General features: G+C 45.6%; 2 protein-coding genes across 7 annotated transcripts; both read right to left on the bottom strand.

Annotated features, from left to right (window-relative positions):
- Nucleotides 1-9,454: 9,454 nt before the first annotated feature.
- On the bottom strand, nt 9,455-28,624 carry TBC1D25 (TBC1 domain family member 25). 3 transcript variants are annotated; one of them, XR_013221184.1, is made up of 7 exons: nt 28,465-28,624; nt 23,510-23,619; nt 18,694-18,845; nt 18,409-18,530; nt 18,104-18,292; nt 14,311-17,164; nt 9,455-13,854 (listed from the first exon to the last, which is right to left on the bottom strand). XR_013221184.1 is itself a non-coding variant. In XM_077284128.1 (6 exons), exons 1-6 carry the CDS (start codon nt 28,576-28,578, stop codon nt 15,713-15,715), a joined length of 2,139 nt encoding a protein of 712 aa, XP_077140243.1. In that variant the 5' UTR covers nt 28,579-28,624; the 3' UTR covers nt 14,186-15,712. The 3 variants fall into 3 exon arrangements, 2 of the variants coding, with proteins under 2 accessions (XP_077140243.1, XP_077140244.1); XM_077284128.1 differs by lacking the exon at nt 9,455-13,854 and having other exon boundaries at nt 14,186-17,164; XM_077284129.1 differs by lacking the exons at nt 9,455-13,854; nt 28,465-28,624 and having other exon boundaries at nt 14,186-17,164; nt 23,514-23,617.
- Nucleotides 28,625-39,531: 10,907 nt separating this feature from the next.
- EBP (EBP cholestenol delta-isomerase) lies at nt 39,532-52,648 on the bottom strand. Of its 4 annotated transcripts, none has more exons than XM_077284135.1 (5): nt 52,513-52,648; nt 41,677-41,998; nt 41,437-41,473; nt 40,829-40,959; nt 39,532-40,080 (listed from the first exon to the last, which is right to left on the bottom strand). In XM_077284135.1, the coding sequence occupies exons 2-5, from the start codon at nt 41,975-41,977 to the stop codon at nt 39,857-39,859; spliced, it is 693 nt and encodes a 230-aa protein (XP_077140250.1). In that variant the 5' UTR covers nt 41,978-41,998; nt 52,513-52,648; the 3' UTR covers nt 39,532-39,856. The 4 variants fall into 4 exon arrangements, with proteins under 4 accessions (XP_077140250.1, XP_077140248.1, XP_077140247.1 ...); XM_077284133.1 differs by having other exon boundaries at nt 52,459-52,610; XM_077284132.1 differs by having other exon boundaries at nt 52,472-52,598.
- Nucleotides 52,649-72,089: the final 19,441 nt, after the last annotated feature.

Raw genomic sequence — 72,089 nt, forward strand, 5'->3', positions numbered from 1 at the left:
TAATTTTTACCGTCGCTTCATAGCTAATTTTTCTGGTGTTGTTAAGCCTTTGACGGATTTGACCAAGAAAGGTTCCGATGTGACTAATTGGTCCTCTGCGGCTGTGGAGGCCTTTCGGGAGCTGAAGCGCCGGTTTTCTTCGGCTCCGGTCTTATGTCAGCCAGATGTCTCACTTCCCTTCCAGGTGGAGGTTGATGCTTCCGAGATTGGAGCGGGGGCTGTTTTGTCGCAGAGAAGCTCCGATGACTCTGTGGTGAAGCCATGTGCTTTCTTTTCAAGAAAGTTTTCGCCTGCCGAGCGGAATTATGATGTCGGTAATCGGGAGTTGTTGGCTATGAAGTGGGCATTTGAGGAGTGGCGACATTGGCTCGAGAGAGCTAAGCATCGTGTGGTGGTCTTGACTGATCACAAGAATTTGATTTATCTCGAGTCGGCCAAGCGGCTGAATCCCAGACAGGCTCGTTGGTCGTTGTTTTTCTCTCGTTTTGATTTCGTGGTTTCGTACCTGCCTGGTTCGAAGAATGTGAAGGCTGATGCTCTTTCTAGGAGTTTTGTGCCTGACTCTCCTGGAGATTCAGAGCCGGCTGGTATTCTTAGAGAAGGGGTGATTTTGTCTGCCATCTCCCCAGATTTGCGACGTGTGCTGCAAGAGTTTCAGGCGGATAGACCTGATCGCTGTCCACCAGAGAGACTGTTTGTCCCGGATAGATGGACCAACAGAGTCATCTCCGAGGTTCATTCTTCGGTGTTGGCGGGCCATCCTGGAATATTTGGTACCAGAGACTTGGTAGCTAGGTCTTTTTGGTGGCCTTCCTTGTCGCGGGATGTGCGTTCCTTTGTGCAGTCTTGTGGAATTTGTGCTCGGGCTAAGCCTTGCTGTTCTCGAGCCAGTGGTTTGCTGTTACCTTTGCCTGTCCCGAAGAGGCCTTGGACGCACATTTCCATGGATTTTATTTCAGATCTCCCTGTCTCTCAGAGAATGTCTGTCATCTGGGTGGTGTGTGATCGTTTTTCTAAGATGGTCCATTTGGTGCCCTTGCCTAAGTTGCCTTCCTCCTCCGAGTTGGTTCCACTGTTTTTTCAAAATGTGGTTCGTTTGCACGGGATTCCTGAGAACATTGTTTCTGACAGAGGATCCCAGTTTGTGTCTAGATTTTGGCGGACCTTTTGTGCTAAATTGGGCATTGATTTGTCTTTTTCGTCGGCCTTCCATCCTCAGACGAATGGCCAAACCGAGCGAACTAATCAGACCTTGGAGACTTATTTAAGATGTTTTGTTTCTGCTGATCAGGACGACTGGGTTACTTTTTTGCCGTTGGCCGAGTTTGCCCTTAATAATCGGGCTAGTTCTGCTACTTTGGTTTCTCCTTTCTTTTGTAATTCGGGGTTTCATCCTCCTTTTTCCTCGGGTCAGGTGGAGCCTTCTGACTGTCCTGGAGTGGATGTTGTGGTTGATAGGTTGTATCAGATTTGGAATCATGTGGTGGACAATTTGAAGCTGTCTCAGGAGAAGGCTCAGCTCTTTGCCAACCGCCGTCGCTGTGTGGGTCCCCGACTTTGCGTTGGGGACTTGGTGTGGTTGTCTTCTCGCTTCGTTCCTATGAAGGTCTCCTCTCCTAAGTTCAAGTCTCGGTTTATCGGTCCTTATAAGATTCTGGAAGTCCTTGGCCCTGTGTCATTTCGTCTGGACCTCCCAGCATCATTTGCTATTCATAATGTGTTCCATCGCTCGGTGTTGCGGAGGTATGTGGTGCCTGTGGTTCCTCCGGTTGAGCCTCCTGCCCCGGTGCTGGTTGAGGGAGAATTGGAATACGTGGTGGAGAAGATCTTGGATTCTCGTATTTCTAGACGGAGGCTCCAGTATTTGGTTAAATGGAAGGGCTATGGTCAGGAGGATAATTCTTGGGTTGTCGCCTCTGATGTTCATGCAGCCGATTTGGTTCATGCCTTCCATGTGGCTCATCCTGATCGCCCTGGTGGTTTTCATGAGGGTTCGGTGACCCCTCCTCAAGGGGGGGGTACTGTTGTGAACTCTGTGTTCAGGCTCCCTCTTGTGGTCACTGGTGGTATGGTGTGACTTTTGCTTTGGGCTCCCCCTGGTGGCTTTGCCTGTTATCCTGCTGGTCTCTGGCTATCAGCTGGTTCGTTATCCTCTGGGAGGTTCCTATATAGCTCTGTTTTACTTCCACTTGTTGCCGGCTGTCTATGTAATCAGTGCTACTCAGATTCCTTCTGACTACCTTGCTCCCAGTCCATCCAGTATAAGCTAAGTTTTGTTTGCTCATTTTTTGATCAGCAGTGTTTATCATGTTTTCTGTTCCAGCTTGCTAAAATGTAATTCCCTCGCTTGCTGGTTGCTCTAGTGGGCTGAGTTTCTCCCCACACACCGTTAGTTGGTGTGTGGGTTCTTGAAATCTCAGGATGGATATTTTGTAAGGGTTTTTTATTGATCGCATAGACCCCTGCTCTATTTTCTGCTTTCTAGTACTAGTGGGCCTCTTTTGCTGAATCTGATTTCATCCCTATGTATGTGCCTTCTTCTTACTTCACCGTTAATATTTGTTGGGGGCTTCTATATCTTTGGGGATTATTTCTCTGGAGGCAAGCGAGGTCTTTCTTTCTCTTTAGGGGTAGCTAGTTCCTCAGGCTGGCTCAAGACATCTAGGAATTTTTTAGGCACGTTCACCGGCTACCTCTAGTTGTTTTGGATAGGTTCAGATTTGCGATCAGTCCAGTTACCATCTCCCTAGAGCTCGTCCTTAGTTTAATCACTTGCTGATCTATTTGTGATCCTCAGCCACTAGGGATCATAACAGGTGGCCTTCTTTGTCACGGGATGTGCGTTCTTTTGTGCAGTCCTGTGGGACTTGTGCGCGGGCCAAGCCTTGCTGTTCAAGCGCTAGTGGGTTGCTTTTGCCTTTGCCGGTCCCTGAGAGGCCTTGGACGCATATTTCTATGGATTTTATTTCGGATCTTCCGGTTTCCCAGAGGATGTCAGTTATCTGGGTGGTTTGTGACCGGTTTTCTAAGATGGTTCATTTGGTACCTTTGCCTAAGTTGCCTTCCTCTTCTGATTTGGTTCTGTTGTTTTTTCAGCATGTGGTTCATTTCCATGGCATTCCGGAGAATATTGTGTCCGATAGAGGTTCCCAGTTTGTTTCTAGGTTTTGGCGGGCCTTTTGTGCTAGGCTGGGCATTGATTTGTCTTTTTCTTCCGCATTTCATCCTCAGACAAATGGCCAAACCGAGCGAACTAATCAGACTTTGGAAACTTATTTGAGATGCTTTGTGTCTGCTGATCAGGATGATTGGGTGGCTTTCTTGCCATTGGCCGAGTTTGCCCTTAATAATCGGGCTAGTTCTGCTACCTTGGTTTCACCCTTCTTTTGTAACTCTGGTTTTCATCCTCGTTTTTCTTCGGGGCAGGTTGAGCCTTCTGATTGTCCTGGGGTGGACTCTGTGGTTGACAGGTTGCAGCAAATTTGGGCTCATGTTGTTGACAATTTGGTGTTGTCTCAGGAGGGGGCTCAGCGTTTTGCTAACCGTCGTCGGTGTGTTGGTTCCCGGCTTCGGGTTGGGGATTTGGTCTGGTTGTCTTCCTGTCATGTCCCTATGAAGGTTTCTGCCCCTAAGTTTAAGCCTCGGTTTATTGGCCCTTATAGGATTTCTGAGATTATCAATCCAGTGTCTTTTCGTTTGGCCCTTCCAGCCTCTTTTTCCATCCATAATGTTTTTCTTAGATCTTTGTTGCGGAAATATGTGGTGCCCGTTGTTCCCTCTGTTGATCCTCCTGCCCCGGTGTTGATTGATGGGGAGTTGGAGTATGTGGTTGAGAAGATTTTGGATTCTCGTTTTTCGAGGCGGAAGCTTCAGTATCTTGTCAAATGGAAGGGTTATGGCCAGGAGGATAATTCTTGGGTTGTTGCCTCCGATGTTCATGCTGATGATTTGGTTCGTGCCTTTCATTTGGCTCGTCCGGATCGGCCTGGGGGCTCTGTTGAGGGTTCGGTGACCCCTCCTCAAGGGGGGGGGTACTGTTGTGAATTCTGCTCTTGGGCTCCCTCCGGGGGTTGTAAGTGGTAGCGCTGCTGTCTCTGAATTGCAGCATTTATCAGGTGTGTTCACTTTTTGCAATTTTGACTGGGCTATTTAGTCTTGCTTCACCCTTTAGTCAGTGCCAGTTGTCCATTGTTCCTGGAGGATTCACATCCCTGCCTGGTCTCTTCTGCTTTGCAGTTCATTTCAACAAAGATAAGTTCTGGCCTTGATTTTTGCTGTTCACATGCTGTGGCCTTATTGTTCAGTTCTTTTCCATGTTTTTGTCTTGTCCAGCTTGGTCTGTATAAGGATTTGTTTAGCCAAGCTGGTATCTCTGGAGATGCAGATATACCCTCCATATCTTTAGTTAGCTGTGGAGATTTTGTATTATCTGTGGTGGATATTTTCTAGTGTTTTAATACTGACCGCATAGTACTCTGTCCTATCCTTTCTATTTAGCTAGAAGTGGCCTCCTTTGCTAAATTCTCATTTCAGTCTATGTATGTTTTTTCCCTCTCCTCTCACAGTCAATATTTGTGGGGGGCTGTCTATCCTTTGGGGATTTTCTCTGAGGCAAGATAGTTTTCCCTTTTCTATCTCTAGGGGTAATTAGTCCTCCGGCTATGTCGAGATGTCTAGGGAGCGCTAGGTACATTCCACGGCTACTTCTTGTTGCGGTGTTAAGTTCAGGGTCTGCGGTCAGTACAGGTGCCACCTTCTCCAGAGTACGTCTCATGCTGCTCTTAGGCCACCAGATCATAACACCTCACCTCTGTTGTTCTGGCACCTCACCAATGTGATATGGCACCCTCAAACCATTCCAGTAAAATCTGTACTCCAATATGGCGCCTCTTCCCTTCGGAGCTTTGCACTGTGCTTCAAAAGTACTATTCCCCTACATATGGGGTATCAGAGTACTCAGGAGAAATTGCACTACAAATTGTATTCTGCTACCCTTATGAAAATGCAAAATTTGGGGCTAAAATATCTTTTTTTTCCCAAAAATTCTTGTGAAGCACCTAAACTTTTTGAATGTGGTTTTGAGTACCTTGAGGGGTGCAGTTTTTATAATAGTGTCATTTTTGGGTATCATATACAGCAGAACCCTCAAAGTAACTTCAAATGTGATGTGGTCCCTAAAAAAAGTCTCGTAAATTTTGCTGGAAAAATGGAAGTTTGTTGGTCATCTTTTAACCCTTATAACTTCCTAACCCCCCCAAAAAAATGTTGATTCCAAAATTGTGCTGATGTAAAGTAGACATGTGGGAAATGTTACTTAAGTATTTTGTGTGACAAATCTTTGTTTTTTTTTAAGAGCATGAAAATTCAAAGTTGGAAAATTGTGAAATTTTCTACATTTTTAACAAATTTCCGTTTTTTTCACACAAAAAACCCAAAGTCATATTAAAGAAATTTTACCACTATCATGAAGTACAATATGTCACGAAAAAACTATGTCAGAATCACCGGAATCCGTTGAAGCGTTCCAGAGATATTACCTCAAAGTGACTGCAGTGAGAACTGTAAAAATTGGCCCAGTCATTAACGCTCAAACCAAACTCCGGGTAAAGTGGTTAATTTTTTGTTATTGTTTGTGCACACATTTTTGAAATGTTTTTATCATTATTCACTTTTGTGCGTTTTCCACGCCTAGTTCCATATGGTGCTTTTATTCATTTATGACACTATCATGTGACTGACCATGTGTTCCAATTGGTATGGTTGTATACATTACAGTGCACTCAGCATGTTTAGCTTGTCTGTTGAAGAACGCAATGGATGTTCGAAACGCATAGCTGTCTGCACATGATGGAATCTGTTAATATTTTTTAATCCAATAAATTATTGCAAGCTTGGAAGCTGAATCATTTCCTCTCTTCATACAATCCTCATGCATGCTGTAGAGAGACAAGGTTGCGGATAACGATTAACGACGTCCTTTCACAGGCAATCGCATTGGCCAGGGGCACATGGCAGGGCTACCCCGTGATTGCCACAGAAAAGCTGTCAGCTTGTATTAGACTTCTTTTACACTCGCTGTGATTTTGAGGCCCGTTTTTGCGGCCCCAATAGATTTCTATGGGGCCGCATAAATTGGTCGGAGCGCCATACGCCATATGGCCGTATTGACGGCCTTGAAAAAATTTCGAGCCTGCTCGATATTTTTCACGGTTTACAGACACGGCCCCATTGAAAATCAATGAGGCTGCAAAAGCAGAAGCTTGTTTTTGCGGTGAGCCGTGATTACTGTATTTGCGGAACGCCATTTTTTCTCCAATACTTTTCCCTAGTATTCGAAACCAGGAAAACGGCGATCCGTGAAAATCATAGCAATTCGGCCCGCAAAAAAGGGCTGCAAAAATCACGACAAGTGTAAAAGAAGCCTTAGGGTACACACTAGTTTTCAGGGTTTTATACAAGAGACAGATGAAGAGAAATTGGCCCTATGTGCCGATATGCTTTTATTCATGGCAGACCCAGGGCCCTCTTTAATAAATACTATGGAGACCATCAAAAGATATGGGACATCTTCCGTTGAGATTTTACTGGTGGATAATAGCTTCTTGCAACCAGACGAAAATGCGATTCCTCTGAAGGGCAAGTTGACTATAAAATGATTAAGTATCTGGGTGTCACTGACTATTTTGGATTAGGAAAAGCTCAACTGTGATCCTGAATTGGTAAATATAAACTCAAAGGAGAATTGTGGCGTAGACTCAACTTGATAAATATGATATGGATGCCCCAGTCATTATATACACTCACCGGCCACTTTATTAGGTACACCTGTCCAACTTCTTGTTAACACTTAATTTCTAATCAGCCAATCACATGGCGGCAACTTAGTGCATTTAGGCATGTAGACATGGTCAAGACAATCTCCTGCAGTTCAAACCGAGCATCAGTATGGGGAAGAAAGGTGATTTGAGTGCCTTTGAACGTGGCATGGTTGTTGGTGCCAGAAGGGCTGGTCTGAGTATTTCAGAAACTGCTGATCTACTGGGATTTTCACGCACAACCATCTCTAGGGTTTACAGAGAATGGTCCGAAAAAGAAAAAAAATCCAGTGAGCGGCAGTTCTGTGGGCGGAAATGCCTTGTTGATGCCAGAGGTCAGAGGAGAATGGGCAGACTGGTTCGAGCTGATAGAAAGGCAACAGTGACTCAAATCACCACCCGTTACAACCAAGGTAGGCCTAAGAGCATCTCTGAACGCACAGTGCGTCGAACTTTGAGGCAGATGGGCTACAGCAGCAGAAGACCACACCGGGTACCACTCCTTTCAGCTAAGAACAGGAAACTGAGGCTACAATTTGTACAAGCTCATCGAAATTGGACAGTAGAAGATTGGAAAAACGTTGCTTGGTCTGATGAGTCTCGATTTCTGCTGCGACATTCGGATGGTAGGGTCAGAATTTGGCGTAAACAACATGAAAGCATGGATCCATCCTGCCTTGTATGGAGCATCTTTGGGATGTGCAGCCGACAAATCTGCGGCAACTGTGTGATGCCATCATGTCAATATGGACCAAAATCTCTGAGGAATGCTTCCAGCACCTTGTTGAATCTATGCCACGAAGAATTGAGGCAGTTCTGAAGGCAAAAGGGGGTCCAACCCGTTACTAGCATGGTGTACCTAATAAAGTGGCCGGTGAGTGTATGTTACATAATGCACCGGTATGGACCCTGAGGCGCTGGTTCTTTAAACACTTCTTTTTAGAGAGTTGATATAGTGGAGTGAGGGGATGACTGCTCAGATTAAATTAGAGGTTTTACAGGGAGGGAAAGATGCTGGGGGATTAGCATTTCATGATCCTAAAATCAACTATTTGCCAACACCGCTACAGTAGTTTGAAAGCTGGGGTACTCAAGACATTCACAAAGCAAACAAAATGTTCAATTTTGGAGGCTTTGAAGGCAGATAGGGTCAATATCAACACTCGACAGTTTCCTACTGCACGTATGATTCACAAAGTTGGGTGGTAAAGCAGAAAGTTCCTTGGTATAGAAGGGTGTACTAAGTTCACCACTCTTTGGGAGACACTTTAGCTTCCAGAACTTCACAGCTTGGAGGGATTTGGAAATTTAAGGGCACAAGACTAGTTTCACAAATTGTAGAAAATTGGTGTAATCAAACTTTTTGGGGCAATACAGACCACTTTGATTTAGCTTCAAATGAGTTTTATAAGTATTTGCAACTGAAGCACGCTCCGACAACAGAGGTAGAGAATACATTAAATAGGTTCTGCCAAAAAGGACAGCAAGACTCATTTCTTCATTTCAATTTTGACATTAGATTATAGCAAAATCTAATGTATATGCAAAGAAGTTGGAGATTTGGGCCTACTGAGAAAAACCACTAGCAAGATGTACTTGAAAGAACACCACAGCTGTACGTGTGTGTATATACACACACGGTATATAACCCCTGTTTTTGTATACTTTTGAGCTTCAGGACTCCCCCTTGTGTCAAAGTTGTAAAATACGGAATGCGAATTTGCTCCACATGATGTTGTCTTGTCTCTACGTGGAAAGGTTTTGGGTGGGGATAAATAGAATCTATACTGAGTGTTGATATTTCTCCCTTCGTATGTATCTTGGGATATATAGAAGACCTCCACGCTTCTGAACCACACAAAACAGCAGTAGCGTGTATATTATACATGGCTCAAAAGCTTATTGCACAAAATTGGGTACAGGAACTTCCATTTACCACACGCTGTAGAAAGGTATTCACCAGAAGAGACATACAATAGGAGGCTTTATGGGCTCAATGAGACCTTCCATCTGGTTCCATCCCTGGCCCAATGGCGTGATGTAAACACGTGACAGAAGTTGTCTCCCATGCCCTTATAGGAGTACGGTACTTATTTCCATGTTTAAGAGATTTTCTCTGACGTTGCAAAATCTGATATTGGGAGGTGGGGATTGGAATGGGAGGTTGGGGTTTAATTATTTTGTTTTCTTATACTGATAACTCACAAATAGCTAACCAAAAAATAAAATTATGTCAACAGCTCCATAGACAATAATAGGTATGTGTGCAGATAGACCACATATGGTATGTGAAAAACAGATGTCTGATCTGTAAGGAGGCACATGGACAGCAGACACCATACTACGGAGATGTCCTCCTTAGATATGTGGTGGAGCATGCCAAAAAATTTCTTATGACTGTGTAAGAAATTGTAGATGTACAGTATGGTCCAGTAGAAAGCTATGGTTTCATATTACAGCTTGGACTACGAACACTTCGTCCTGCGGTGCAGAATGTTCTTCGTTTTCAGGTGTTCAGATTTTGGTGCTCTAGCCGTGAATCTCAATGACAAGACCAAGTACATAACACGGCAATGTGGCTGCAGATTAGGTCAGTGCTAGAAGAGAAGAGTGAAATAACTAGCCACACGGCATTTAACCCTTAATAATGTTTATTTACATGAAAAGGGCACAAAAACAGAGCTTATAATTTATGGGCGATTCCCTGTAAGGCATAGAGTCCGGTAATACTCATTTATTACAGAGTGATCACATCCTCACAAGTCTCTTCCCATCCATTCCTCATTCTCAGATTGCCCAGGGGGTGATTTAAGGACACTCGTCTTACGGTGCAGAATGTGCTCAATTGGAAATAGTAAGGAGAGGATTATTTATGTTCTGGTGCCTCATCTGCTACTACATGAATCAAAATGAAAGGCCAAACCTAATCATGTTACATGTCTGGAACGCAAAAGGAGGGACAAGAGGAAAAACAAATCAATTTTCCCACAGCGGTACATTATCAACATCTGCCATCTCTCCACAATGGTCTAGAACTGCACTATGATCTAGAACTGCACTATGATAATGGAGAATGGTCATCATCGTCTGCTACGCTTCTAACAAGTCCTGTGGTGGAGAGTAATGTGAAGGTTATATTGGGATTTAAGAGACCTTTCTAAGAAAAGGAGAAGGTGGGTGGATACATTCTGATTTGGGATGGGGATACATGGGGACTTTGAAAGTGACAGATCTAGCGTCCAAAGACCGCTGTGTGCAGTGTAATGCAAGCAAATGGGGTCGTATCACGACCCACAAGGTACATAGTAACATAGTTAGTAAGGCCGAAAAAAGACATTTGTCCATCCAGTTCAGCCTATATTCCTATATTCCATCATAATAAATCCCCAGATCTACATCCTTCTACAGAACCTAATAATTGTATGATACAATATTGTTCTGCTCCAGGAAGACATCCAGGCCTCTCTTGAACCCCTCGACTGAGTTCGCCATCACCACCTCCTCAGGCAAGCAATTCCAGATTCTCACTGCCCTAACAGTAAAGAATCCTCTTCTATGTTGGTGGAAAAACCTTCTCTCCTCCAGACGCAAAGAATGCCCCCTTGTGCCCGTCACCTTCCTTGGTATAAACAGATCCTCAGCGAGATATTTGTATTGTCCCCTTATATACTTATACATGGTTATTAGATCGCCCCTCAGTCGTCTTTTTTCTAGACTAAATAATCCTAATTTCGCTAATCTATCTGGGTATTGTAGTTCTCCCATCCCCTTTATTAACTTTGTTGCCCTCCTTTGTACTCTCTCTAGTTCCATTATATCCTTCCTGAGCACCGGTGCCCACAACTGGACACAGTACTCCATGTGCGGTCTAACTAGGGATTTGTACAGAGGCAGTATAATGCTCTCATCATGTGTATCCAGACCTCTTTTAATGCACCCCATGATCCTGTTTGCCTTGGCAGCTGCTGCCTGGCACTGGCTGCTCCAGGTAAGTTTATCACGAGAAACAACTAGTAAAAATCCAATGGCTTCTGACTTTTTGCGAATTGCTTGTCGAGGTACCTTATGGGTCATAGTGCAACCCCATTCACTTGCACTATGCTGCGAGGTAGCAGTAATTTTGAACAGCATGTCGTGTCCCCACTAAAGTCACCGTGTTGCCCTAGGCTTAATGTGGATCCATCACCAAAAGACCATTTATAAGATGCCCTTATAACACTTTGAGACCACTCACTCAGAGCTAATTAACTGCTCTACAAGGCAACAGTGGGCGAGTCAGCCCGATGACTTTTTTTGCATACATCACACCCCGCATTCAATCTGCATTGCCCTGCTAGCATAGCCCTATTATGGCGTCTTATAGACAGCCTTATATTTAGAGGGCTGCTTGGTAATAAGGAATGCATTCTTTCTATTCCTGCTGCAGGTAATCGTACCATGCATAGGCAGATTGAAAGCATCTTGGCCTGAGGTTAGAAACAATTCTATACCCCAGAGGTGACGTCACTTAACACTCAGCAAACCAGTCTTAGTGGAGTAGGAGGAGATTGGTATTCATGCCCATTTACTAATGGGGCACAAGCAGGACCCCAAAGCAGGAGATGGTCATTGCTCAACCAGTTCTGAACCTAAAAAATATGGGTCTTCCCTTTCCAAGGCACTTTAAGGCCGAGTCACACTGTGCTACCAGTGCCCATTTAATTTATGTGCCCGAAAAGCTCTCATTTCATGTCAAATATCCTTAAACCCCCATTTACCCTATGGAGAGCAAAAGAGCGTCCTTTTGGCCTCCATCAGGCTGGTATGTGACAGCATAATTCATTCTTAAAAGGTGTTGTATTGCTAGTATTGGGGTTAATGTGTTCATTGTTGGTGGCTGGGTAGCTGGGATGCCCCCCAAAAATCCTGAAAATGGGACTGTGCAAAGCCATGTCTGAATAGAGCTGAGGTCGATCGTGCACTTCCACTCCATTCATTCTCCACGGGAAGCTAGAAATTGTTGAGTGCAGCAGTCCACTATCTCCAGCTAGAAAAAGAGCGGAAGGGCAAATACTCTACCTCTTCTCTATTCACATAGGGCTCGGCCGAACCCCATTTTCAGGATTGGTGGGTGCCAGCAGTCGGACCCTTAGGGTCAATTTAGACATGGGCCTTAGTGTTACGTTCAGATTTAAACGACATGTATGTGCAGAGATATATTGCATCAGAAGGAATAAATCGTGAACAATTACTTATGCTCCACCTGCACAATAGCACAGACACAGCTGGCACAGACTCCAAAAGTGCTTTCCAGCATTACAAAATGCCACTGGAGGCATGCGGATATCTGTAGTTCCCAGGGCTGCAAATCACCGGTATAAAATAAGATTGAGCTGGGAATAGGGTCTGTGCCGCATGGAGACTTTTTGGTGCTACGGGTTTTAACTGGGTGACAGCTGATGATTTCTACTTTATATATCGATTTCCAGCAATGTAAGAGGAGATGTACATCTCTATCACTATATGGCATTTACTGAGGGCAAAAAATTGGGATAGAAGTAGGAATGTCAGTGTGTCGAGTGCTGGCAGGTAAAAGATGGATGTGATATCACTGTACGACCCATGGTGATCATCGTACCAATAAAGGGTTAAACAAGGTGAATAATGTTTTTTTTTTTCTTACTTTATACAATTTTCTGCCTCTACCCCAATTTTGAAAAATAAAAGGAGACCCTCTGAGGCTAAAGCTACACCATAAAGTTCATCAGTAAGTCTCAAATACGACGAGTGACCAAAACCTGTGAGATTTGGTGGCATTTTGCTGCATATAAATAGAAAACTGCAGATATGCTGCAAACAGGTTGCAGTTACACGTGGCTTACAATCTGGAAAAAAATAAATAAGTTCAGCAATTTTAGATTTTTTCCAACTGTTATGTTCGCAATGCAATTCGAGCAAGTGTAAAGGGAAGCTTCTGGGCAAATCAATGGGAGAATGATTCGGTCACCATAATGGAAATTAAATAGGGGAATGTTTAAACGGTAGTGTAATCCCTTGCTGAATCCTATTCCTTGTTGCACATGTGCATCTATAAAAACATTCTTTGGCAAAAAAAACAACAAATTAAACAGAAGAAAAGCAGCAATATAATTCAATACAAAGTACAAAAACACAAAATAAATAGGAGGCACAGTGCGCCCATGTGCAAATAAGAGGCTGGAATGAAATGAACATCGACCAGGGTGACTACAACGCACCACGGACCCCATTGTTGAGGCGACACTGCATTACTTTAAGATACCTGGCTCCTCGCCTGAATACATAGGGCCCTCTTGACTATTACGCAGTGTATGGTATCCATCCCCCATGCTTTACAGTACAGGATGCAGCTTCAGTTATCTAGACAAAACATGATTTGTTCTTTATGGAAATACCCAGTCAGGGCTGACACTGGGACCAGCCCCAGGCCTCACAGACTATGCATTCCGGATTTGGATTCAGTCTATTGTCAGAATAGAAATACTATATATTATGTAGAATTATGAGCATTATTACAAAGTCTATACAATGCTAAACTGATGAAATGTAACTAAGAGTTCCACTTTGACCTATACTATGATCACTCACTGACCTCTACCTCCACCAGCGCCATCAGACTGAGGGGACCCAGAGAACCTGTCCTGCAGACTATTGCCCTTTTAGAATACATTTTCAAACATTCTACTTAAATCTGCCCCATGACTTGTAAGATAACTGCTGCCATCTAGTGGGTACAGATGCCACTGCGTTTACCCCTCGACTGCAGTATGCCTTCTGGGTTTTTTGGGGGTTTTTTTTTTGCAATAACTAACATTTTAGCTCTTTGCAATCCTGGAATATTCTGATTTCATTGATAAGGATACAGTGAAAAAAAACAACAAACTAAAAAAAAATATACAATATGTAAGCTTAAATTGATGCCTCCAACATCAAATAATTCATTCCTTCTCCCAATTCTATAAATTCAATATTTGCATTATCTGTGTGCTATATCAACCTAAAAATGAACCCGTGTGCTAGGCTAAGGCTATGTGCACACGTAGGAAATGTGGTGCAGAATTTTCTGCACTAAATCTGCATCTGCAGATTTGATGCAGTTTCTGCGCAGTTTCTGTGCAGTTTCTGTGCAGATTCTGTGCAGATTCTATGCAGATTCTATGCAGTTTCTGCGCAGTTTCTGCGCAGTTTCTGTGCAGTACAATGTAAATCAATGGGGAAAAAAAAAAGCTGTGCACATGGTGCAGAAAAATCTGCAGCAGAAACGCTGCAGAACTGCACAAAAGAAGCGACGTGCACTTCTTTGAAATCTGCAGCGTTTCTGCGCAGTTTTTTCTGCACCATGTGCACAGCTTTTTTTTTTCCCATTGATTTACATTGTACTATAAATCACAGTGCAGTTCTGCAGCGTTTCTGCAGCAGAATAATCTGCTGCAGTTCTGCACCAATTCTGCACTAAATCTGCATCGTGTGCACATACCCTTAAAAAGGAAAATGTATACTATCTGTAAAAAAAAAACAAAAAAAACAAACAAACCAAAAAACCCACATTACACAATTTGTCGTGGCACTCTGGCTCCCCCTGCTGTTCACTTACAGCAAAGGTAGAGTCCTTATAATTTACAGTGCATTATTAATACCCACCTTGGCATCAGGATTTTATCTATTAATTGGTAAAATATCTAAAAAAAAGATCACTGCGGATATTGGGGGTTATAATAGGGAGCACTTTAGGCACCGACAGGATGATTAAAAGTCTAAAGTTGTCGTCCACTTTGCACTTGTGTTAATGTAATCTAGGGAACCCCTGTTGGAGATCAGCTGGCTATGTGCCGATTGCTTTGCCTGATTATATTGCCAGCCAGATAAGCTTGAACTCCAGACCTCTGTCTCCACATGGCTTTCTAGCAGAACTAACCATTCAGCTGCGAGGAATTGATAGCAATCGTACAGGATATAATAATGCAGCTTCATAGAGAAAACAATAAGTAACCTGTAAATGAAATCTCGGCACTTTTTTCCCCACTTTGCTCACATGATGCGCTTCTGTCCATACAACACAGCGGTTCTCCCTGGTCATTTTATAGGGACAACAGAGCCAAAAACCTTTTCTGCTGCCATTGGAAATGTGACGTGCAGGAGTCCTGGATCTAAACCAATGACAAGGTCGGACTCAGTGCCTCCCACATTAACGAGACCTGCTTGAGTGGTGGTAGAACTAGGAGGCCCAGCATCTCTTTCCATGCTTCGACTGTAAATGTCTACAACTACTAACTGGGAATACGCTATGACCGGACTCGCCTACAGACCCGTTACCGATCTAGACACAAGGACCAATGTCTTATCATATTAATCTAAGGATCATAAGTGGCAGTCCGTGTAGATAAAACTGATTCATACATCTCCCTGATACTAACGCTACAATAAATGTATTGATATTAACATGTCCTGGTTATAAGATATCATAGCACAGCAGACCTGACCCAGGAGCAGAAACGGAGTATTACATGAGATGGCAGTCCCTGCCCTGGTTATAATAATCTAGGCTTAATATTATTTTGGGCTTTGTTGGAACAATGTCACTACACTTTTCTGAAACAAAGGTCCTGCTGATGTTTTCCAGTCGGGATACATATAAACCACTTGTGGATATAAGTATATAACTAGTGTAGGAGGCCGGGATGAACAGCGGCTCAATTGAAGGTTCCAGGCCAGAAGGCTGATACACACCAGAGTGCTATAAAACTGTCAAATCCATAAAGTGTGTTGTTCAGTATCACCCTGGAACTAAATTGGTTCACCACAGAAACACCAAATGTCTCCTCTGGAAATTTTCTGGGCTCTCGACCAGCAGATGAATTCAAGAAGACAGAATTGTATGGTCAGGAGGTGGCAGGAGATTCTGCAGCTGCCTCATCTCCTTCCTCCGAATCCCACACTTTAGACTGTAGGTAGTCGGCAAAGAGAGCTTTAGCGCGGTGGAGAACGCGGTTTAGGTTGTGCCTTCGGACCAGGCGGTTAAAGTGCATTGCAAGCTCATCATAACCCATGTTTTGTTTCATAATTTGCTCACGGTGCTCCAACAAAATGGAAAGACATAAAAAGAGCATGAAGGGGTTCCCTCGTCCAAACTCTTGGGGCGGAGGTAGGCTGATCGGAGCTGGGGAACTGGCCGCAGTCTGCTCAGCTTCCAGCTGAGACTCTCCTTCATCCTTAGCAGCAGAGGTTGGCTCACTGGGGTCCGTCGTAGCAAGAGATGTAGGGCTTTGAGAAGTAGGAGTGCATGAGGTTAACGAAGGATTGGACATGGATTTGGAGACCCCCAACGAATCAGGAGGTTTAATGAGAGGCTCTTGTTCCCAAAACCGTTCTTCATCTTCCTCCTCAGTGGACTGTCGAACCTGGAGGACAGGAATCAGGGGCAGATCCTCAGAATCAAAGCTTGACCTAGCATTATTAGCAGCATAACACTTAAACTCTCCAAAGCTGGCCTGCTTCAACATCGGACACCTCACAGGGGTTGATTCTTGCTCTCCATCGGGTTCTGTTTTTTCCAATATCATCTCAGTTTGCTCTTGCTCAGTCTCTACATGGTTCGTCGATACCGCCTCCTCACCCTCCGGGCTCAGCCCACGGTCTGGACGCATCATGTGCCTCCTCCGGGTGTTTTTAAGACATTCCCCTGGTGCACATGGAGGTCCTAACAGCTCCACTTCTTTTTCTGGAGGATCAGGAGGTAATGAGCTCCACATCACCTCTAGCATCCTTAGAGCATCCTCAAAAGCAAATTCCCTCTTGAGCTCTAGAAGCAGCCAGCGGTAGCAGAAGAAGAGGTCATCTGCACCCCGAGACATTAGGTAAGTATTGAACTCTGGGTCAGAATACCGCAGCAATAATTTTAGATGTGCGAATTTCACAGACATGCATTCCCCGTCCATACGGAAGTTCCCTTCTAACCTTTTCATAATGCCACAAAAACAGATAAAAGCATGGGCTTCATTGTCCATCACAGCCAGGATGGGTGAGGCGATGTCACTCATGCCCTGGCAGTAAGACACCTGTGGGTGGGTAACGGCGTATGTGGTTAGCAAGTCATGCAAGGCTTGTAGGTGAGGGTTGTCCTCTGAACCTGAAAAATAGGGATGGGTACGATCTGTACGCAGGACATCCTTCATGACGTTGCCCTGGATGAACTCCAAGTCCTCCTGGCTGCACCGTTCCCTCCACTCACTCTTAAGCTGGTAATACTCTCGGGTTTTTGCCTTCATGTAATCCATACGCTCCTGCCCCGTCAGACCATCTGGGTACACGTTCAAGAGATATCGCCAGACGACCTGAATGAAAAAGAACATAGGAGAATACAGGAACAGGGTTTGGGAATTTCATATCTAATAGAGGGCAAGGAAAACACACAGAAGAAAAGTATTAATACTTGCAATATACAATGCACTATTTCACCATAAGAAATCGTACAAGTCCTATGTGACTACAGTTAAGCTCTCCACTGTTGTATGCTGCGTCCTGTCACATCTCTGTACAAGTCACATAACTGAAATGCTTCTTGTTAGTCCCATTATTATTAGGAATCTTCCTTTGGCTGATCTATGACAATCTCACCATAAAACCTCTTTCTTTACAGGGACATTCTGTAATTGTGCCACCAGCTTGTAGAGAAGGATCCAATATGACAAAGACAAGAAGAACAACCTACAACCTTCTTCGCCCCTCGTATTTCTTATAAAGGCATGGTTCTGAAGCTTGACCGGCTGCTACAGAGAAGCTGTGCTTCTGATATATATCCTCTAAGATGTGAAACATTCTAGAGTCCATGAGGTTGGGGAGTCTCAGGGTGAAAGAGACAATATTGGCATTCGGAAGCAGATCCCTTGTCCTTCCAGTATGACGTAGAAGTAACTGGTAAAACAAGCAGCAGGGCAGACGTGTACAAAGCCACTGATGACAGACACTCAATATTTGCATAAGATGGAGTAAAAACGGAAAATGACAAGATCCGTAAGCAACTTCTTGATTGCACTCAGTCATCTGTTCTGATTGTTCCCCTCCAAAAGATTAATTCTGAGCGCTCCCCACAACGATCGGCGTATGGGAGGAGGACCACATTATAACAATCTAGAAACTCTCTTAAAAGAAAGTCCTAAATAAATAAATAAATAAATATTGTTGAACTTATGGTTTTAATGACATATGTACAAAAATATCAACAACTGTCATCTGACAAGTATGGATAATTTTCAGAAAATATAAAACCTTACCTTTCTCAATGAAGGCTCGACGCCTCCATGGTATATACGCAGACGGAGCTCCTCGGGGCGGCTGAGCTGCCCCTCATGGTTTAGGAAGGTGTGGAATTCCACGTCACTCAGCGGCGGCTTGAAAGGCTTCACATCTTCACCATAAGTCCAGCTCAGGGCTTGCTGCATCCTGGAGATTGTGCGACCTACCTGTATCCCGACAAAGACAAAAGCAGAATGTGAAAATCAGGCCAATAACAAGCTCCCTCCCCCCCGATTATACAGGACGGGAAAAACCACATCAAGGGGCACAAGACGGGTCTCACCTGGGACAGGATGGACTGAGTGAATGGCAGAGCCGCGCTGAGCGTCCGCTTATCCACGAAGAACAAGTCTGTGCCAATGACATCTTTGGGGCTGATTATGTCCCAGTCTTCCAGCAGGGGACCTTGGTGTATAACACAGAGCAGAGTAATGAATGATGAGAGAGAAGTGTGACGCCCCCCACAGGCACCACTTATGAAGGTGCACTGTTATTATGGCTGGCACACTGTAGAGCAGACAGCCTGCCTGGCAAGCACTGCCACCTTCACCTTGGTGTGATGACTTACTGTCCTCTGACGGCTTGATGTCGAGCTTCAGCTGCAGGTACGGCTTGGATGCACTAGCAAACGCGGTTCCCAAGTCCCAGTCCGACATCAGGGAAAGGTAGATCTCATGTCCTTGCTTATCCCGACCCAAGTAGCTGATTCCAAAGTTCTTCCTATGAGCAATGGTGTGTGACAAGTGGCTTAGGTTTACATACAAGACCGACATATGCATCACACAGGTCTAAATGGCACACAGAATTAGATCACACGGATCTAATCCGCACGCACGTACCGTACATCACACAGAGCTAAACAGCTCATATACCTACATCACACAGACATACAGTGGGTACGGAAGGTATTCAGACCCCTTTAATTTTTTTCACTCTGTTTCATTGCAGCCATTTGGTAAATTCAAAAAAGTTCATTTTTTCTCATTAATGTACACTCTGCACCCCACCTTGACTGAAAAAAACTGAAATGTAGAAATTTTTGCAAATTTATTAAAAAGAAAAACTGAAATATCACATGGTGATAATACTTATACCCTTTGCTCAGTATGGAGTAGAAGCACCTTTTGTGCTAGTACAGCCATGAGTCTTCTTGGGAATGATGCAACAAGTTTTTCACCCCTGGATTTGGGGATCCTCTCCAGTTCCATCAGGTTGGATGGTGAACGTTGGTGGACAGCCATTTTCAGGTCTCTCCAGAAATGTTCAATTGGGTTTAGGTCAGGGTTCTGACTTGGCCAGTCATCAATGGTCACAGAGTTGTTCTGAAGCCATTCCTTTGTTATTTTAGCTGTGTGCTTAGGGTCATTGTCTTGTTGGAAGTTGAACCTTCGGCCAAGTCTGAGGTCCAGAGCACTTTGGGAGAGGTTTTCATCCAGGATCTCTCTGTACTTGGCCGCATTCGTGTTTCCTTCAATGACAATCAGTCGTCCTGTCCCTGAAAAACACCCCCATAGCATGATCTTGCCACCACGTTTCACTGTTGGGATTGTATTGGGCAGGTGATGAGCAGTGCCTGGTTTTCTCCACACATACAGCTTAGAATTATCACCAAAAAGGTCTATCTTCGTCTCAAGAGACCAGAGAATCTTATTTCTCATAGTCTGGGAGTCCTTCATGTGTTTTTTAGCAAACTCTATGCAGGCTTTCATATGTCTTGCACTGAGGAGAGGCTTCCGTCAGGCCACTCTGCCATAAAGACTGGTGGAGGGCTGCAGTGATAGTTGACTTATGGAACTTTCCCCCCATTTCCCTACTGCATCTCTGGAGCTCAGCCACAGTGATCTTGGGGTTCTTCTTTACCTCTCACCAAGGCTCTTCTCCTACGATTGCTCAGTTTGGCTGGACAGCCAGGTCTAGGAAGACTTCTGGTGGTCCCAAACTTCTTCCATTTAAAGGGAACCTGTCACCCCCCCCAGGCGTTTGTAACTAAAAGAGCCACCTTGTGCAGCACTAATGCTGCATTCTGACAAGGTGGCTCTTTTACTTTTTCTTCCTGCCACTGCTGAAATAATTGTTTATGAAATTTGTCCCTCATACCTTGAAATCGCCCGGGAGGCAGGTCTTTCCCCCCTAAAACAGACACACCACAGCCGTCACTCAGGGCCTCTGCATGCCGGGCGCCGCCTCCTCTTCCTTCATTAGCGTCCCTGGCGCCTGCGCTGTAAGTTTTTTTTTCTGGCATGCGCAGTTGCGCTGCCCTTTGAACTTACAGCGCAGGTGCCGGGGACGCTAATGAAGGAAGAGGAGGCGGCGCCCGGCGTGCAGAGGCCCTGAGTGACAGCTGTGGTGCGTGTTTTAGGGGGGAAAGCCCTGCCCCCCGGGCGATTTCAAGGTATGAGGGACAAATTTCATAAACGATTATTTCAGCAGTGGCAGGAACAAGAAGTAAAAGAGCCACCTTGTCAGAATGCAGCATTAGTGCTGCACAAGGTGGTTCTTTTAGTTACAAACGCCTGGGGGGGGGTGACAGGTTCTCTTTAAATGGAAAAAGTTTGGGACCACCTGTCTCTGAGCTCCTTGGCCAGTTCCTTTGACCTCATGATTCTCATTTGGTCTGACATGCACTGTGAGCTGTGAGGTCTTATATAGACAGGTGTGCGCCTTTCCAAATCAAGTCCTATCAGTTTAATTAAACACAGCAGAGTGTACATTAATGTGAAAAAAATGATTTTTTTTAATTTACCAAATGGCTGCAATGAAACAAAATGAAAAATTTAAAGGGGTCTGAATACTTTCCGTACCCACTGTACATCACACAAAGATCTAAATGGCAGTCTTACATACTTCACACACAAACTGCACACACACATACATTACACAGATCTAAATCTCATGAATCTAGACCGCAAACATACACACATCACACACAAAGTGAACATACATCACACAGATCTAAACGGCTCATATAAACACATCACACACACAGATTGCACAAAGATCTAAATGGCAGTCTTAGGGTACTGTCACACTCTGCAACTTTCCAACGATCACGACCAGCGATACGACCTGGCCGTGATCGTTGGAAAGTCGTTGTGTGGTCGCTGGAGAGCTGTCACACAGACCGCTCTCCAGCGACCAACGATGCCGAGGGCCCCGGGTAACCAGGGTAAACATCGGGTTACTAAGCGCAGGGCCGCGCTTAGTAACCCGATGTTTACCCTGGTTACCAGCGCCAAAGTAAAAAAAAAAAAAAACCGTACATACTCACATTCCGGTGTCCTTCAGGTCCCTTGCAGTCTGCTTCCCGCTCTGACTGAGTGCCGCCGTAAAGTGAAAGCAGATCACAGCGGTGACGTTGCCGCTGTGCTCTGTACTGCCTTACGGCCGGGAGTCAGTCAGAGCGGGAAGCAGACGGCAAGGGACCTGAAGGACACCGGAATGTGAGTATGTACGTTTTTGTTTTTTTTTTACTTTTACGCTGGTAACCAGGGTAAACATCGGGTTACTAAGCGCGGCCCTGCGCTTAGTAACCCGATGTTTACCCTGGTCACAAGCGAATGCATCGCTGTCACACACAACGATCCAGCGATGACAGCGGGAGATCCAGCGACGAAAGAAAGTTCCAAACGATCTGCTACGACGTACGATTCTCAGCAGGGTCCCTGATCGCTGCTGCGTGTCAGACACAGCGATATCGTATGGATATCGCTGGAACGTCACAGATCGTACCGTCGTAGCGCTCAAAGTGCCACTGTGTGACAGTACCCTTACATACGTCACACACAAACTGCACACTAGAACATTACACAATCTGCAAACATTCATATAAGATCTACAGACATCTAAATGGCGCACACACACACACACACAACAGACACAAATGGTACACATACAGACATCATACATATAAAATTCACTCACAGATCAAATACATGAACTCCAAACACAACCTAGTGACGTGCCCATAGCCTCCAATCTGTCCAAACTTGCCAAAGAAGATAAAGGGAAAACCCTAACAGACGATTGCTTCCATATTCATTTGACTTCTTCCTGCTTGAAGGGATTCTCAGCATCATTTCTAATTCTGCGCTGCTGCATAAAGATTAACTAGAATTAAAGAAGCACTTCCACCAAAGTTTATCCTCTTAATATATTGCAGTCATATTATATAGCACTGTGTACTAACAATTGCTCATTTTGCCTTTCTACCTACCTAAAGGGAATCTGTCACCCCCAGGGACATATATGACCTATTAATATGGGCATACAGGTGATTGAAATGGTATACGAGTTCTGGCTGTCTGCCTCATATTAATGGTCTTGTTGTTGAAGAATCTTATATTCTTTCCTTATATGCTAATGATTTCTTCCAGGCTCCGGGGCGTGCAGTGCCTGGAAGAAATCCCTGCTCTTTGTCCTCTTTATACTACCCCGCTCCCATAAGTGTCAGTTATGGAGCTGGAATCCTCAGAAATAGATACCTCATCCTCCCCTCTGTGGGCACTGCACTCCGGGATCTTCTGCTCAGGTGCCGGAGAGTCACTGTGCCCTCCCGATAAGGTGCTCTCCCCACTTCCTCCCCGCAGTCATCGCTAGGAACCATGTGTACATGGAGATGACTATGCAGGAAGGAAGAGGGGAGAGCACCTTATCGGCGAGCACACCAGAGATCACTGGAGCGCAAGATCTCTGAATACAGCGCCCATAGAAGGGAGGAAAAGGTACTTATAGTGAAGGCAGTGCAGGGCACAGGTGCTGGATTCCTGCTCCATAACAGACGTGCATGGGAGAGGGGTAGTATTATAATGAAGTTACAAGGCAGGGATTTCTTTCAAGGCACTGCATGCCCCAGAGCATGGAAGTCATCATTAGCATAAGGAAACAAAATAACATTTCTCAACAAGACCGCTAATATGGGGCAGACAGGTAGGACTAGCTTAACATTTCTATCAATTAATAGGTCATATATGTCGCAAGGGTGTCACAGATTCCCTTAAATTCTTCTCTTATCTGCTCCATGTAGAAAGAGGAAGTCTCTTGTCCCTGCATTTATCATTCCCCTCCAACTCGTAACCCAGCTGCTCCCCCCACTCCCCACAGCCATAGACTTTTTCAGTGACTCATGACTTGTGTAGAGAAAATTGACCTCCTGTTTCTACATTGAGCTTATAAGGAGTCAGCCAGTCAGTTTTTAATTACGTGATGACATAGACCTAATGGAAGAGAGAAGAATTAGCTGGGTAGAAAGGCAAAATGAGCTGCACAGTGCTATATAATATGGTGATTGCAATATAATAATAGGATAAACATTTTGATGGGAGGAGGAGGAGGGGGCTTCTTTAATAATATCCCTTATTTGAGTACTGATATACAAAGCAGCTCACCCACTCAGATCAAAGGCCCGGGTCAGGATATGTTGTAGGACATCCAGTGAGGTGATCTGGGGGTCCACAGCGAAGGAGCGAGATTCAGGCTGTAAGATACCTTCACATTTCTAAAAAAAATAAAAATGGGAGACAAAGCAACTTCTGAGCGGAGGCCACAAGTACGTCTATTATGCTCCAAGACATGTACTAAACCTGAGCACATAATATAATATTAACTGGTGGTCATAACGCAGCTCGTATCAACTTTTCTTTTAGATATCTCAGAGGTATCACAAGGAGACAAGCCTGGGTTTAGTCTCCACGGTAAAAGATGTGCAGACACTTGGATGACCAGCGGATAATAGGTTTGTGGGTAGCAGGTTCAACCCCGAAAACAGAGGCAGAAGGAGCCGCCATATTGGATTTCAGCAGGTTGCATCTTTTGCTTCCTGTTAAAATGCCAGAACCCAGTTGTTGGCAGCCCAGCATTTTACACCATCACTCTAATGCAGTGTAGAGGAGTTGTGCTTGGTACTTGTAGTACATCTGTGTATGCCACTGAAGTCACTGGAGATAGGGCACAGCACAGATGGCAAACAGGGTGCCAGGTATGGGTATGGTCACAGTTGTGCTATGATATTTCTGGGAAATCTTAATGTCAATTAGATCCATTTAATAAGACTGTTCTGAATAACACCAATCCACCGGCTGTGCGGCACTTCAGGGAAATGACAAGTGCAATCAGTGGCTGGGTTCACACGAGCGTTTTACAAAACTGTCTCATCCAGGGAAAAAAAAAAAAGTTTCTGCATCTTTATTGTGTTTCGTATGTCCGCGTGCCACCCACACCGTCAGGTTATGTCATGTCCGCGTGCCACCGGCACCGTCAGGTTATGTCATGTCCGCGTGCCACCGGCACCGTCAGGTTATGTCATGTCCACGTGCCACCGGCACCGTCAGGTTATGTCATGTCCACGTGCCACCGGCACCGTCAGGTTATGTCATGTCCACGTGCCACCGGCACCGTCAGGTTATGTCATGTCCACGTGCCACCGGCACCGTCAGGTTATGTCATGTCCACGTGCCACCGGCACCGTCAGGTTATGTCATGTCCACGTGCCACCGGCACCGTCAGGTTATGTCATGTCCACGTGCCACCGGCACCGTCAGGTTATGTCATGTCCACGTGCCACCGGCACCGTCAGGTTATGTCATGTCCACGTGCCACCGGCACCGTCAGGTTATGTCATGTCCACGTGCCACCGGCACCGTCGGTTATGTCATGTCCGCGTGCCACCCACACTACCAGGTTATGTCATGTCCGCGTGCCACCCACACTGTCAGGTTATGTCATGTCCGCGTGCCACCCACACTGTCAGGTTATGTCATGTCCGCGTGCCACCCACACTGTCAGGTTATGTCATGTCCGCGTGCCACCCACACTGTCAGGTTATGTCATGTCCGCGTGCCACCCACACTGTCAGGTTATGTCATGTCCACATGCCACCCACACTATCAGGTTATGTTCGTGTGTACAGCACACAGTATTTTAAATGAACAATTCACTAAATAATGAAACGACAAATACAGCTTCTTATCTTAACTGTAATGGATCCGTGAAAAACTAAACATACATGACATGGATGGTAACCGATGATTGTTAGCACATCCACTGACATATAATGGGCGAGTCTGACCCAGCGTACAGTTCACAGATGGGATTTTTTTTTTTTTTTTTACTTGCAGCGTGCAAACAGGGTCAGGTGAACTACCACATTGATTTGCATTGGTACTTGTGCTGTCTATATGCTGACACATGGAGCCATACGGACTCGACATCTATGGATGGCATCCACAGACGGTATGTGCAGTCCAGCGTTATTTATGTACTAGATGGAGGCCCGATGCCATCGCATCGGGAAGGTGGTTATGTCATGATGGGGGCAGGCTTTGCAGCGTTGAGAATCTCTCCTCCCATGTGCTCACCCACCTATCCACTCTCTCTTTCGCCATGTGCTGACTTCTCCTGTCTGTGCTCTCTTTCTTGACCCGACTACCCCATGTGCTATGCGCTCCTTCTGTACAAAGATGGTGACAGTCAGTGAATCATTAGGCTGATCCCGGTGACAGCGTGTTCACGACGGTGTTCCGCTGGTGGTACCGTGCAAGAGTCTGCATATGGCATATACAGTGTGTGTGGTGCGTACGGCATATACAGAGTGTGTGTTGCGTTGTGTGTGTGTGTGTGTGTGTTGCGACGGTGTTCCGCTGGTGGTACCGCGCAAGAGGCTAGTAGCACCAGCAGTTTCCATATTGAGACACCCATCACTTGGGTGTCCCAATATGGAGGTCGGTGACCTTCCGCAGCTTGGAATTCTGGGATCCGGACACATCTGGACAGAACAGGATGTGAAGACATTACAGGGTAAGTACCGTAAGACGCACCCAGGTTTTAGAGGTGGAAAATAGGGAAAAAAAATATTTGAAGCAAAACAAAAAAATGTGGTAAAATTGAGTAACATACTATTATACCGGTATGTGGTGTTATTATATATAATAGTATGTTATTATGTTGGAAGCTACAGGTAGAAGTTGGTGCTGCGGGACCAGTGTGGTGTCTGTAAAGTACTGTATGAAGACGCTGGACGGTGAGTATAAGAATGGGGGCACAGGGCTTATATTTAAAGCACCACTCCAGAACTGAAAAATAACACTGGAGTGCTGCTTTAAGATCCCATTGGGAGAACTATAACTCCCAGCATGTCCTGCAGATCCTATGGCATGCTGGGAGTTATAGCTCACCACAGGAGTGGCAGAGTGCTTTATTGTGTGTTGTAAAGACTAACCTTTTAATTGTGGCAGCCAGCCAGATGGAGCATCCCATGACTGCAAACACAGAACCCTCCCTCTTGTTGCCTTTCCACAGCACAGGTCATAAGAGGAAGCCAGCAGATTCTAGTGGGGAGTCTGAAGGACCTGTGATGACATCAGAAGAGGGAGGGCTCTGTGCTGCCATGTGATGCTCCAGCCCGCCCTCTTCATGACATCACACAGGTCCTTATGCCTCAGCATCCAGCACAGCCAGGCAGGTATGCAGCAATCTGGTCTCCTCCAGCCCCTGCTGCTGCCTCCTCCTCCACCAGACACACAGATCTCCCCAGCTGCTGCAGGAATCCGGCGCTGGGGAAGCCATGTGTGTCCCTGTGTAAGTGAAGGAGTATTCATGTGCTGCTCCCTGCTCAGCTGACAGGTGGGCGGGGAAGCAACTAATGAATATTCACTGCACTTTAATCATCAAGACCAGCCTGGATTCTGGGCAGCTGGGACATTTTTCTGCCTCCTGCAAGTGGGATCACAGTGCAATCCCACTAGCCGCTGCCCCCTCCTCACATGCTACATTCCAACCATAAGACGCACCCACACTTTTCTCCCAAATTTGGAGGAAAAAAAGTGTGTCTTATGGTCGGAAAAATACGGTATGTATGTATGTATGTATGTATGTATGTATGTATGTATGTATGTATGTATGTATGTATGTATGTATGTATATGTATATGTATATATATATATATATATATATATATATATATATATATATATATATAACAATGTGGCACAATGTGTATGGGATACTGTACGGGCAGCACGGTGTCTCAGTGGATAGCACAGCAGCCTTGCAGCACTGGGGTCCTGGGTTGAAACCCCACCAAGGACATCTGCAAAGAGTTGGTATGTTCTCTCTGTGTTTGTGTGGGTTTCCTCTGGGTTCCTCCCACACTCCAAAAACATACTGATAGGGAATTTAGATTGTGAGCCCCAACAGGGACAGTGATGATAATGTGTGCAACCTGTAAAGCGCCGCAGATTATGTTAGCGCTATATAAAAATAAAGATTATTAATAAAGATTATTACTGTACAGCATAGCAGGTATGCAGTGGATTTGGAACAGGACTGAGGCCGATAGGGGTGCGGTGAATTTGGGAACAGGACTGAGGCCGGCAGGGGTACAGTGGATTTGGGTACCGGACTAGGGCGGATAAAGGTGCACTGGACTTGGGAACAGGACTGAGGCCGGTAGGGGTGCAGGGGATTTGGGTACAGGACTGAGGCCGGTAGGGGTGCAGGGGATTTGGGTACAGGACTGAGGCCGGTAGGGGTGCAGGGGATTTGGGTACAGGACTGAGGCCGGTAGGGGTGCAGGGGATTTGGGTACAGGACTGAGGCCGGTAGGGGTGCAGGGGATTTGGGTACAGGACTGAGGCCGGTAAGGGTGCAGGGGATTTGGGTACAGGAGTGAGGCCGGTAGGGGTGCAGGGGATTTGGGTACAGGAGTGAGGCCGGTAGGGGTGCAGGGGATTTGGGTACAGGAGTGAGGCCGGTAGGGGTGCAGGGGATTTGGGTACAGGAGTGAGGCCGGTAGGGGTGCAGGGGATTTGGGTACAGGACTGAGACCGGTAGGGGGTGCAGGGGATTTGGGTACAGGACTGAGGCCGGTAGGGGTGCAGGGGATTTGGGTACAGGACTGAGGCCGGTAGGGGTGCAGGGGATTTGGGTACAGGACTGAGGCCGGTAGGGGTGCAGGGGATTTGGGTACAGGACTGAGGCCGGTAGGGGTGCAGGGGATTTGGGTACAGGACTGAGGCCGGTAGGGGTGCAGGGGATTTGGGTACAGGACTGAGGCCGGTAAGGGTGCAGGGGATTTGGGTACAGGACTGAGGCCGGTAGGGGTGCAAGGGATTTGGGTACAGGACTGAGGCCGGTAGGGGTGCAGGGGATTTGGGTACAGGACTGAGGCCGGTAGGGGTGCAAGGGATTTGGGTACAGGAGTGAGGCCGGTAGGGGTGCAGGGGATTTGGGTTCAGGACACTGGGTTCTGACGTTATGTGTCGGCACTGTACACACCGGCACACAACGCCACCGTACGATGGCAGCTCCCCATGTAATACACGTCACAACAGAAGCCCCAACTCACCCGGACCCGGACTCGCACCACCTCCCGTTCCTCCTCCTCCTCCATGTCCCGGGCCTCCCTCCGCCGCCGTCGCCGCTGCTCCTCAATCTGGAGAACATCCGGGAATGACGTCATCTACAGCACCGTAAGATTCCATCCTGCCCTCCACCACTAGAGCGCGCTCCACCCGCCGTCACGTGCCCTCCCTGCAGCCGCCATGCTTGTGTGTACTAAATGCTCCTCATTGTGCTTTACAGACCATGACAAGATGGCTCCTGCAGGACGGACACTCCGGAGGTCCGGCGCACACCGCCCTCTCCCTGCAGACTCGTCTTACTCATTGTTTTGAACCCTGTCATTCTGCCCAGCGCCCACTCATGAAGGGGCCGAGCTGTAGTACTGTATCACCTACACACAGCACGCAGGGGTAGAGCCCGTGGCGCTGCTGATGGTGGCTGCTCCATCCCAGGTAGAATGCATAGAAGGACTTAGCGCTCCAAAGATGTAAAAATCAGGACGATTTATCTAAAAAAAGCAATCCCCTGTATACACAGATAACGTTTCGGCCTTTTGTCAGGCCTTCATCAGAATCTGATTGCCACCAGCACACACTTGCCGACACCCTAAGCGCTGCTATCAGAATTCTTTTTTTGTATAGACTTTCTATTATAACCTGCAATTTGTTTCTGATGAAAGTCTGCAGCGTTATCTGTGTACAGGGGATTGCTTTTTTGAGGTAAATATCCCTGATTTTTGCATCTGCTTTGGAGTGCCAAGTCCTTCATATGTGCTAAAATAAAGTCCAGACACAATCCCTGTTATATCTCCTGGTGTTACACTATGTAGGATCTGGAGTGCACTGGACTGTCAGTATGGTGAGTGACAGCCCAGTCGTCCAATCACAGGCCAGCGCATGCTGCGTCAGTAGCTCAATCTGGCCTAGCCTGCGGGCGGTCCTCCAGGCGCCTCCCGTTCTTGATAATTCGCTAGCTATTTAACTGACTATAATAATTAAAGAAAATTGGCTTGAGAAAGGCAGAGAAATCTGCCGAAACGTTGCTGTTAATGGATCAGTAAAGCCATGGTTTTTCATTTTAATTTTTGGAATGGTGCCTGTTTTTTTCAGATTTTCTATTTAACTGACTAGCTATGAGCAGGCCATTGTTGTAGCTTTACTCAGTGGAGTGTGTGCTCAGTGCTCTGTGTCTGATTTCCTGATCTTTATTGCCGAACCTTGGATTTGTATTGACTATTTGTGTGGATTATCCCTTTTGCTCTTGACGCTCTCTGACCTCAGGTACCTAAAGCCAGACTTAAAGGGAACCTGTCACCCCCAAAATCGAGGGTGAGGTAAGCCTACCTGCATCAGGGGCTTATCTACAGCATTCTGTAATGCTGTAGATAAGCCCCCGATGTATCCTAAAAGATGAGAAAAAGAAGTTAGATTATACTCACCCAGGGGCGGTCCGGTCCGATGGGTGTCGAGGTCCGGCGCCTCCCATCTTCATCAGATGACGTCCTCTTCTGGTCTTCACGCTGTGACTCCAGCACAGGCATACTTTGTTTGCCCTGATGAGGGCCGAGCAAAGTACTGCAGTGCGCAGGTGCCGGGCCTCTCTGACCTTTCCCAGCGCCTGCGCACTGCAGTACTTTGCTCTGCCCTCATCAGGGCAAACAAAGTACGCCTGCGCCGGAGCCGTGGTGTGAAGACCAGAAGAGGACGTCATCGTAAGAAGATGGGAGGCCCCGGACCGGACCGCGACGCCCACCGGATCGGACCGCCCGCCCGCCCAGGTGATTATAATCTAACCTCTTTTTCTCATCTTTCAGGATAATAATAATATAATAATAATCTTTATTTATATAGCGCCAACATATTCCGCAGCCCTTTACAACTTATAGAGGGGACTTGTACAGACAATAGACATTACAGCATAACAGAAATCACAGTTCAAAACAGATACAAGGAGGAATGAGGGCCCTGCTCGCAAGCTTACAACCTATGAACATCGGGGGCTTATCTACAGCATTACAGAATGCTGTAGACAAGCCCCTGATGCCGGTCGGCTTAGCTCACCCTCGATTTTTGGGGTGACAGGTTCCCTTTAACCTCTGACTATCCGCTTCTCTTATCCCTTTCTCGTGACTTACCCTCCTGGCATTTGACCCCAGACTGTGACTTGACCATGGCTTTGTCTTGTCCCTCTGTACTACGAGCCCTCCTGTATGTGACCTCAGTCCTCCGAGTCCTGACTACCCTGCTTCACGGCTTGTGTGCAAGTAGTGACTCAGAGTCACAGAATCTGTCAATAAAGCAGTTATCTATACTACTCGACAGGGAATTGCTATTTATGCAAATATATTACAGAATTTTTACCAAAGGTTTGTAGGAGATAAAACTCAGCATATTAGAATATTTTGTTTGTGTGCGTATGTATGTGTGTGTGTAGATATATATTTATTGGAGCGTTCCCAGTATACGGTGGGGCGTTCCCAGGGTCTTGTGGGACGTTCCCGGTATACAGTCAAACGAGAAAGATCTCCAGCGTGGATTTTCATGGAGTTAAAATATCAATTTTATTGGAGACATATTTTAAAACCAATGTTGGTCTACATGCATCATAGGAATGGGGTCCCTGGTGGTCCAAACTGACGCGTTTCGACCATTCAGATCTTATTCATGGTATGAAAACACGCACATCGCTGGTGTTAAATACAAAAACCATATAAGTATATAAGTCTCGTGATGTGTTTTAAATGTACGGCGGGTCTTCTGCCCAGTATACAATAGTACAATAGATCTTGTGGGGATTCCTCTGTATATGGCAGAACTTGTGAGGTATTCTCAATATGAGGCAGATCTTTTGAGGTGTTCCCTATATAGATCGGACTTGGAAGCCGCTTATGCTATACAGTGGGTTTTGTGAGGTGTTCATCTGTATACAGCAGCACTTGTGAGGTGATCCCAGTATATGGCAGAAATTGTGGAATGTTCCTCTGTACACAACAGGTGTTGTGGAGTTCCTCGGTATAACGGCACTTGTGTGGTGTTCACCCCACAAGACCTGCTTCATACTGGGTTCTTGGCAAATCTTGTGGGGTGTTCCTCCTGCTGAGGATGGCTTATTACCTTTCAAACATGTTCATAAAAGGCCAACCAGCGGCAGGGTCATGGACATCCAAGGCTCACTATTGTGTGTGGGCCCATCTAGTCCAATCCCTCACATGAGCTACTGTAGCATAAATGGTCACTTTTGCATCATTACTGGATCATGGCGCAATGGGGGAAGGTAGCCTGGTCTGATGAATCACATTTTACATCATATGGGCAGCATTTTTCTGGTGAAGAGATGGCACCAGGATGTATTATGAGAAGACAAGATGGCAGAGGCAGTGTGGTGGGACAATGTTTTATTGGGAAACCTCGGGTCCTGGCATCATCTGGATGTGACACGATCCACATATGGACCTCAATGTGTAGAGTAGCTGTGTGTCTTCTGACCCAAAGTCGACAGCTTCAGACATATGAGTCTCTTGAGTTCGGATTAGGAGACCCACAGCCAGTCCTTACACAGATCATATTTCACAGATGGTGAAATGAGGCCTTAGTCTACACATAGCTGAAGACAATGACCCTCCATATTTGTACAGAAGAACTACCATGAACATACAGTTATATGAAAAAGTTTGGGCACCCCTATTAATCTTAAGCTTAATGTTTTATAAAAATTGTTTTTTTTGCAACAGCTATTTCAGTTTCATATATCTAATAACTGTTGGACACAGTAATGTTTCTGCCTTGAAATGAGGTTTATTGTACTAACAGAAAATGTGCAATCTGCATTCAAACTAAATTTGACAGGTGCATAAGTATGGGCACCCTTACCATTTTCTTGTTTTAAATACTCCTACCTACTTTTTACTGACTTACTAAAGCACTTTTTTTGGGTTTTGTAACCTCATTGAGCTTTGAACTTCCTAGCCAGGTGTATGCAATCATGAGAAAAGCTACTTAAAGTGGCCACTTGCAAGTTGTTCTCCTGTTTGAATCTTCTCTGAAGAGTGGCATCATGGGCTCCTCAAAACAACTTTCAAATGATCTGAAAACAAAGATTATTCAACATAGCTGTTCAGGGGAAGGATACAAAAAGCTGTCTCAGAGATTTAACCTGTCAATTTCCACTGTGAGGAACATAGTAAGGAAATGGAAGAACACAGGTACAGTTCTTGTTAAGGCCAGAAGTGGCAGGCCAAGAAAAACATCAGAAAGGCAGAGAAGAAAAATGGTGAGATCAGTCAGACAATCCTCAGACCACCTCCAGAGAGCTGCAGCATCAACTTGCTGCAGATGGTGTCACTGTGCATCGGTCAACTATACAACGCACTGTGTTTTTTTGCCACCATGCAGAACGCCTTTTTGTATGACCAAACAACTCAATCTTGGTTTCATCAGTCCACAGGACCTTCTTCCAAAAAGAAATTGGCTTCTCCAAATGTGCTTTTGCATACCTCAGCCGACGCTGTTTGTGACGTCCTTGCAGAAACGGCTTCTTTCGCATCACTCTCCCATACAGCTTATCCTTGTTCAAAGTGCGTTGTATAGTTGACTGATGCACAGTGACACCATCTGCAGCAAGTTGATGCTGCAGCTCTCTGGAGGTGGTCTGAGGATTGTCCTTGACTGATCTCACCATTCTTCTTCTCTGCCTTTCTGATGTTTTTCTTGGCCTGCCACTTCTGGCCTTAACAAGAACTGTACCTGTGTTCTTCCATTTCCTTACTATGTTCCTCACAGTGGAAATTGACAGGTTAAATCTCTGAGACAGCTTTTTGTATCCTTCCCCTGAACAACTATGTTGAATAATCTTTGTTTTCAGATCATTTGACAGTTGTTTTGAGGAGCCCATGATGCCACTCTTCAGAGGAGATTCAAACAGGAGAACAACTTGCAAGTGGCCACTTTAAGTAGCTTTTCTCATGATTGCATAGACCTGGCTATGAAGTTCAAAGCTCAATGAGGTTACAAAACCAAAAAAAGTGCTTTAGTAAGTCAGTAAAAAGTAGGTAGGAGTATTTAAAACAAGAAAATGATAAGGGTGCCCATACTTATGCACCTGTCAAATTTTGTTTGAATGCAGATTGCACATTTTCTGTTATTACAATAAACCTAATTTCAAGGCAGAAACATTACTGTGTCCAACAGTTATTAGATATATGAAACTGAAATAGCTGTTGCAAAAAAAACAATTTTTATAAAACATTAAGCTTAAGATTAATAGGGGTGCCCAAACTTTTTCATATAACTGTATACAGTAATCTGTAAAAATCTCAGCAGCCTCTGGAAACCACAAAGGGCAATCTGCATGAACATCTGAATAGTTTATACATACAGATCCTCCCGCTAGTGATGGCACCATCTTATTTTTCTGACACAAATAATCTTGGATTATAGCAGCAGAAGGTGGCCTGTTCTCTAATTTCCAGCCAGACCTCACACAGTTCGGCTGAACCCAACTGTCACAAGTGTATCACGCCAACCTGTGAGATCTGGGGGTAGAAGATCATTGCGTATTGTAAATCGCAGATCTTCCATAGCCTGTGCGTTTGGATCCCGTATTAAATGAATTTTCTTTTCTTTGGTGCTGAAGAGATTAATGACCCTTTCTGGTCAAAAACATGCAGTTCCATTTCAGCTGGTTCTGATCTGGTCGATAACTCTTCCTATAAAATCTGGCGAGTCACTCTATCCTGCCATTGAAAGCTCTGCTTCCTCGCCCTTAGGAGACGCTATGCTGAATAGGAGCTCATTGTTCCTATTGGAGATGTATCTCCCAGTGCTGTGTGCTAAAGCTAAGTGTTTACAAGAGAAGTTGTTGAGGTGTTCTGTTGTACGTGTGTTTATTCCTCCCTGTCCCTATCCTCCTTCCTATTGTTGGTTGGTGCTTTTGTATGATAGAGGGTTTTTGTTATCCATATTGTTTCTTGCGTGTCTTGTTCACATTACATTTCTGTCCCAAGCTCCATGGGGTTGGGGAAGGGACAGACCAGAGATTAATATGAGCATAATGAGGTTGGAGACTTGGGCCTCTATACCATCAAGGGTACCTCTGAGACAGGGATAGTTAGGGTCCCAGTTCCAGGGACAGTTTGAGGCCCTCTCCCCTACCTAAGACCACCACAGTGTGACACCAACTTATATCGCTATAGATATCCAGGTATGTTACTCACCTGGTCTTAGCTCCAGTGCCAAGTTGTATTTCCTCCTTCCTTTAGGTCTGGCTTCGTCTGTGCTAGTGTGCATCAGGTTTCTATAATAACTTGGTGTGCAGCTCTGATGTCATCATCTAAGGCCTTTAAGGCCGACTCACTCCTGAGCATTCAGGTACCAAGCACATGCTGACACCACATGGTTTGCTGGAATCTAGCCACACCTGGGTACAATCTGCACATCCAGCTCTCCGACAGCCACATCCCTGACTGTCAACTCAGGTCTACTGTTCCTGAGTGATATGCACATCCTTCTCTACTGCATGTGCCTCAACACCAACTCTGCTCTGTTGTTGCTGACTGCCGTTATGGTTAATATATTATAGCTTGCTTTTATAATTTAAAACTATGTATATTCAGTTTAATAACTTTGGTTTTCATTTGTGCTTAGCATTAAGTTTCATCTGTAATAATAACCAGACAGTGTGTAGGTTGTTGCTAATTTGGGGAACTGTGTAATATATTGCCTGGTTTCATACATGTAGGTGCAAGATACCATATTGTTGACCTTATACCCTTATATTCTTGCTATTGATCTGTTGCCTTATGCCTTTTTTATGGTTTTACCGTTCTTCACTGCCTTTTCCTAAATTGCTAATAAAAAGCATCATGGGGCCCTTTAGACAGGCTCTATACAGACACATGTATTTTTGCTTTGACTCTGCGACCAGTTCAGTTGCGACCCCTTGCATCTCTCCAAAAGCTCTCCCTAAGAGGGGTTTCCACGATACTGCTCTACACATACAACTCTACAAAAACCAGGTACCCGGCGACCAACTCATCTCTACTATTCCAAGGTGCGGTCTATATAATTAACTCTGCTGCATCATGGTACCTGCCTTTTCATCTCTGCTGACTCAAGATGCTGCCTGCACACTAAACTATGCTGCATGAAGGTACCTGCATAGCTCTTTCTACTGACCCTAGGTGCTGTCTGTACACTTGACTAGGTTGTCTCTAGCACTTCCAGCTCCACTCATCTGCCATGCTCCATATCCAGATCTACTGGTCCCCATCGTTCTATGTGCCGTCCAGCTGCACTGCATCAAAGCCTTTGGTCCAAGAAACGCAACCTGGCCTACGGCTTGGAGAATCCACCTCACCAGGTGAGCCCAAAAGTCTGATTCATAAGCATAATGATGATAAAATAAAGCTGTTGTATGACTCACACCATCACACGGATGCTTTTTATTCAGACAGGTCTCTGTGACAACTGCAATTTCTGCAAAGAATGGAGCAGATCCTTTTAACCTCTTTGTTCTGTTGCATATAACGCTAACTGTAATCTGTCATTTTAGTGCAAAAAAGAAGCCAGAGCAACAGGAAAAGAAAGCTGGACATAAGATCCACCTAAGGGCTCATACTCACCTGCTCGGATGAGTCTCGCACGTCAATACCCGGCACTGCACCTGGCACTCAGGAGCGGAGCAAAACATGCAGCCGCACGCTCCACTCCTGAGTGCCGGGTATTGACGTGCGAGACTCATCCGAGTTTCTCGCAGGTGAGTATGAGCCCTAAGACTAGCAATAGTGACCCCTAACCTCTGCTCTCTAAAGGTACCTTCACACGAAACGACGCTGCAGCGATAGCGACAACGATGCCGATCGCTGCAGCGTCGCTGTTTGGTCGCTGGAGAGCTGTCACACAGACCGCTCTCCAGCGACCAACGATGCCGAGGTCCCCGGGTAACCATCGGGTTACTAAGCGCAGGGCCGCGCTTAGTAACCCGATGTTTACCCTGGTTACCAGCGTAAAATGTAAAAAAAACAAACAGTACATACTTACATTCGCGTCCCCCGAAGTCCGCTTCCTGCACTGACTGACTGACTGACTGAGCGCCGGCAGTAGCAGGGCACAGCGGTGACGTCACCGCTGTGCTGTGCTTTCACTTTCACTTTGCGGCGCTCAGTCAGTGTGGGAAGCAGACGGCGGGGGATGCGAATGTAAGTATGTACTGGTTTTTTTTTTACATTTTACACTGGTAACCAGGGTAAACATCGGGTTACTAAGCGCGGCCCTGCGCTTAGTAACCCGATGTTTACCCTGGTTACCAGTGTAAAACATCGCTGGTATCGTTGCTTTTGGTGTCAAACACAACGATACACGGCGATCGGACGACCAAATAAAGTTCTGAACTTTGTTCAGCGACCAGCGATATCACAGCAGGATCCTGATCGCTGCTGCGTGTCAAACTAAACGATATCGCTAGCGAGGACGCTGCAACGTCACGGATCGCTAGCGATATCGTTACAAAGTCGTTTCGTGTGAAGGTACCTTAACTCCTACGCCTAATGGATTCCCCCTCTGTGCCTGCCCAGCTGTTAGTCTGCGCTATTTCTGTGACTACCTGATCCATCCACAAAACTACTCATGTCTGAGTGTAATAACCTCACAAAAACGAAAAAAAGAGCAACCAGAAACGTCCAAAATATATTGTAAGAATAAAATATATATTTTTATTAAATACCAGTTGTTTAAAAACAATGAGATCACAAGATCTGTACATGCAATAAATAAAATTACAAATACTTAATTTATTGTATCTTACTGTAAGGACGCAAGCAAATCCAGTAAAACAGTACTTGTTACGCAGTGGAATACTCTGAGATTATAAATGGCTAATGGATATATATATAAATGTATATAAAGTGCATAGACAAAAATGTGTAACGTGCTGATAAATATTATTCAAACACAACAAAATTCATTATGAACCTTATAAAGCGCATATAAAAAAAGATAAACAAATCCATGTGAAAAAATATAAAATTATATATATATATATATATATATATATATATATATATATATATATATATATATATAATTCACTTTAAAGTGCAATAGTGCAAATAACCAGATAGCCAGTGGAGGTCAGTGTTTCCACACATATATATATATATATATATATATATATATATATATATATTTGCAAGACCAGGCCCCCTGACGAAGGCAACGAGCCGAAACGCGCGTCGGGTGTTGGACGCCATTCCAGGAGACCAGGCACGTATAAACACGGCTTTGTAAGTACTTTACCTTACTTCATTATTCTTAAAAACTTGAGGTTTGATTGTAAACAGTGCAGCTCACAGTTACATCATGGTCCTGGTCTTACAAATATATATGTGGAAACACTGATCTCTACTGGCTATTTGCACTTTAAAGTGAATTATTATATATATTTATATTTTTTCCACATGGATTTGTTTGATGTATTTTTTATATGCACTCTACAAGGTTCATAATGAATTTTGTTGTGTTTGAATAATATTTATCAGCACGTTACACATTTTTGTCTATGCACTTTATATACATTTATATATATATCCATTAGCCATTTATAATCTCAGAGTATTCCACTGCGTAACAAGTACTGTTTTACTGGATTTTCTTGCATCCTTACAGTAAGATACAATAAATTAAGTATTTGTAATTTTATTTATTGCATGTACAGATCTTGTGATCTCATTGTTTTTAAACAACTGGTATTTAATAAAAATATATATTTTATTCTTGCAATATATTTTGGACGTTTCTGGTCGGTCTTTTTTTCGTTTTCATGAGGTTATTGCTTGCATAACTGGCTATCCTCTCAGGCATTTTTTTACCTCCTAGCACCCTATATGAGTGATACACATATATATATATGCACAATTAAGAGTGTAAATAATAACCAGTATAGTTTTATTAGGAGGTATCCTTGATTCGTGTTAATTATTTATGTCTGAGTGTGTAAAAGCAGGCGACACATTATATCGGGGTCAGGCTGGATACAGGACACACAGGGCAGGGATACGCTACGTCATGCCTTATGGGCAAATCAGCTGGGAGTACCCACTGTCCACAATCGGAGCACAGTGTATGGGGAGAGGGCTCCCTTGTGTGGAGATTCACTGTGCGCCATTCTGGATCTGTAGAGACCAGGATCAAGATAAAAGATGAATAACTCCACCTTGTACTCATATACAAAGTCTCACCCTCTTATCACATTCTCTCTGTACGCAGAGATAAAAGAGACAAGGACACCCTGGAATTACCAGAAAACAAAAGATCAGGAGACAGTATCAGACCGATAAGAAGCCATCAGTCCTAGAAACAAGCATTTAGGCAGCACCGAACAAAGACTGAGACCAAGCTAATGACCGCACCAGTAATCAGGAGAACCTGATGTCCACATATAGGATCCTAACAGGCAGACGCCACAGTCCGGCCTCTGACTGCCAGGGAAACCTTCCTCGTTCCTCTGACCGCTGTACCTCTCAGCCTTCCTAAATACATGCTCAGCTCAGGTGAGCGTGCACGTATTCTCAACAGTGAGAGGACATCTCCCTTAAGAACAAAAGGATTAGGCAAATTGAATTTCAATCGTATTTCCCCCAGACTCAACTACTGTGACATAGTCATAGATACCCCTATACACACACACTGTGTGGTCGGGTGGTTGCACCAAAATTGTTGGGGTCAGTCAACATTCATCAAATCTGAATGGTAACCCATTATTGTCCCACTGTAGGAGCTTGCCTGTTTGATAACAATCTTGTTGACCGTTTCCAATAACAACCAGCAGAATAGTGAGTACAGCTCTGGGGTATAATACAGGATGTAACTCAGGATCAGTAATGTAATGTATGTACACAGTGACTGCACCAGCAGAATAGTGAGTGCAGCTCTGGAGTAGAATACAGGATGTAACTCAGGATCAGTAATGTAATGTCTCTACACAGTGACTGCACCAGCAGAGTAGTGAGTGCAGCTCTGGGGTACAATACAGGAGGTAACGTAGGATTAGTTCCAAATAAAGAATTTAACTCTTCAGGTAGATCAAATATATATGTAAATTGTAAAATTGTGTTCACAATAAAGCATATGCATTTGCAAAAAAAAATAAAATGATGGCAAATATGAACATAAAGTCATAGGACCTTACATTTATACAGTGTGAATGATGATTAAGCATAAAAATGAATATAAAAGTCTGGACTATGAGTAAAAAGTGACCTCCCGCAGCGATCAGATTCCAAATAACATGTAGGATGAAAGCAAGAATCTGGTTTCCAAGGACATCACCATTATTTTTATACCTGATGCTATACCCCAGCCTCATGTCATGGTAAACCACAGTTATACCCCCATTGTCCACATTCAGTTCTTTTTTGTCTTGCTTGTGGATCTGCTCCTGTCGGCTGTGGATTGTGACTTGCTCAGGTTGATCCATGAGTCCACGATAAGGATAGACGGGATGATGATCCACAGCGCGTTCATGAAGACAAAGTAGAACCAGAAGTAAATGGGGTGCCACTTCTCGCTGTGACTGAATCCGTCCCGATACTCGGTGTAGAAGTAGAGGACATCGCCGTAGAGTTGCCCTGTGGACATGGAGAGAGGGATCAGATGGTCCCTGAGGGTACAACGCCACCATGTCTGGGGGCTCCTGCAGGGTCAGGACAGCAGAGTGTAGCAATGTTTGTATGGACACTGCAGGCGGCCAACATGCAGGTCTACATAAAATTATCATCTGGGTGTGGACTTGTCCAGTCCAATGTCTACAGGGACAGTGTAACAGTCCTCGGAGCTGGAGATAAGCCAGCCCTGGATTATATAAATAGGGTTACTTGGTCACGGAGATTAGCTGAGCTCACACTTTAAGGGTATGTGCACATGTTGCGGATTCTCTGCGGATCCGCAGCGTTTTTTGCAGTGCAGAAACGCTGCAGATCCGCAATTGATTTACAGTACAATGTAAATCAATGAGAAAAAAAAATGCCGTGCACACTTTGCGGAAAATCCGCTGCGGAAACGCTGCAGTTTAAAAGAAGTAGCATGTCACTTCTTTTTTGTGAATCTGCAGCGTTTTTGTACCCATTCCATTATAGAAAACCGCAGGGGTAAAAACCGCAGCAAATCCGCAAGAAAAACGCAGCAAAAACGCACAAAAAACGCTGCGGAAAAGCACAAAAAAACCGCAGGTGCGTTTTCTGCCAGGAGAGACAGAATCCGCACCAGAAATTCCTAAGCCTAATCCGCAACGTGTGCACATAGCCTACGAGTGACATTTTATACAATATATAATTTTTTTTCCTCACTTTCAGGTACTAGATGTCTACTGCTTCTTACCAAGTGACACAATCAGTTGCAGCACAAAGCGATAAGGCTTGTTCTGCAGGAAGGAGATCACCGTCCAGATGCTCAGTGGTCCCCATGCCGCCGCTGTGATGGTCTCCATGCAGACTGTGAAGTTATCACCTCTGCAAGAAAAAACAGTGCAGACAGAGGTCTGAAGTCTCCAATCTTACATAAGTGCAGGCCAGAAATCCCTAAATGTCTCCAGCCAATGGCATTTTAGGAAAATATCATTAATAAGGCAGAAAGTAGTATGGATTCTGCCAAATCTCGTAGCCCCGTCTCTGCTTGGACTGGAGACCCCAGTTACTGGAAAGATATTTATTCCCAGGCAAGTAGAGAACCCCGCTAAACTGAGCATATAATTATCTCACACCAAGAGTCTCCACTAATAATGTACAACCATAACCTCACAAAAAAAAAGGATCAGCCTCCGGGAATGTCCAATCAGTACAACAGGAGCCTTTATGATTTATTAGGGCACAATGGACATCATAATGGGGGTCTGCGCCTCACAACACCCCTCTATTAGCACTATTCAGCCTACAGTTCAATTAGGACATATTTACTGATTAAGATATAGCCACCGGGGTGCTACTCACATCATGTACCGGCTGTCACCTTTCCCATATTCTTTCCCTGTGGAGAGAGATAAATAGGAGACAAGCAGTAAGACAACGACGATGGAGCAGGAGACGCTGTACTGATACATGGGCAGGATGGACATTCCAGATTCCAGGGCAGCTGGTTCATGCCCTCCAAGAGTTCCAGTAGCCCCCAGACCAGCTGTCACCTAGTCTTCCCAAAAACAGACACACCTCAAGACCCCAGCCCATTCTTACACAGCTGTGACAGGAACGCCTGGTCCTTGGTGATCACGGGGTAGTAGAAGGCGAACCAGCCTTCAATGATGCCATGGATGAAACCACAGACCATGAACCAGCAGACACCCAGGCGGCGCGGAGCACTCATACCAGTCACCCGACCGGTCAGGAACCATATTATAGCCAGCAGAACCCCAGAAACTGAGAACAAAAAGGTCAAGAACTCGGACATTGGCCGGTCATTAGGACGGTAGCCATCGATCTGGAGATCCCGGGGCCAGAAAGGATGAGGGATGGGAGATCCTGTGTCTGGAGCCATATTGTGTCCCAAGTGTTACACCTGCGGGGGATAAAGGAGATCATCAGACTATGGCATGGACCGTCCATGGAGAACAGATCAGCACCAACGATCAGTGAAGTGTGTACATGACCCATATGGTGGTAAAGCCGTCCGCAACAATGGAAACATGTCCCATATATGTCCCAGGGGCTGATATAAGGGGTCTGCCACCAAGGGGGTAGAACAATTCACTTCACTCTGTATGTATATGAAAGCATCTGAGATAGGTCTGAAATATTGGTATCTAAGGAACAACACAGAGTCGGGACAGGGGCTCCATCTTGCAGCCCATCAGCCCCCAGACAACACAAGCCAGTGATTGGCTGCAGCAGTGACATGTATAGACAGTAAATTATCACTGCAGCAGAAAACAGAGAGGACCTCCGGAGCTGAGACGCCATGTCTTTTATTATACAATTACTTTTTTTTTTTTTTTTAAACCTCTTGAAAAAAAAAAAAAGGTTTAAAATGCTAAATAAAAAAAAAAAAATTCCAAATACAAAAAAATAATTCATTATGTCTGAAATAAAAATAAGAAAACGGACGTGTGTCGGGATAGTGGCGCTCAGATGATGCCTGTTACTTTGTGTATGAGGGGAAGAACCAGGGTTGTTCGTGTTTCCACCTGAATATTCGGTGACTTGGCCTTGGAGCTCCTGGATCATGTAATATTTTACATTATTACGTAACTGCAGTGTGATATCTGAACCTTATTTGTGGTTCTCTTACATCAGTATTTGTAGCCAAAACCAGGAGTGGGTGATAATACAGAAGTGGTGACCTGTCTCTATAAGGCCGGCGTCACACTAGCGAGTTTTACGGACGTATGAGCGCATAAACTACGTCCGTAAAATACGCATTGCACACGGCCCAATGAATCTCTATGGCCCAGCTCCTATCTGCCGTATATTACGCATCCGTAATATACAGTCTTGTACGGCCGTAGAAAATCGCAGCATGCTGCGTTTGTCACCGTATTGCGCAAAAAAAATAAATAAATAAAAAAAATCGCCAATGAAAGTCTATGGGGGCGAGAAAAATACGGATTACACACGGACCATGCGTGTGACTTGCGAGAAATACGCACCGGTGTTAGAGAAAAGCCGGCAATTCAATTGCCGGCTTTTCATTTCTCCTTCCCAAACCCGACAGGATATGAGACATGGTTACATACAGTAAACCATCTCATATCCCTTTTTTTTTTGCATATTCCACACTACTAATGTTAGTAGTGTGTATGTGCAAAATTTGGGCGCTGTAGCTTGTAAAATAAAGGGTTAAATGGCGGAAAAAATTGGCGTGGGCTCCCGCGCAATTTTCTCAGCCAGAGTGGTAAAGCCAGTGACAGGGCAGATATTAATAGCCTAGAGAGGGTCCATGGTTATTGCCCCCCCCCCCCCCCCCCCCGGCTACAAACATCTGCCCCCAGCCACCCCAGAAAAGGCACATCTGGATGATGCGCCTATTCTGGCACTTGGCCACTCTCTTCCCACTCCCGTGTAGCGGTGGGATATGGGGTAATAAAGGGTTAATGTCACCTTGCTATTGTACGGTGACATTAAGCCAGATTAATAATGGAGAGGTGTCAATATGACACCTATCCATTATTAATCCAATAGTACGAAATGGTTAATAAATCACACACATTATTTAAAAGTATTTTAATGAAATAAAGACACAGGTTGTTGTAATATTTTATTATACTGGTAATCCACCTGAAGACCCTCGTTCTGTAACAAAGGAAAAATAAAAAAACAACAATATCTCATACCTTCCGTCGCTCAGGTCAAGTCCCACGAAGTAAATCCATCTGAAGGGGTTAAATCATTTTACAGCCAGGAGCTCTGCTAAAGCAGTGCTCGTGCCTGTAAAAACCCCGGGAATGAATGGAAAGCAGGGGAATGTCCTGTAGTTACCTTGAGTTGCGGTGATGCGCCCTCTGCTGGATGTCCTCATGAACTGGAGCCTGGGAAAAGTTCCCACGCTCGAGTTCATATGAGGACATCCAGCAGAGGGCGCATCACCGCAACTCAAGGTAACTACAGGACATTCCCCTGCTTTCCATTCATTCCCGGGGTTTTTACAGGCACGAGCACTGCTTTAGCAGAGCTCCTGGCTGTAAAATGATTTAACCCCTTCAGATGGATTTACTTCGTGGGACTTGACTTGACCGACGGAAGGTATGAGGTATTGTTGTTTTTTTATTTTTCCTTTGTTACAGAACGAGGGTCTTCAGGTGGATTACCAGTATAATAAAATATTACAACAACCTGTGTCTTTATTTCATTAAAATACTTTTAAATAATGTGTGTGTGATTTATTAACCATTTCGTACTATTGGATTAATAATGGATAGGTGTCATAATTGACGCCTCTCCATTATTAATCTGGCTTAATGTCACCTTACAATAGCAAGGTGACATTAACCCTTCATTACCCCATATCCCACCGCTACACGGGAGTGGGAAGAGAGTGGCCAAGTGCCAGAATAGGCGCATCTTCCAGATGTGCCTTTTCTAGGGTGGCTGGGGGCAGATGTTTTTAGCCGGGGGGGGGGGCAATAACCATGGACCCTCTCTAGGCTATTAATATCTGCCCTCAGTCACTGGTTTTACCACTCTTGCGGAGAAAATTGCGCGGGAGCCCACGCCAATTTTTTCCGCCATTTAACCCTTTATTTTACAAGCTACAGCGCCCAAATTTTGCACATACACACTACTAACATTAGTAGTGTGGAATATGCAAAAAAAACACCAAGGTTACTTACCGGTAGCCGGTTTTTCCGGAGCCCATGACAGCACACCTGAGAGAGGGATCCGCCCAGTCAGGACAGGAAACCTACTGAAATAAAAGGGCGGTACCTCTCCCTCGCTTCAGTTGGTTTTCCAGAGCATGAGAGGCCCTTTTGGTTAGTACATGGTAATCCATCACCACATTATAAATATAACAAAATACACCCAGCTAAAAAGTGCGCACCAAAGGGTGAAAAAAGAAGGGAGGGAATATACAGGTGCTGTCATGGGCTCCGGAAAAACCGGCTACCGGTAAGTAACCTTGGTGTTTTCCCGTCTCCCATGACAGCACACCTGAGAGATTGTTGGAGAAAGAACACCTTAGGGAGGGACCACCGCTTGTAGCACCCTTCTACCAAAGGTAAGGTCAGACGAGGAGGATAGATCTAGCCGGTAGTGTCTAAAGAAGGTAGACGGAGAGGACCAGGTAGCGGCTTTACAAATTTGATCTATCGATACCTCTGCTTTTTCAGCCCAGGAAGTAGACACGGCCCTGGTGGAGTGAGCCTTGATGCCATCAGGGATCGGGGCGCCACAGGAAGCATAGGATAAGGAAATAGCCTCCCTAATCCACCTGGCAATAGTACACTTGGATACCCCATATCCTTTCCTACTACCCTGGAAGGCTACGAAAAGGGATTGATCTTTTCTCCACTGATTAGTCAAGGATATGTACTGCACAATAGCCCTCCTCACATCCAGTGTATGAAATTTTTCCTCCCCTGGGTTCCTAGGATTATTACAAAAGGAGGGCAACACAATCTCTTGACTTCTATGAAATTTAAGTACAACCTTTGGAAGGTATGCCGGATCTGGTCTGAGTACTACCCTGTCATCAAAAATTTGCGTGTAAGGAGGGGAGACGGACAGGGCCTGTAAATCACTCACCCTACGGGCTGATGTTAACGCAACCAGGAGTACCGTTTTAAGAGTGAGTATCTTTAATGATGATTCCTGCAGGGGTTCAAATGGACTATTGGTTAGAGCATTTAATACCAGATTTAAATCCCACGGGGGAAGTCTCTGAATTTTTATCGGTCTAGACCTACTACAGGATTTAATAAAGCGGGACACCCATCTATTGGAGGCAAGATTGCAATTATATAAGGCACCTAATGCCGACACCTGGACCTTGAGTGTATTGGTTGCCAACCCCAGTTGTAAACCCGCTTGTAAAAATTCTAAGATGGTACCCACAGGAGCCTTGTCCCCCAAAGGTTGCCCCGAAAAATCCAGAAACTTTTTCCACGTTCTACCATAAATTCTAGATGTTACTGGTTTTCTACTTTTTAATAAGGTGGAAACTAACCCCGGCGAAAACCCCCGCCTACTCAGTAATGCCCTCTCAAATTCCAGGCTGCAAGATGGAAGCCCTTCACCTGAGAGTGGCATATTGGGCCCTGGGTTAGTAGGTCCGGAATCTCTGGTAGGATCCACGGATCGGTTATAGACATTTGTCTCAGGAGGGAGAACCAAGGTCTTTTCGGCCAAAATGGAGCAATCAATATTACTCTCGCTTGCTCCATTCTGATTTTCCTCACTACTGCTGGTATCATTGCTATTGGTGGAAACACATACGCGAGACTGAAATCCCATTGAATCTGCAGGGCATCTACTGCGAAGGGATTCTCCCTCGGGTCTAGTGAACAGAACCTGTCTACCTTCCTGTTGTTTAGAGTGGCAAACAAATCTATCACAGGTAAGCCCCAGGCCTGCACTATCTCTTGAAAGACCCGGGGATTTAAAGACCACTCCCCCTGCCTCAGTGCCTTGCGACTTAGGTAGTCTGCTCTCGAATTCTCGATTCCCCTTATGTGAAGAGCAGAGAGGGATAGCAGGTGGTGTTCTGCTATTTGTAGGAGGACAGACGCTGACTTCATTAGGGAAGGGGATCTCGTCCCCCCTTGGTGGTTGATATATGCCACCACTGCGCGATTGTCCGACATGACCCTGGTATGGTGGCCCTGAATGATGGGAAGGAAGTGTTTCACAGCTCTTTCTACGGCCCATAATTCCCTTAAATTTGACGCTTGTTGTGACTCTAGATGGGACCACGATCCCTGAACAGAGAGAGTCCCTAAATGAGCTCCCCATCCTGTACCGCTTGCGTCTGTGGTGATGACCTGTTCTATCGGAGTTACCCACTGGACCCCAGATGTTAAATGATTTCTTATGGTCCACCATTTTAGCGAATCCGTTACCCCCAATGAAAGACACAGCTTGCCCTCTAAACGCCCTTTTAACAGTTTTTGCGCCGACAGGACCTCCCACTGTAATAATCTTAGGTGGAATTGAGCCCATCTTACTGCGGGTATACAGGACGTCAGAGAGCCCAGCAAGGACATTGCTTTTCTCAAAGTCATTACAGGGTGTTGAATTGCTGTTTCCACAAGATTTTGGATTTTGACCAGCTTGTTTTCTGGTAGAAGACAAAGCTGACGCCCGGAGTCCAGAACCAGGCCTAGAAAGGACTGAACCGGCTCCGGCGTCAACCTTGATTTGGCAAGATTTATTTTCCACCCCAGCAATTCTAGTGTCGTCATAACCTCTTCTATTTGTGACAGGCAGTGCGCCGCTGAGTTCCCTATTATCAGGAAGTCGTCCAGATATGGAACAATTACCACGTCCCGTGAGCGGAGGAAGGACATGACCTCTGACATCAGCTTGGTAAAAATTCTTGGCGCTATTGACAGGCCGAACGGGAGGGCAGTGTACTGATAGTGCCTGAGACAACCTTGGACATAAACCGCTACCCTTAGGAATTTTTGAAAATCTTGATGAATTGGGACGTGATAATAGGCGTCTTTTAAATCGATAGCTGCCATGAAGCACTGTGGGAACAAGGGTTTTATCGCTGTATTTACAGACTCCATTTTGAAGGAACAGTTTACTACCGATTGATTGAGGCGTTTTAGATTGACGATAGTTCTTAGTGACCCGTCTGGTTTTTTTATCAAAAAAAGAGGGGAATAAAAACCTTTTCCCTGTTCCTTGCACGGGACTTCTATCAAAACACGTTTTGAAACCAGCTCTAGTACCTGTTTCCAAGGCTAGCTGCTCTTCCGGGGTTTTTCTTTGGGGTGTTGAAATAAAAGTCCGTCACGGTGGATAAACAAAATCTATTTTTAGGCCGTCTTTGACCACCATCAGAGCCCAATGAGAGGGGGAGATGTTTACCCAGGCTGGGAAAAAAGATGAAAGCCTCCCCCCTACTGGCCTGGCGTCATTGGGAGGGCTTTTTAGTTGAAGTTGAGGGACCTTTAAACATATATCCAGATCCCCCTTTTGTCTCTGGAGTCCCAGCCCCTTCTGTCTCCCGGGGGGCGGCCTCTACTAAATTTGCCCCTCCGAAAATAAGGCCTTCTAAAGTCCACTGGAAAGCGAGGAAAACCCTTTTTCCTGTCACCGGCTTTTTCCAGAATGTCCTCCAACTTTTTACCGAAGAGGAAATGGCCATCACAAGGTATAGAACAGAGTCTGTTTTTTGAGGGCAGGTCTCCCGGGCACCCCTTTAACCAGAGAGCACGCCTAGCTGCATTGGATAAACCTGCAGCTCTGGCCGCCAACCTTACGGAATCTGCTGATGAATCTGCTATAAAGGCGGCTGCCCCTTTAGCCATAGTCACATTAGATAAAATTTCGTCCCTTGGAGCTTTAGATGTCAACTGCTCCTCTATTTGCTGTAGCCAAACAATAAGGGAACGAGACACACAGGTTCCTGCAATTGCAGGTTTCAGAGCGCCTGCGGTTGCTTCCCAGGTGTGTCTTAAGAAACCGTCCGCCTTTTTATCTAAGGGGTCCCTTAATACCCCAGAGTCCTCTAAGGGAAGGGATAGCTTTTTAGAAGATTTTGCTACTGCGCCATCAATCTTAGGCACTTTATCCCAAGTCTCTGAATCTTTTTCCTCAAAGGGGTAACGTCTTTTAGAAGCCGAGGGCAGATTACCCGATTTTTCCGGCTTTTTCCATTCTTTTTCAATAAGGGCTTTTATTTTGGAGTTAACGGGAAACGTACGTTTTCTTTTTTCCTCCAACCCCCCGAACATAATGTCCTCCAGGGATTTGGCTGTCTTCTCATCTTTTAGGCCCATAGAAGCTCTAACGGCTTTAACCAGTTTGTCCATGTTTTCGGTAAGAAAGCATGGACGCCCCCCAATATCACTATCTGAAGAGGAGCCAGGGGACTTAGAGGCGGAGGAGCAGGGAGACAATGGATCCTCCTGATATTCCTCTTCAGAATGAGAAACCTCCGACGCGGAAACTGGTTCTGGGTCTCTACTACCCTTTTTCTTAAGGGCCGCTTTAACAGAGCCTTCTACTTCTGCTCTAATTATTGCCCTTAGAGTAGAGGCAAAGTCAGGGGTTTCTTCCTGGATGGTTTTTTGAATACAATCTAAGCAAAGACTTTTCTGCCACTGGACTGCCAACGGAGCTCTACAGAGGGCACATTCCTTATTCCTGGTCTTGGAGCTAGCCTTCCTCGGCGCCTGCCAAGTAAACAGAAAATGTAGCCTATTACCACCAGGGTGACATTCACGTAGATCACTCACCACCCGCTGACCACAAACGGTACCGGAATCTGAGGCGGACTAGGAGCACGTGGAACGATTCTTCTGGGGGTAGAATCCTGAGACGACCGACCAGGGCGTTTGCCACTCCTTGCGCTCGAGCGGCTATCTTTTTTGGTACGCTGGTGAGCAGGCGTATCACTTGACAGGGGCTCACGCTGCTGCTGCTGCTGTAAAGGCTGCTGCTGCTGCTGCTGGAGTTCCATACGATCCTCCATGTCTGGAATAGCTGTATGGAAATGAGCGTTGTTCCAGCGTTATTTCTCCCTTAATAAAGGGTACTCGTGCTCTCCACCTCTTCCGGTGACCGTTGCGCTCTTTTTCCTTCCCCCTGGATACCGCCGGGTAGCCTGTGGCGTTACCGGCGTTCTCTGCATGGGCGCCGCCATCTTGGATCCGGTGCGCCGGTCTGACGTCACGCGGGCACGCCCACTCCCAGCGTACCTTGCGCGCAACGTCAGCCGCGCACCCGGAAGTGGCCCAGCTAAGGGGGAGAGAGCGGCGTGGCGGACAGAGACCGGCCCCAGGAGTCCGGACTGTGCCGGACCGACGCCCGCACGTGCGCAAGAGCCCTATGGGATCTGCGAACGGCGCTACCGCTCCTGAAGGCCGACATACAGGCGCCCTGCCTGTGCTTCCAGTGCCGGGACAGGAGCGGGTAAGAAGATCTTCTGTCAATAAAATCGAACCGCCGTTCTTCAGCACAAGGGGTTCCCATCAGGACAGGAAACCCAACTGAAGCGAGGGAGAGGTACCGCCCTTTTATTTCAGTAGGTTTCCTGTCCTGACTGGGCGGATCCCTCTCTCAGGTGTGCTGTCATGGGAGACGGGAAAAAAAGGGATATGAGATGGTTTACTGTATGTAAACCATGTCTCATATCATGTCGGGTTTGGGAAGGAGAAAGAAAAAGCCGGCAATTGAATTACCGGCTTTTCACATATCTCGTGCTGAATTAAATATAAATACAGTATATATATATGTCTCAATTATATATATCTATATATATATACATACTGTATATATGTTTTAACGAACATTTGAGCACATAAATCCATTAGATGTCGGTTTTGCAAGCCTGCGAGAAAATATCGCAGTACGGATGCCATACGGAGGATGCCATGCGCAAAATACGCTGACACACCCTGCCTACGGATGACATACGGATCACTATTTTTGGAACATTTCTGCGTATTACGGCCGTAAAATACGGACCGTATTATCATACGCTGAGTGTGACGCCGGCCTTAGACTTTTCCTCCGATTGTTCCTCTCCTGGTTTTGGCTACAAATACTGATGTGAAATACTGACCAAATACTGAACATGTGACCGTGGCCTGATACAGATGGAATTCTAGGATGTGATGTGTCGGGACTCTTCTTTTTCTTTTTTTTTTGGCTATTTAGTAAAAATGTTTCAGCTGTCTGCTGGAGCTGATGCCAATGTCCCAAGCTGGTGGCCTGTCACAAGCCACAGAGGCCAGGGACCCCCCTGCACAACGACTACAACACGGAATTAAAAAAAAAAAAAAACAGAAAACAAGAAACAAAAATAACAAACACATAATGTATCGCAAAACCCTGATATTCTGCTCTAATATGAGGACAACGGGAAACTCCATCCCAAGACATTATATACCGTGTATCTGTGGCTACTGCACACACTGCACCGGCAGCCGGCTATCTATAGATACACGTACAGCACATCTGCACACAGCCAGCTATCTATAGATACACGTACAGCACATCTGCACACAGCCAGCTATCTATAGATACATGTACAGCACATCTGCACACAGCCAGCTATCTATAGATACACGTACAGCACATCTGCACACAGCCAGCTATCTATAGATACATGTACAGCACATCTGCACACAGCCAGCTATCTATAGATACATGTACAGCACATCTGCACACAGCCAGCTATCTATAGATACATGTACAGCACATCTGCACACAGCCAGCTATCTATAGATACATGTACAGCACACTGCACACAGCCAGCTATCTATAGATACATGTACAGCACACTGCACCGGCAGCCGGCTATCTATAGATACATGTACAGCACACTGCACACAGCCAGCTATCTATAGATACATGTACAGCACACTGCACACAGCCAGCTATCTATAGATACATATACAGCACACTGCACACAGCCAGCTATCTATAGATACATATACAGCACACTGCACACAGCCAGCTATCTATAGATACATGTACAGCACATCTGCACACAGCCAGCTATCTATAGATACATGTACAGCACATCTGCACACAGCCAGCTATCTATAGATACATGTACAGCACATCTGCACACAGCCAGCTATCTATAGATACATATACAGCACACTGCACACAGCCAGCTATCTATAGATACATATACAGCACACTGCACCGGCAGCCGGCTATCTATAGATACATGTACAGCACATCTGCACACAGCCAGCTATCTATAGATACATGTACAGCACATCTGCACACAGCCAGCTATCTATAGATACATGTACAGCACATCTGCACACAGCCAGCTATCTATAGATACATGTACAGCACATCTGCACACAGCCAGCTATCTATAGATACATGTACAGCACACTGCCCACACCGTACAGCACACTGCACACAGCCAGCTATCTATAGATACATGTACAGCACATCTGCACACAGCCAGCTATCTATAGATACATATACAGCACACTGCACACAGCCAGCTATCTATAGATACATATACAGCACACTGCACCGGCAGCCGGCTATCTATAGATACATGTACAGCACATCTGCACACAGCCAGCTATCTATAGATACATGTACAGCACATCTGCACACAGCCAGCTATCTATAGATACATGTACAGCACATCTGCACACAGCCAGCTATCTATAGATACATGTACAGCACATCTGCACACAGCCAGCTATCTATAGATACATGTACAGCACACTGCACACAGCCAGCTATCTATAGATACATGTACAGCACACTGCACACACCGTACAGCACACTGCACACAGCCAGCTACCTATAGATACATGTATAGGGAGAGGAGTATATAAGGCTTTGGCTCCTGGGTTTCACCTCTGCTCCCCGCACCTTCAGGTCTCACCTCCGCTCTGCTGCTCCCCGCTCCTACAGGTCTCAACTCACCTCTTACATCAAGTAAGACAGAGACCCCGCCCTCTTACGTTCTTCCCCCAATCATTGCATGACATTGTCACCGCTTAGCCAATCAGGAGCCCATGCATTGTCGGCTCGTTCATTAACTTCAAGGCAGCTCAGCTTCAATATTGGAAAAGGCGACATATGATTGGGTGAATAAAGTTAGGGGCGGAGTCTGTGTGGTCTTCGAACCTCGGCCGACTCTCGTTCTATCGACGTCTATTGGTTGAAATCTGTAAAAAGGCACCGCCCCCAGTACTTGATTGGCTCTAGGCTATTACAGTTATTGCACCCATTCTGCTCCGCTATATAGATTAGATTACAGCATATAACGTTCGCTATAAGTAGTACTGATATTTTGCCAGCAGGTGGCAGTATAAGTTTGTGTGCTGTATGCAATAGATCGGTTAGGTGAGAGGCTCTGGACTGAGGGGTCCGCTCCCGCTTTCAGGGAATGTGCACACGTATTCTTGAGGTCTGCGGATTTTTCCACAGCGGATTTGTGAAAACCGCAGGTAAAAGGCACAGCACTTTACCTGCGGAATTACCGTAGATTTTCGGCGTTTTTTGTGCGGATTCCACTGCGGTTTTACACCTGCGGTTTTCTATGTGGAGCAGGTGTAAAACCACTGCGGATTCCGCACAAAGAATTGACATGCTGCGGAATGTAAACCGCTGCGTTTCCGCGTGTTTTTTTTCGCAGCATGTGCACTGCAGATTGCGTTTCCCATAGGTTTACATTGTACTGTAAACGCATGGAAAGCTGCTGCGGAAATGCTGCCGATCGGCAGCAAAATCCGCAGCGTGTGCACATAGCTTTAGTAGCTGCTGCGGATATGACGCTGCAGAATGTCCGCATCATGCATCCCATGGTCAGTAATTGGCAGCGCTTTGGATGCAGCACATGTCCACTCTGGCCAAACCGCTGCCGGCTTTTGAACGCAGGTGATTCCCGGATGTGTTCACTGAAGCGTGTGGAATCACCGCATCCCAGTAGCGTAGCTACCGGGAGGCAGAGGGTGCGGGCGCCCCGGGCCCGGTGCTCAGAGGGGGCCCACCCGGAGCTATGCTACTGTAATTGTATCACAGTGCGCCAATACAGTTACCTTCTGCGGAAGAGCAGGGAGAAGTGATCTTCCTGCTCTGCCGCCAGGGCCGGACTGGGACTAAAATTCAGCCCTGGCATTTGAAGTTACACAGGCCCACTTGTCACATGGTGACTGTATAATATCTTTGTACACTTGTAGGCAGGGACGGTTTTAGGCAAAGTGGGGCCCTAGGCAAAGTTTAAAATGGGGCCCCAAATGCTAACATATTGTACATCACACAAAAGCATTTCGGTTGTATTTACATGCGCTGAGTTCAGGCCGCTAAATGAGTTTGATCGACCATACTGAAGTTGTTCAACGCTTGTTTCCCGGCCTCTTTCCACCGTCTGAGACAGTATGATGGGACAGAACGATCACTAACACATCACCATACAGTATCATGTTATCAGCAGCACATCTACAGTTTATGCTGGCGATGTGCTGCTGAGAACAATGATTTTTGTTCCGGCAAAAACAATCTGAATATGCAGCATTTTACTTGTTTAGTAAAATACACCCCATAGTCCTCCATATATTATAATGCGCAGCACAGTCCTCCATATAGTATAATACACTCCTCATAGTCCTCCATATATTAAAATACACTGCTCAGTCCTCCACAGAGCATAATACACTCCTCATAGTGCTCCATATAGTATAATGCACAGCTATAGTCATCCATGTAGTACAATTCACTTCCCATAGTATAACGCACCCCATAGTTCTTCATATAGTATAACGTATTCCCCATAGTCCTCGATACAGTATAATGCAGCCCACATACAGTATAATGCAGCCACCACCCTACAGAGTATAATGCAGCCACCCCAGAGTATAATGTAACCCCCCATAGAATATAATGCAGCCCCCCCATAGAGTATGATGAAATCACCCGTCATAGAATATAAATATAATATAGCCCCCCATAGAATTTAATGTAGCCCCGAATAGAATACAGCCCACCTCCCCATAGAATATAATGCAGCCCCATCAGAGTATGATGCAATCATCCCTCATAAAATCTAATACAGCCCCCCATAGAATATAATACAGCCCACCTCCCCATAATATATAATGTAGCCCCCCATAGAATATAATGCAGCCCCCCATAGTATATAAGACAGCCTCCCCCATAGAATATAATATACCCCCATAGTATATAACACAGCCTCCCCTACAGAATATAATATACCCCCGCAATAGTATATAGCACAGCCACATAGTATATAACACGGCCTCCCCCATAGAATATAATATACCCCCTATAGTATATAGCAAAGCCCGCATAGTATATAGCACAACTTGCATAGTATATAGCACAGCCTGCATAATATAGCACAGCCCGCGTAGTAGTATACAGCACAGCCCACACAGTGCTATATACAGCACAGCCCACACAGTGCTATATACAGCACAGCCCACACAGTGCTATATACAGCACAGCCCACACAGTGCTATATACAGCACAGCCCACACAGGGGTATATACAGCACAGCCCACACAGTGCTATATACAGCACAGCCCACACAGTGCTATATACAGCACAGCCCACATAGGGGTATATACAGCACAGCCCACACAGTGCTATATACAGCACAGCCCACACAGTGCTATATACAGCACAGCCCACACAGGGGTATATACAGCACAGCCCACACAGGGGTATCTACAGCACAGCCCACATAGGGGTATATACAGCACAGCCCACACAGTGGTATATACAGCACAGCCCACACAGGGGTATATACAGCACAGCCCACACAGGGGTATATACAGCACAGCCCACACAGGGATATATACAGCACAGCCCACACAGGGGTATATACAGCACAGCCCACACAGTGGTATATACAGCACAGCCCACACAGGGATATATAGAGCACAGCCCACACAGGGATATATAGAGCACAGCCCACACAGGGGTATATACAGCACAGCCCACATAGGGGTATATACAGCACAGCCCACACAGTGGTATATACAGCACAGCCCACACAGGGATATATAGAGCACAGCCCACACAGGGATATATAGAGCACAGCCCACACAGGGATATATAGAGCACAGCCCACACAGGGATATATAGAGCACAGCCCAAATCTCATCTAGAGACACCGGTATAGTTAAATGCGGCGGCGGCACTGGTGGTGGGAGGGGGAGGAACAATGCAGCGGCCCACTCCTGGCACCGGCCCTGTCTGCCGCTATGGGGCCCCTGAGCAGGCGGGGGGCCCGGTTCCAGCAGTGGGCCCCACGCCGTCATCGGAAGATCAGCTGTACCGGCATTTAGACTGTACAGCTGATCGCAGTGATGGGAGAAGGAGCGCTACGAAGGGGGGATTTTTTTTTTAATGGGTACTGCTGCCTTATTACAGGGTCTGCCTATGGGGGGCTGCCTTATTACAGGGTCTGCCTATAGGGGTGCTGCCTTATTACAGGGTCTGCCTATGGGGGGCTGCCTTATTACAGGGTCTGACTATAGGGGTGCTGCCTTATTACAGGGTCTGACTATAGGGCTGCTGCCTCATTACAGGGTCTGCTGTTGTGAATTCTGCTCTTGGGTTCCCTCCGGTGGTTGTTGGTGGTAATACAGTTGTCCCTGCGTTGCAATCCTGAGCAGGTGTCCCTGCTGATTGCAGCTCTCTCTGGGTATTTAGGTTTGCAGGATCCATTAGCCCTTGCCAGTTGTCCATTGTTCTTGGAGGTTTTACATCTCTGTCTGGTTCCTCCTGCCCTGCTGCCAAATCAGCCAAGATAAGTGTCTGGGTTTTGTTTCTGCAGCACACATGCTGTGTGCTTTACTATTAAGTACTATTCATTGTTTTCTCTTGTCCAGCTTAGACTGTGTTTGGATTTATTCAGTCAAGTTGGATTCTCAGGAGATGCAGATATACATTCCATGTCTTTAGTTAGATGGTGGAATTTTTGTATTATCTGCTGTGGATATTTTTAGGGTTTTAATACTGACCGCTTAGTATTCTATCCTATCCTTTTCTATTTAGCTAGAGTGGCCTCTTTTGCTAAATCCTGTTTTCTGCCTGCGTGTGTCTTTCCTCTAATACTCACAGTCAATATTTGTGAGGGGCTACCTATCCTTTGGGGTTCTGCTCTGAGGCAAGATAGAATTCCCATTTCCATCTATAGGGGTATTTAGTTCTCCGGCTGTGTCGAGGTGTCTAGGATGTGTTAGGTACACCCCACGGCTACTTCTAGTTGCGGTGTCAGTTGAGGGTTTGCGGTCAGTACAGGTTCCACCTACTCCAGAGAAAGTCTCATGCGGCTCCAAGGTCACCGGATCATAACAGTCTGCCTATGGGGGTGCTGCCTTATTACAGGGTCTGACTAAGGGGGCTGCCTTATTACAGGGTCTGACTATGGGGGCTGCCTTATTACAGGGTCTGACTATAGGGGTGCTGCCTCATTACAGGGTCTGACTATGGGGGCTGCCTTATTACAGGGTCTGACTATAGGGCTGCTGCCTCATTACAGGGTCTGACTAAGGGTATGTCTCCACGTTCAGGATTGCATCAGTCTTTGGTCAGGATTTTATGCAAGTAAAATCCTGACCAAAACTGCACCTGAGGTCACTGGCAGGTCACCTGTGGTGTACCTGCGTGTTTTGCTCATAGTAGCAACATGCAGCGTTTTGAAAAAACGCACAACGCATGCGTTTTCGCGGCAAAAACGCATGCGTTTTTAAACGCATAGTGGAGTCTGGATTTCATAAAATCCCATCCACTATGCTGTAACATCTGGACGCTGCGTTTTTGACGCAGCAGAAAAACGCAGCGTCAAAAACGCAGCGTTTCCTGAACGTGGAAACATACCCTAAGGGTGCTGCCTTATTACAGGGTCTGACTATCTGGGCTGCCTCATTAGGCTGTGCGCACACGATGCGGATTTTGCTGCGGATCCACAGCTGTGGGTCCGCAGCAGTTTCCTATGAGTTTACATTACAATGTAAACCTATGGGAAACAGAAAACGCTGTGCCCATGCTGCGGAAAAAAACGAGCAGAAACTCAGCGGTTTACATTCCGCAGCATGCCACTTCTTTCTGCGGATTCCGCAGCGGTTTTACTCCTGCTCCAATAGAAAACCGCAGGTGAAAAACCGCAGTGAAAACCGCGATAAATTTGCAGCAAAAACGCAGCATTTTTGCCCTGCAGATTTATCAAATCTGCTGCGGAAAAATCCGCAGAGGACCATTCTACGTGTGCACATACTCTTGCAGGGTCTGACTATAGGGGTGCTGCCTCATTTCAGGGCCTGACTATGGTTGCTGCCTTATTACAGGGTCTGCCTATGGGGGTGCTGCCTTATTACAGGGTCTGCTGCCTTATTACAGGGTCTGCCTATAGGGGTGCTGCCTTATTACAGGGTCTGACTATGGAAGCTGCCTTATTACAGAGTCTGACTATGGGGTGCCGCCTTATTACAGGGTCTGCCTATGGGGGTGCTGCCTTATACTACAGAGTCTGCCTATGGGGGTGCTGCCTTATTATAGTGTCTGCCTATGGGGGCTGCCGTATGATATAGAGTCTGCCTATGGGGTGTGCATTATGCTATATTGTGGACTATTTGGTGCATTATGCTACTGTATATGGAGGCTATCTAGGGGGCCATCATACAGTATGGAGATTACAGTGTGGGGGTCATTATACATTGTTGGAGCCTTCAAACAGTTTGGGGGCTACTAAGGAGTCAGTATACTGTGTGGGTGGTACTATACAGTGAGGGGGCATTATACTGTGTATAAGAGAGCATCATGCTGTATAGGGGGAGACTCAGGACTTTATTAAATGTAAAGTGGGCACTTATTGTTATAGGGAAACTCAGGTTACTGTAGCTATTAAAGGGGCACACAGTGCATTATTACTTTCTAGGGGCAAAATATGGGCACTGTTTTCTAGGGCGCTTGCACCTGGCATTACTATATTGTAGAGAGTTGCTTTAGAATTTAGAGGGCACAGAGAACCACACAGCAGGTGCAGTAATAGGGACACATATGGCAGCAGTGGCTCAGTATTGGGGTATCAGGGGCAGTAATAGGGACACATACGGCAGCAGCGGCTCAGTATTGGGGTATCAGGGGCAGTAATAGGGACACATACGGCAGCAGCGGCTCAGTATTGGGTATCAGGGGCAGTAATAGTGTCGGGGTCGTAAAACGACAATTACCCTTCCTTCACCAGTCATTCCCAATTAATATGTGTGCAGGGCATCTGGTACCGGATAAGAATAAATCAGACAGGTAGCTGGTTCAAACTTAGTTAATGCCCCGTGCATCCACACATGTCTGCAGCGGTCACACCAACTGGCTTTATTCTAAAATACACAATACTATATTGAGTGTTAGGGGAAGGCGTGCATTAGGCGGGGTTTAAGCTAGCATCCAGTCTTCCTGATTTGTTCTGACGTCTTCTGGTGAATCCTCCCTTTCTTCACATTCCTGAGTTTCGATTCTGAAGAAATGAATCATCCCTCCAGACACAAACCAGAAACGAAACTGAACCCTGGCGGCCATCTTTAAATACAATTACATTTGCATTAGCTAGCAGATAGGAAAAACTTATTGTTTCACAGTATAAGATATATAAAAGTACAAAGGTATATAAGAAATATATTTTCACCTTGACAATCCCCCCTAAACACTAAGTTTTTCCCTTAAAGAAAGATCCTTCGAGACTGTCCATGTGATGGGAAAAGGGGAGGTGGATTTCTTCATCCAGACACCTCAGAAACTCTCCCCTAGCGAGAGGCCTCCAGGCAGCTGAACCCTTCACTAACCTCACATGGAGTTCTCCCACTGTCCCTAAACTAAATCTCTTAGCATCATCTGAGAATGGGAGGTTTTGTCTATTCTCTTGAGAGGGACATACTTAGGGATCTCCCCTGGATCAGTACCATCGTACTCTGGTGGGTCTACTTCTTGATTGAGGAAGGTGCCAGTCGGAGTTGCTTTGGCAATAACCTTTTTGTACAAGGGAATAACACAACAGAGGATTATCGATTCAATTATAAGGAGGGCAATTAGTACTAAACAAACTTATTGAAGGAATCCCTTGATCCCACCTAACCAACTGGAGAAGAAAGATGTGTCTGCTCCAGCATACATGACACGTCGTCTTATTGTCCTAATTTGTTCAACTTCTTTAGAAACCTTCAGGTCTTTCGGATCTACATTTCGCCATTCAGGTCTGGCTGTCTATATTTCGTATCGTAAGTCTTTGGTCATACCGTCAATGAATGTATTTACCAATACTCTAAAATCAAGTGGGTTTATAGGACTGTACTCCATATCTTCCCATTTCAGCTGTAACCGTCCAAAGTATAGCTCTACACTCTCTCCTTTGTCACATCTGTAGAAAATCTTAATTTGCGTCCTAGCACGTCACCTGTTTTCGTGCTCACTAACTACCTAGGCCTGCCCAGGTGCACTTATACGTCCATCATATGGTCATTATTTGTCTGTAGAATGAGAAAGGTTGGTTCTCAGGGTCAGCCAAATGTTTTTGCGTAGCTAGCTAGTCAGAGGGCCTCCAGGGATAATACTCCTGTATCTGTCTTACCCTACCTGATGTGGTTGGTTCTCTGGTGGTGGGGGCGACATGACATGCTGGTCTACAGCTCCTTCCCAAAAGGATTACTGTCAGCCTACTCCTAAAAGTTAATGTCCCCACTATCCGCCAACCACAATCCTGTGTCAGCTTCTTATATCACTGCATGTGATCTTGTCTGGACAGGATTCAGTGTAATTCTCTTAGGTCGGGTTGCAGCACGGGTCATACAAGTGTTAGGGCCCAAGTCCTCAACTATACCCTAAAAGGCATCACGGCTATAATTGACAAATCTTTGTTCACTGTAATATATATATTTGATCCATTCAACATTTTTATTAATCTGCACCTGTGGGATTATAGCATAAATCTGGTTCTGGGCTTTAAACTGGTCAGGTACCCCAATAGCATCAATATATACTAGTGGATCTTCTTCATAACTCATATGGAGCTGATCGAGACTTCTCCTCTTTCTGGTAGGTTCATCAGGTATCTTTGGTGTACATATATTGTGTATGTTTAATTAGCAAATCAGTATCTAGAGAACTGTTCTCTTTGCAGAAACTTGTCTTGAAGATCCCTACTGGTGTACCTGTGGTGTCGTGGGAATTATAGCAGGTGTAATTGTCAGCTAATACGGTTACTTCTCCTGGGACCTTTAGTCTGGGTTCCTTATGAATCAGTGGGACATAATCTGGACAATCAGTGGGCTTCAAACCTTTCAACAGATTCATGACACAGGCAGTGTGTCATCAGGAAAAAGCAATGCATGTGTGTATAGGTGTGTATTCGCAGCAGCACAAGCAATACATCCTACAGAGATATTCTGGACTCTTACATTGTATCTCACCCATTCTAACCACAGGTTTTTCCTTGGGGCTGTTTGTGTTTCTATGGAGAAAACCTCTTGCCAACTGAGACCTGGAATGGGTATCACTTCATTGACTACATTTTGCAAACGCTCACCTGGGCCTATTTTAGGTATACTGGTAACAGGGGCCTTGGTTGGTCTAGAGCTAATATCCTGGAGCTGTATATGGCCTAAATTCCCATAGTATCCAGCACTAAATACATAATTATAATTCCTTCCCAATACGAATGTCTGCAGATCAGCAGATTGGGCGTTCTCCAGATTCAGGAGGAGGGGGTGACAACTTTTACCCCATTTACAGCCCCTAAGTGGTTGCAGAAGGGCTGTTAGATGCATTCTCTCACGAAGACTCCTACCCGTCCCATCCTTGGGAACATGGCTTCACTACATTTATATCCCCAATCATCTCCCGTATTCCAAGCAGCATCTGTCCAATAATAACAGTTATTGTTGTCATTTCTGGTAACACACATATAAAACTGGATGATCTCCTCTACCACCCGTTCAGTCTCAAGGCACTTGACTACATCACAGAAATCAAATCGCCAGATATTTGCCGGGGCTGTCCGGTTTACCCAGAGAATAGTGGGACCAGAATTCTTATTTACAATAGGGGCCGAAGAGGTAGGGGCGAGGATGGCCCCTGGTCCCAGGATCAAAAACAACAGCAACATTTCCCTTCAGTCACTACTGTGACTAAACACTGGTTCGGTCTCTTTTACAGTGTGAGGCGTGGATCCAGGTGCTCTTTCCTTCAAGTTTTACTGCGGTGGGGGTGACCAGGATCACCGTGTGAGGTCCTTCAAATCTCGGCTGGAGACAATCTCTGCGCACAAACTTTTTCACATACACCAGGTCTCCTGGCACAAAGGGATGGTGTCCAGGAACCTTGTCTGGGTCTGGAAGAGAACTGAAGACAGTTAAATGCACTTTGGCAAGGTGTCCATGTAAGGCCTGCACATAGCTAGTCAAGTCCTGGTACTTGAGCTGCAACTGTTGTGGAAAGAAACATCCAAGATTGGGGCTCCTGCCAAACAGAACCTCATACGGTGACAGTCCTGTCTTCCTGTTTGGGGTATATCTTACTGAAAACAAAGCTAGAGGAAGGCATTCTGTCCATGGTTTACCAGTCTGTCATTGCCTTCTGGATTTTAAGCTTAAGAGTTCCATTTAGTCTCTCCACTTTTCCACTGCTCTGTGGATGGAGTATGCAATGCTTGACTTACCCCCAGTGCTGCCATTACCTCTGACATGATCTCTCCAGTAAAATGGGAACCCTGATCGCTTTCAATGACTTCAGGAACTCCATACCTGCATATGATCTCAGCCATCAGTGTCTTCGCCGTTGTCTTAGCCGTAGCTTTGGCAACTGGGTAGGCTTCTGGCCAACCTGAAAATAAATCAATGCAGACCAACACATACTCATACGTCCCTACCCTGGGTAACCAAATATAATCAATCTGCAGTCTCTGGAATTGGTTAAAGGGCCGGGGAGTGTGTTTGGATGGGGTTTTCACTGTCCTACTCTGATTATGTGTGGCACATATCATGCAGCTCTGTACCTGGCTTTCTGCGCAGGTGGAGAACCCGGAGGCAATCCATTGTTTCTGTAGGGTGTCACACATGGCCGTCTTCGAGTGGTGCACATTCCCGTGCAGAACCTGTGCCATCATTGGGTACAGTACCTGTGGTAGGCAGACCTTTTCACCCCTCCCCCATAGTCCGGTAACGGTATCAGAGCAAGCCCCTATCTTTTGCCACCTATCTTTCTCCTCCTTACTTGCCTGTTCTTGTAACCGGGCTAAGATGTCTTTCAACACAAGTGGAGATGGTGGGGTGTCTAGGTGATGTACTTGAGAGGCCACAGGAGTGCTTGCTGCTTTCTTCGCAGCCTGGTCTGCCAGTGCGTTACCCTCTGTCCGTCCATCAGTGCCTTTGCTATGTGCCTTTACCTTTATAATGCCTGCTTGCTTGGGTGGGAAACTGTAGTGCATTCATAAGTTGCTGGACTGCCTCAGCATGTTTAAAGGGGTGGCCATTTGCTGTCAGGAAAGCCCTGGCTCTCCAGATAGGCCCATAATCGTGTGTAATGCCAAAAGCATACCTGGAATCAGTGTAGATATTTACAGTCTTACCTTCTGCTAGTTTGCTCTGCTTCTTGTGCAGACATATGAGCTGAGATTGACTCTGCCTTGATTACCTCATGTTCTGAGACCACAGCATATCTGGTACAGTAGCGTCCTTGGTCATCTTGGTGACGGGATCCATCTACAAAAAGCTCAAAATCAGCATTAGAATAGGCACACTAGAGACCAGCCGTTTCCTGAGACATCAATTCTAGACAATCATGGGGTTTGGAAACCTAATCTTGTTCCTCTGGATCCATTCTAGAAAGAAAAAGAAAAAAAGAGTGTCCTTTTTTCATGTCACCTATATGTCACCTACTCCTCCCCCGTTTGGATCCAGGGGAACTAGGTGAAGAGTAGCGGGGTTCAGGACAGTGCACCTTTTCAAAGTCACATTAGTAGGCATGAGAATAGCACACCGAAGTCGCAGCTGTCCAGCCATGGACATGTGGCTAGATTGTACTTGGTTAGGGATACTATGTACATCGTGTGGGGTGTGGACCATCAGTGGGTGATCCAAAACAATCTCTGAAGACTTGTGTAGCAACAGCTGGACAGACAACACGGGCCGAACACAGAAGGGGCTTTCTCTTGCCACCGTATCCAGGCGGCCGCTGTAATAAGCAACAGGTCTCTGTTTGTCTCCATGAAGCTGAGTCAGCACACCTGTAGCATGTCCTGCATAGGTGAGCTCTGTCTGCAAGGCAGTCTGCAATACTGTACGGCAGTGCTCTGGTGTCTTGTAATCAGTATCTAGGGCCTGCAGTGTGTAGCACTATATCACAGGGCAAATTCCCTCTTTGAGTGGACATAGCGTCTCCTGGATGCAAGGGGCCATGAGCGGCAAGGTAGGCCTGACACTCTTGGGCTATAACTGGCCCCCCCTTTTTTTTTTCTTAACGGGAAACACGGGTGTGTTACATGGGGAAACACAGGGTATCAGGGCACCATTATCGAATAACATTTGTATTTGCCCCTTGAGACACTGCTCCTGATCATGTTTCAAAGGGTACTGATGGACTTTGGGAAAAGGAGCACCAGGTTTGAGAAACACTTTTACTGGTTCTACAGGCATTATTGGGGGAGAATCTGGGTCTATCAGGACCATCATAACCGTAGGAAAGGCAAGTAGGATACACATCTCTTTATATTCATCTGCATAGGAGTTATATAACGCAAGGACCATCTGACCATCATCTTGGAATTATATCCTGGAGCAGAACTGTAATAATAAAACTGCCCCCAGTAAATTTACCGAACATATAGAAGAGATTACGAACTGAGCAGTAACTTCAGGGAAAGGTCCCACAGGGATAGGTTTTATAAGAGTATATTTATTGGGTCTGTCATTTACTCTAATTAAAACAAGCTCTTGATCTGAGAATTTGCATGGCGGGGCTGGGGAGATAATGAAATTCCCATACGGGGTTAAAGGCTTATTGGAATGTGAAGCTGGACTCACGTGTACGAAGGGAGGGGGCAGAAGCTGGAATCTGTTACATGGAGATAAGAAACACTGATCTCGCAGCTGCAGCGATGGGGGCCAGTGACCGAGCAAGAATCACTACGGCTAGTTATTTAACCCCTGCCTTTCTTGCTGGGCTAAATTCTTTTGAAAAAACTCTTTACTATTTTCAATATATCATCCGGAGTGGAAATCTCAATATCGGGTCTACTACAAAAAAGTATGAATGGGCTTTTTGTTACAGTGAGAATCCCAGATCTTTAAACACTACCATAAGACGCCCATAGAACTTCTCGGCAATCCAGGATATATATTGCTGTAAGGGGCACAGGGTTTACAGTCGGGAGTAGAGGCTTAATTTCCTGGGGAGGGACCATATTATCCAGCAGGGAGCCCCCCCTGTTGATCTTCAATTTGCTATATATCAACCACTCAACTTGATACAGGTAATTACCAATCTTTCAATTACATACAGTACTTATTGCTTTAAATACAAATCTCTCAGTGTGTATTAAATCAAGGACAGAGAAAACTTTGGAATGCAATACATGGTTTCCCGTCCCTCTAGCCCGCAGCGCCGAGGGGAAAAATTGCAAGCAAATAGCGCAGGGGCTCACACAGCCCCTCCCATCTAGTAACACGGAGATAAGAACTTCCACTGCATTCTTCAGCGCAAGAGGGAGAATACAAAAGCCCAGATGTATGCCCCCCTTTCTCCAGCACATAGCGCAGATAAGGAGAATGGAGAAGAACCGACAAAGAAATCTCGCAGCGGTCTGCTCAGCCCCTCCCCCACACTACATAGCACTGATACAAAGCTCCGTATCTTCTACAAAGTCACAAATTACAGCAGTTTTCAGACCTAATTTCTACAAAACTTTCCTATAATCCTCCGTGGTCTGGGCGGAGCCCCAAGGACGGCACGTACGCACACACAAGGCAGGTCTCCGCCCAGGTTGGATTCTGCACAACACAAACAGGACACACCTACGCTTTTGGAGATCTCTTTCCGCCGCCATTACAGGGCGGTGGCTGGGACTACATTTTCATCATCAGTGGCACGGCGGCCATTTTACAATCTGTAAGATCACAGTTCACAGGCATTTTATAACCAAACACGGGCTCTACATTATCTGATCCTCCCCTCCATCAACCTATTTTCATCCTTTATTCTTTAAGCCTCGTGCAACTCGCAGATAAGCTTCTTGACTGTCTCTTGCCCTCCCGTGACCATTGTCTTGACTTCCACGACATCCTCATCTAACTTGTGGGGCACAGACTTCTACATTAAGATACGCAGCTTGGCTCCCAGGATACTATGGTTTTCTGCAGTAAAACCACTGGCAGCGATCTTCAACACTGAGTTCCACAGTACGGAGCCTCACGTTCGACGTACTAGGAAAAGAGCCTCGCGCTCAATATTTCCGTCCCTAACCTGAACAACAGTGATTACAGACTATCCTGCCACGATATCCCAAACAGTTGGGAGGCAGCCTCCTAATGAGACCCCTCCACAAAAATATAGGTGGTCCCCTCACGGAACGTCTTATTTACCTGCCTGGACAGGTGGTCCCCTCACGGAACGTCTTAAGTTACCTATTAGCACAGGTGGTCCCCTCACGGAACGCCTTATTTACCTGCCTGGACAGGTGGTCCCCTCACGGAACGCCTTATTTACCTGTCAGCACAATATCACAGAGGCTGCGTCTCCTATCCCTTTCTCTAAGCTGCCCCACAATCTACAACTAGCTCAATCTTTCACTCCACTTCACTACTGGACAATAGTCACGGGTAGGGTGGTTGAACGGAGTACAATGACCGGTGGAGGAGGTGTGGTGTACAGAGATCGCACAGGATGCGACGTCTCTCAGTTGCTGGTTCAGAGCGTGGCACAGGATCACGTTTGATCTCACCACTCGATCATTCACCTCCCGGACCCAAGGAGACTACAGACAAACCAATAACGGCTGAGACACTAGCAAGTGTGACATATACAATGTATATGATCGCCACTTACCGCGTGCAGAGGGTGATCAGTCCTCGAGGTCAGCCACTACGGGTATCATCCACAGACATCCAGGCATGGGTCCAGAGGGTCTCGGATCGCTGGCCACGCCCCCCGTTGGTCGCGCCAAAATTGTCGGGGTCGTAAAACGACAATTACCCTTCCTTCACCAGTCATTCCCAATTAATATGTGTGCAGGGCATCTGGTACCGGATAAGAATAAATCAGACAGGTAGCTGGTTCAAACTTAGTTAATGCCCCGTGCATCCACACATGTCTGCAGCGGTCACACCAACTGGCTTTATTCTAAAATACACAATACTATATTGAGTGTTAGGGGAAGGCGTGCATTAGGCGGGGTTTAAGCTAGCATCCAGTCTTCCTGATTTGTTCTGACGTCTTCTGGTGAATCCTCCCTTTCTTCACATTCCTGAGTTTCGATTCTGAAGAAATGAATCATCCCTCCAGACACAAACCAGAAACGAAACTGAACCCTGGCGGCCATCTTTAAATACAATTACATTTGCATTAGCTAGCAGATAGGAAAAACTTATTGTTTCACAGTATAAGATATATAAAAGTACAAAGGTATATAAGAAATATATTTTCACCTTGACAATAGGGACACATACGGCAGCAGCGGCTCAGTATTGGGGTATCAGGTGCAGTAATAGGGACACATACGGCAGCAGTGGCTCAGTATTGGGGTATCAGGGGCAGTAATAGGGACACATACGGCAGCAGCGGCTCAGTATTGGGGTATCAGGTGCAGTAATAGGGACACATACGGCAGCAGAGGCTCAGTATTGGGGTATCAGGTGCAGTAATAGGGACACATATGTCAGCAGCGGCTCAGTATTGGGGTATCAGGGGCAGTAATAGGGACACATACGGCAGCAGTGGCTCAGTATTGGGATATCAGCAGGATGAGGAGTTTTTGCAGGTTGGGAATAGATGGTGATGGGGCTGGAATATGAGAAGTAAAATGTGTCTTTGTTGTATTCTCTGCAAGTGAGTCCTTGCTGGAAGAAGTTGTGTCGGTCTGGGCTAGATGGAAAAGACGGGAAAAATGAACGATTCCATCAGAAAGGACGTCAGCGGTAAGTCATTATCTGTAACTGTGCTGTGATCTATTATATGACCTGTAGGGCTGGTATCTACCACTGACCGTATGGCGGTAATATCCATATTGGTCTTAATATAGAGATTATCTTCAGTAACAGCGCTGTCATCGGCTGAGGTTCTCCTCCAGTATTAGGGCGCGTCACCGAGTTGTAATCAAGGTTACCTGGTTAGGGGCCCACTCAGAAGCTTCGCCCCCCCCCGGACCAAAACCCTAGCTACGCCTCTGCCGCATCCTATATATTGGGGACATTTATTTTGTAGAGACTGAGAGTCTCCACAAGATAAACTGACATGCTGCGGTCTGGAAAGACGCGCCTCATGTGTATCTCCGCAGGGAAGCCGGAGGCGTCGGTGCACACATTGTGGACATGGGATTTCTTTAAATCCCCTCCACTATGCTGTAACATCTGGCCGCTGTGGGTTGGATTCTGCAGATGTACACAGCATCCAACCCTCAGAGTTTACTGATCATGGGAACATACCCTTATGCAAATTATACATTTACATTTTTTTACACGTGGATTATCCTCATTGATGCAAGTCTGTGGAAAATCCACATGCGTCTCCACAAAAAGAAATGAACATGCTGCTGTCCGGAAAGATGCGCCCCATGTCAGTCTCCGCAGGTAAAGATACACACATAGTGGACATGGGGTTTCTAGAAATCCCCTCCACTAGGCTGTAACATCCGGCCGCTGCGGGTTTGATGCTAAATAAATACACAGAAAAAAATGGAGTTTATGTCCAAAAGTAATTGCATAATATTTTATTGAGTTACAAAAATACCAACAGACATATAACAATAAACGTTATTAAAAATTCAAGATAGTTTAAGGTGGAGGATTGTAGCACAGACCAAAAAACGATGCAGCACTCAGGCTGATGCCATATACAAAAAAGTCAAATGCATAGTGCGGAGTCTACCACAGGCATAGAACCAGGGGACATGTGAAACTGTATAGGGAAGCGTGGTGAGCCCTGTACACTGGCTCAATTACTCACAGCATCATACAATCAATCCCCACCCCGAATTCTTACCCAGAAACTGGCACCAGGACCGGACCACACCGTTGCCCCAACGCGCGTTTCGCATCGGCTTCATCAGGGGGCGGTGCTGCTAACTATCCGGCGCTACTATTTATAGGACCCTCAATCCATATTATTAAATCCACCTGTGGCGGCGCATGTTCAGGTGTCGCCCAGCCAGGATCTGCATCGCGAGCGGCATCCAAGATGGCGCTGCGGTTCAACAGCTCAGTCGTGATGACGTCACTGCACCGCAAGCGTCATCACTCGGCGCCACCCACAATGCCCTGGGACTCGGACGATCCTGGGCATGCGCACAATGGATCAGGCCAATGCCAAGCGTGATGAAAAAAAGGAGAGAACAGGGCTGTCGACTACCCATATTCAAAAGGGGGAAGGAACTGCAAGAAAGAGAAAGAGGATGTAAGTGAAAAAAAAGGGGAACATCAGTAGTGCGTAATGTCCCAAAATAGGAACATCACGTTAATTAAACCCCTATAAATATAGGAATAAGGGGAAATAAAGAAGAAAACATGTACAAAATCATGTGCACAATAACAATAGTGAACAATATGATGACATCTAAGAAAATCGTAACAGTAAAAGCAACCGTGTGTTGCCAAGAAAGTGACAGTTAATATAATAAAAAAGTTTTTCTTTATAGACGTGATGAATAGAGTGATAATAACATCCATCTTCGTTATTTCTGCAGTTATTATGGACCATGGAATGCCCGAATGGACGACATTTGGAGAAGAGGCCCGTCAGTTCTCTGCATGTTCAATAGACCATCCATGCCTTTTACAGTGGAGGGACCACAAAGAGCGCCATGAACAAAATGCGTTTTTTTTCTTGTATCATTTGTATATAGTTACCTCACATTTTGTTCATGGCGCTCTTTGTGGTCCCTCCACTGTAAAAGGCATGGATGGTCTACACTGTGTTCCAAATTATTATGCAAATTGGATTTAAGTGTCTTAAAGATTTAATTGTTTTGTTTTTCAAATAAACTCGTGGATCGTATTGTGTCTCAGGGTTCAATGAATCACTGAAATCAATCTTAAACACATGTGATAATTAGTTTTCCAGGTGATTCTAATTAAAGGAAAACTACTCAAAAATGATGTTCCACATTATTATGCAGGTCACAGGTTTCAAGCAATATGGGAAATAAAAAGGATCTCTCTGCTGCTGAAAAGCGTTAAATAGTGCAATGCCTTGGACAAGGTATGAAAAAATTAGATATTTCACGAAAACTTAAGAGTGATCATCATACTCTGATGAGATTTGTGACTGAAACAGAGCACAGACAGAGTTCATGCAAATAAAGGCATAATGAGGAAGTTTTCTGGCAGACCAATTCATTGGATTAAGAGAGCAGCTGCCAAAATACCATTACAAAGCAGCAAACAGTTATTTGAAGCTGCTGGTGCATCTGGAGTCCCTCGAACCTCAAGGTGTAGGATCCTTCAAAGGCTTGCTGTGGTGCATAAACCTACTATTTGACCACTCCTAAACAGTGTTCACAAGCAGAAATGGTTGCAGTGGGCCCAGACATACATGAAGACTAATTTTCAAACAGTCTTGTTTACTGATGAGTGTCGAGCAACTCTGGACGGTCCAGATGGATGGAGTAGTGGATGGTTGGTGGATGGCCACCATGTCCCAACAAGGCTGCAACGTCAGCAATGAGGTGGAGGAGTCATGTTTTGGGCTGGAATCATGGGGAACCAGCTGGTAGGGCCCTTTAAGGTTCCTGAAGGTGTGAAAATGACCGCAGCAAAGTAAATAGAGTTTCTCACTGACAACTTTCTTCCATGGTCTAAAAAGCAGAAATGTGCCTTCAGGAACAAAATCATCTTCATGCATGACAATGAATACCTCTGAGTAATTGGCTGCTATGGGCATAAAAGGAGATAAACTCATGGTGTGGCCACCATCTTCCCCTGACCACAACCCTATAGAGAACCTTTGGAGTATCATCAAACAAAAGATCTATGAGGGTGGGAGGCAGTTCAAATCAAAACAGCAGCTCTGGGAGGCTATTCTGACTTCATGCAAAGAAATACAAGCAGAAACTCTCCATAAACTCACAAGTTCAATGGATGCAAGAATTGTGAAGGTGATATCAAAGAAGGGTTCCTATGTTAACATGTAACTTGGCCAGTTAGGATGTTTTGGAGTTAAATAGCTTTTTTTGTTCAGTGAATGTGACCTCCTAATGCTGCAAATTCCACAAATGAGCATTTTCAGTTCTTTAAAACATATCAAATGTTTAGAAATGCTACTGTGCCTAATAATTTGGAACAGTGCATTTTGAGTTTTTATTCATTTTGGAGATTATACGGTTATCATTGGGAGGTTTCTTCAATAAAATTCGATGTATAATCTAACGGGTGATGACTTTTATTAGACTGACTGTCATTTGCATTGACCATTTAGGAAAATCCGAGAAAAATGTCATTTGCATAATAATTTGGAACATAGTGTATTGAACATGCAGAGAACTGACGGGCCTCTTCTCCAAATGTCGTCCATTCGGGCATTCCATGGTCCATAATAACTGCAGAATTAACGAAGATGGATGTTATTATCACTCTATTCATCACGTCTATATATAAGAAAAACTTTTTTATTATATTAACTGTCACTTTCTTGGCAACACACGGTTGCTTTTACTGTTACGATTTTCTTAGATGTCATCATATTGTTCACTATTGTTATTGTGCACATGATTTTGTACATGTTTTCTTCTTTATTTCCCCTTATTCCTATATTTATAGGGGTTTAATTAACGTGATGTTCCTATTTTGGGACATTACGCACTACTGATGTTCCCCTTTTTTTCACTTACATCCTCTTTCTCTTTCTTGCGGTTCCTTCCCCCTTTTGAATATGGGTAGTCGACAGCCCTGTTCTCTCCTTTTTTTCATCACGCTTGGCATTGGCCTGATCTATTGTGCGCATGCCCAGGATCGTCCGAGTCCCGGGGCATTGTGGGTGGCGCCGAGTGATGACGCTTGTGCAGCGCCCCAGAGTCCTGGTCGTTGCAGTACTGTGGCTCCGCCACTATGGGGAGCCATGGTGCGTCCGATGGCACTGAAGGGGTTCATCTGATCAGGTATCACAGACACCAATACATTTCACAGCTGGGCCTCCGGGGGGAGCTAAGGGTTCTATTCATTAGGCCACTCCCCACCATAGTGGGTAAACTGGGGGTCAGGCAGGAAGTTAGATCAGAAAGCTGACTGGGTTGGAACCAGGCAACACCTTGTGGCAGAGGGTGTTGTAGGGGAAGATAC

Source organism: Ranitomeya variabilis, chromosome 2 (assembly GCF_051348905.1).
Source record: "Ranitomeya variabilis isolate aRanVar5 chromosome 2, aRanVar5.hap1, whole genome shotgun sequence".
Lineage (NCBI taxonomy): Eukaryota > Metazoa > Chordata > Amphibia > Anura > Dendrobatidae > Ranitomeya > Ranitomeya variabilis.

Excerpts from the sequence above, each read along its gene's own strand:
- TBC1D25 (XM_077284128.1), bottom strand. The coding sequence starts at position 28,578 with ATGACGTCATTCCCGGATGTTCTCCAGATTGAGGAGCAGCGGCGACGG. Across the intron at positions 23,620-28,464 it reads TGGTGCGAGTCCGGGTCCGG|AAATGTGAAGGTATCTTACA; the intron begins GTGAGTTGGGGC and ends TATTTTTTTTAG. Across the intron at positions 18,846-23,509 it reads CGGGCCTTTGATCTGAGTGG|GAAGAACTTTGGAATCAGCT; the intron begins GTGAGCTGCTTT and ends CATTGCTCATAG.
- EBP (XM_077284135.1), bottom strand. The coding sequence starts at position 41,977 with ATGGCTCCAGACACAGGATCTCCCATCCCTCATCCTTTCTGGCCCCGG. Across the intron at positions 41,474-41,676 it reads GGCGTTCCTGTCACAGCTGT|GGAAAGAATATGGGAAAGGT; the intron begins GTAAGAATGGGC and ends CTCTCTCCACAG. Across the intron at positions 40,960-41,436 it reads GGTGACAGCCGGTACATGAT|AGGTGATAACTTCACAGTCT; the intron begins GTGAGTAGCACC and ends TTTTTCTTGCAG.